Source organism: Populus alba, chromosome 3 (genome assembly GCF_005239225.2).
Source record: "Populus alba chromosome 3, ASM523922v2, whole genome shotgun sequence".
Classification (NCBI taxonomy): domain Eukaryota; kingdom Viridiplantae; phylum Streptophyta; class Magnoliopsida; order Malpighiales; family Salicaceae; genus Populus; species Populus alba.
The window spans coordinates 2,356,404-2,417,351 of NC_133286.1; the positions used below are offsets into that span (position 1 = coordinate 2,356,404).

The 60,948-nt window shown below is 31.9% G+C and overlaps 7 protein-coding genes across 7 annotated transcripts; 1 reads left to right on the forward strand and 6 right to left on the reverse strand.

Moving 5' to 3' along the window:
• Nucleotides 1-7,028: 7,028 nt before the first annotated feature.
• LOC118044092 (uncharacterized protein At4g06598) lies at nucleotides 7,029-11,424 on the reverse strand. Its single transcript, XM_073408055.1, has 5 exons — nucleotides 11,247-11,424; nucleotides 9,400-10,132; nucleotides 8,329-8,408; nucleotides 8,093-8,215; nucleotides 7,029-7,703 (listed from the first exon to the last, which is right to left on the reverse strand). The coding sequence occupies exons 2-5, from the start codon at nucleotides 10,110-10,112 to the stop codon at nucleotides 7,513-7,515; spliced, it is 1,107 nt and encodes a 368-aa protein (XP_073264156.1). The 5' UTR covers nucleotides 10,113-10,132; nucleotides 11,247-11,424; the 3' UTR covers nucleotides 7,029-7,512.
• A 3,172-nt stretch (nucleotides 11,425-14,596) lies between these two features.
• LOC118044109 (sm-like protein LSM2) lies at nucleotides 14,597-16,878 on the reverse strand. Its single transcript, XM_035052265.2, has 3 exons — nucleotides 16,747-16,878; nucleotides 16,504-16,662; nucleotides 14,597-14,927 (listed from the first exon to the last, which is right to left on the reverse strand). The coding sequence occupies exons 1-3, from the start codon at nucleotides 16,747-16,749 to the stop codon at nucleotides 14,808-14,810; spliced, it is 282 nt and encodes a 93-aa protein (XP_034908156.1). The 5' UTR covers nucleotides 16,750-16,878; the 3' UTR covers nucleotides 14,597-14,807.
• A 3,830-nt stretch (nucleotides 16,879-20,708) lies between these two features.
• On the reverse strand, nucleotides 20,709-28,831 carry LOC118044110 (phospholipase D delta). Its single transcript, XM_035052266.2, has 10 exons — nucleotides 27,711-28,831; nucleotides 27,175-27,291; nucleotides 26,895-27,089; nucleotides 24,925-25,191; nucleotides 24,762-24,830; nucleotides 24,447-24,594; nucleotides 23,893-24,041; nucleotides 23,245-23,415; nucleotides 22,112-22,309; nucleotides 20,709-21,294 (listed from the first exon to the last, which is right to left on the reverse strand). Exons 1-10 carry the CDS (start codon nucleotides 28,662-28,664, stop codon nucleotides 21,001-21,003), a joined length of 2,562 nt encoding a protein of 853 aa, XP_034908157.1. The 5' UTR covers nucleotides 28,665-28,831; the 3' UTR covers nucleotides 20,709-21,000.
• A 2,987-nt stretch (nucleotides 28,832-31,818) lies between these two features.
• Nucleotides 31,819-34,336, reverse strand: LOC118044095 (uncharacterized). Its single transcript, XM_035052253.2, has 5 exons — nucleotides 33,909-34,336; nucleotides 33,740-33,837; nucleotides 33,571-33,636; nucleotides 32,478-33,352; nucleotides 31,819-32,086 (listed from the first exon to the last, which is right to left on the reverse strand). Exons 1-5 carry the CDS (start codon nucleotides 34,268-34,270, stop codon nucleotides 32,075-32,077), a joined length of 1,413 nt encoding a protein of 470 aa, XP_034908144.1. The 5' UTR covers nucleotides 34,271-34,336; the 3' UTR covers nucleotides 31,819-32,074.
• A 2,191-nt stretch (nucleotides 34,337-36,527) lies between these two features.
• LOC118044096 (ferredoxin-A) lies at nucleotides 36,528-37,307 on the reverse strand. Its single transcript, XM_035052254.2, has one exon. The coding sequence runs from the start codon at nucleotides 37,203-37,205 to the stop codon at nucleotides 36,756-36,758; it is 450 nt and encodes a 149-aa protein (XP_034908145.1). The 5' UTR covers nucleotides 37,206-37,307; the 3' UTR covers nucleotides 36,528-36,755.
• Nucleotides 37,308-42,750: 5,443 nt separating this feature from the next.
• On the reverse strand, nucleotides 42,751-49,902 carry LOC118044098 (transmembrane 9 superfamily member 1). Its single transcript, XM_035052256.2, has 12 exons — nucleotides 49,562-49,902; nucleotides 48,418-48,613; nucleotides 48,200-48,304; nucleotides 47,851-47,868; nucleotides 47,664-47,761; nucleotides 47,427-47,579; nucleotides 47,118-47,255; nucleotides 46,659-46,825; nucleotides 44,941-45,035; nucleotides 44,485-44,858; nucleotides 43,638-43,911; nucleotides 42,751-43,297 (listed from the first exon to the last, which is right to left on the reverse strand). Exons 1-12 carry the CDS (start codon nucleotides 49,655-49,657, stop codon nucleotides 43,230-43,232), a joined length of 1,782 nt encoding a protein of 593 aa, XP_034908147.1. The 5' UTR covers nucleotides 49,658-49,902; the 3' UTR covers nucleotides 42,751-43,229.
• Nucleotides 49,903-52,247: 2,345 nt separating this feature from the next.
• On the forward strand, nucleotides 52,248-57,937 carry LOC118044100 (serine/threonine-protein kinase SRK2A). The gene is made up of 9 exons (XM_035052258.2): nucleotides 52,248-52,737; nucleotides 52,860-52,934; nucleotides 53,011-53,112; nucleotides 53,198-53,251; nucleotides 53,341-53,433; nucleotides 53,534-53,626; nucleotides 55,561-55,665; nucleotides 55,750-55,848; nucleotides 57,186-57,937. The coding sequence occupies exons 1-9, from the start codon at nucleotides 52,618-52,620 to the stop codon at nucleotides 57,516-57,518; spliced, it is 1,074 nt and encodes a 357-aa protein (XP_034908149.1). The 5' UTR covers nucleotides 52,248-52,617; the 3' UTR covers nucleotides 57,519-57,937.
• The last annotated feature ends 3,011 nt before the right edge of the window (nucleotides 57,938-60,948 follow it).

Here is a 60,948-nt window from a genome sequence, read left to right on the forward strand (position 1 = left end):
CCTAGACCGGCCCAACAAGTTGACCCGGGTCCGGCTAACCCGAGCTTAGGACCGATCTGGGTCTGCGTAAAAACCCGCAAGGGAGTTGGCCCAGCAAAACCTGGTCGACCCGGTGGGTCAACCCGGAACCCGGGCAACCCAAGCAAACCAGGCTGAGACTCGACCTCTTTTTTTATATATACATAACCGTGAAACGATGTCGTTTTGACCTTTTAAAAGGCCAAAACAATGAAGACAAACGATGCAATTGCAATTGCAAACAGAGAGAAAACCTAATTAAAGAAAAAACAATTTCAATCGCATAGCTCCTCTTTACCTTTTATTCTCAATTAAAAGAGAATGCCTATTTGTGGTTGGAAAGCGGATTAATGGGAGAGGGATAAGAGAGGGGAATTGTATTTATTGAGGGAGAAGAAAGAGAAAAGGTTGATGGAAGGGAGAGGCATTGGAGGTTTATTGACCTAGTTATCAAAGAAGTTATTGTTAAAGCTTATTGAAGCCATCACTGATAAAATTTTGGTGGGGTTTTTAGGTTTTAGGTTTCTAGGTGTTAAAAGAGAGCCCAGTGAGGATATGAAGGTTGAAAATGGAGGATTGTTAAGGAAAAGATAAGGAGGGAAGATGATGTGTGACACGATCAAAAGATTTGATGTCTTATCCCAAGTGCAAGAGTGTCAAAGTAATAAATAACTCGGCAAGACCAGGGTCGAACCACAGGGAGTGAACTATATAAATAATAAGAATAATCATAACAACAACAACAACAACAACAACAATGATAACAGCAACAATGATGATGATAATGATGGTGATGATGAGTTAAAGAGGACTTTGAGATGTAAGATTAATGTGAAAATTAAACAGTAATAAAAACAAATGTCAAGGTTAGAGGATCCACTAATAGTATTAAAGATAAGTAAAGTATAAACTCTTTATAAATTATCAACATGATCATATTAATCATCTTATTTACTTAATACCATACTTATAAATTTTATCAGGTATTCATGATGTTAACTTATGTTGACAACAAATCAAGTTCCTCTCATAATAACTGTAACACCCCACCTCACTAGCAATATATTGTCCGCTTTGGGCCTCCCAGTCCATCCAAATCTAGGGCTTCTACCCAGGTCCCCCTCACAGGTTTGTCCTTGGCAGCCATGCATGGCCTCAACACGCGTATTACTAGTCTAGGTAAGCATGCACTTATAAGGCCCTGACTCTGGATGCTCACTTCCGATGTGGGATCTCACAATCCCCACACCTTAAGACGAGCTGTCCTCGGCTATGATACTAACTGTAACACCCCACCTTACTAGCAAGATATTGTCCGCTTTGGGCCTCCCAGTCCACCCAAATCCAGGGCTTCTACTTAGGTCCTCCTCACGGGTTTGTTCTTGGCAGTCACGCATGGCCCAAAACGCGTCTTACTAGTCAAGGTAAGCATGCACTTATAAGGCTCTGGCTCTGGACGCTCACTTCCGATGTGGGATCTTACAATAATAGTATCGGCCAAAGACCATGAAGGATCAAGTATTTGATGTACCGAGTGTTATACAACACAAATCTAGATTAACTATTTAACAAGCAAGGTATTAAGAATTAATAAGATAAAAATGATAAGACATGTTAATAGCAAATTGTTTAGGATATAAGCATTGAAGTCCATATTGAGTTTATATTATACTTATCCTAACACCATTAGTGAAACCTTTTCACCTTAACATGATAAACTTAGATATACATTATGAAGAAGAAAAACATAAATAAACAATATAAGAACATAAACATGATATAAGTTAACTAAGTATAGTAAAGGAAATTAAAACCATAAACAAGAGATTAATGAAAGCAAAACTTAAGCATTACAAAAATATAAAGAGAAAGAGCAAGAACATGATCTTGATCTAAGAACCAAGATGCTTAAATGAATGGCAAATGTCTTCTTTTATAGGCTAAAATTCAGAACTATTCATTTGGTAATTGATTATTGATGGAGTGGCCAACTATTGATTTAGTGGACTTGGTGGACAACAGCACTCAAGCATTTTGGCTGGATGAAATGACATTGATTCAATCAGAATTTGGCAAAGTGTTCTTCATAAAAGTTGTCGGAAATCATCTCCTCTTTCCACCCATAAGCTCTTATCTGGATGAAATGTCATTGCTAACATCAGAATTGGAGCGGGTCGTCTTTATGAAAGTTGTTAGAAATTGTCTTATCCTTCCACTCACCAAATTTGATGTCATTTTACCTTCTATAAATCCAGCTATGGGTAAATTTTTTAGCAATGTTTTGGGCTGGATTGCAGGACAGATTCTAACTTCTCTTTTGTGGCCAAACTTTGAATTCGCAAAACGACAGATTTAGGTCTTTCACTATTCATGAACGTTGAAGGCCTATTTCTTAGCTTTCTAGCCATATAAACCAAACGAAAATCTAAGATCTATAGCTCCCAATATGACCCAATACCTTAACAGTGTTTCAATTTAAATTGAATCGGCATCTCCTTTCTAAGCTTAGCCTTTTCTTTGTTATTTCACTTTCAATAGTTAATCACAACAATCAATCCTTTGAATTGTGAGATGTGACTGCATTTACCATAAATTAAAGTTATCTTATATTATCTGACTTGTTATTATAAAACATGCTCTAGTTAAGGAGTTATTAATACTTCAAGTGCAAAATGATGATATAAAACCTTAATAAAAATACACTTTCAAGTACTAATAAATGTGAGATATCAACCTGCCTTATTTATGGTGAGCCTTCAATGTTCGTTCCTTTCTAGTCAGTCTTCTTACCATATCAGTCTTGACACATAGGACTGGTGGTTCTAAATCCAAAGTCTCTAGTCAACTGTCGGGTTTGGATGGCTGAAATCCACTTATGAGAAAGGACAAAGGGGGCGGTAAAATTTTTTATTTATTCATGGAAAAGTTGTAATTTTTTATATATGAGTATTTTATTCGTTCAATGAAAAATAATGATAAATTTATAAATAATTAAATAATTGTTTTTTTTTTGGGGGTTGACCTGGGTCAACCCATCTAACCCGAGACCTGATCATTAGATCGGGTCAAGTTTCATAACTATGTTTGTATGTATTCAAAAATTACCCCTGCATCTAAATAGTTTTAGGTTCAACTACATATGTTGCTCACTTGTAATGGATTAAAAAAAGCTTTATATAAAAAAGTCATGGATTAAAAAAATTAAAATCTTAAATCATTGGTTAAATTTATAATTTAAATAATATGAAAAAACAATAATAAATAAACTCACAAAAAACAATGAAAAAAAACACTCGAACTTATTCGGATTATTAAACAACTCAATACCAACCTAATTGAAGAAAAACCAAGAAACAAAATGAGTCAAACTTAAAAAACAGAAAACGTTAGCTTCAAAATGGAGGGGAACACCAGATGAACCTCTTAAACCTAGTCTAATCTAAAATACTTGCAACTTGTTAAATAATGGATCCGAGTTCAATCAAGAAGCTAAAATGTCATTCAGTTTAATTTTAAAGGATGGAATCACTGAAAAATATTACTAAAAAAAAACTTGCAAAAGAAAAGGAACAGCAAAAACAATAATGGGGCTAAAATTTGACCAAAAAAAAAAAACTCAATGAGGATGAAATCTACAAAAAAAAAATTATCCTAAGAAAATATATATTTTAAAAGAATTAGGACCAAACTTGAAAGATTAAAAAAAATTATTGAGGAGTAACCCAATAGAATCAAACAAAAAAAAAAAGAGAACAAATATTAAAAAAAAAAAAAAGAGTTAAACCATAAAAAAAATAACAAAACGAAAGTTCAAAAGGATAAAAAAATAAGAAAATATCAATTTAGAAAAAGAAAAAAAAACAGAGCAAACCCGACAAATTTTTTAAACCTGATCTAAGCTTTAAAAGTCACATCCAGTGAACTTTTTTTACCCAAATTCAATCAAAAAGCATCATTCTTAGCCAATTTAATTTTGAAAGATAAAATTGGTAGAAAATATTAATAAAAAAATATGCAAAACCAACAAAAAGAATGGGGATAAAATTTGATAAAAAAACCCGAGGAGGATGCAATTTAATGAAAAACAATAAAAAAAAAATCTCAAATAAAATAAATATCAATTAAAAAAATAAGGACCAAATTTTAAAGATTAAAAAAATCATATGGATGAAATTGAAAACATCTATAAAAAAACAAAAAAGCAAACCCGGACAAATATCCTAAACATGGTCAAATTTCAAAAAGCTCGTAGCTTATGAAACCATGTATCCGGGTCCTATAACTTTATTATAAGCCAATTTAAAAATACAAATTTTTAAAACTTGTCAAAGCAAAACAAAAGATAACAAAAAAAGCCTTGAGCGGACCCGGCGGTCACCCCTGGTCAAAAAACACATGACCTGTGACATGAAATTGGGATGATCCTTTAGTAAAAAGGTGAAAAAAATATCGGCAAAAATAAATAAAAAATGCTTTAAAATAAAAAAAGTCAACTCGAACTAATCCTTCAAATCTATTACCCGGATCATGAGACCAAGTTGGGCCTCATTAATGGCAAATATGAAAAAATAAAGAAGCAAGATTCTTAATCAAACAAATATTGAGGAATGAAATTCAAAACAAAAAAAAATCAATTAAAAAATGCAAAACAAAAACAAATTGTAGTTAAAAGAATTATGACTAAATTTGATATAAAAATTAAATGAAATTAAATTTTTAGGGAAAAATCAAATGAAATTAAATGTTTAGGGATGGAATTGTAAAAAAACCAATCCATTAAGAAAATGATTTAAAAATAGCAATTAAAAGAATTAGGATCAAATTTGATATAAAAATTAAATGAAAATAAATGTCTAGGGGTGGAATTAAAAAAGAAGACAAATCAATCATGAAAATGATTCAAAACAAATAAAAATTAAAAGAGTTAGAACTAAATTTGAAAACAAATTAAAAAAATCAAATGACCAGGGATGAAATCGAAAATAAAATCTAATTAGAAATAATTAATGTAAATAAAACAAATGCATATGAGAGAAGAAAGACTGAATTAAAAGAAGAAAAATAAATTAAAGGACTAGTATGATTTTTTGTATGGTCAGCACGCAATCCGATGAAGAAAGACAAGGAAAAGAAAGAAAGAAAAGAAAAGTAATTTTAAGTCAAAATACACTGAATCACCACACACGCGCCACCCAGAGCAAAAAAGGACACCGAGACAAATAAAATGATGTGGCAAAATCACAGGTACAATCATCGGAACCAACCGCACTCACCGCCAGAAGTTGGCGGAGCGGCAGCCTTGCAAGGCACTCGTTAGCAGTTTTTTTTTTTTTTTCTTATTATTTGTACAATAACAAACAAACTATGATAAAATTACAACCAAGCTCCTGAAGTCAATGCTAGAAAATTTGAACAGTAAAGGTAATGTAGTATTTTTATTGTTCTATCAAATATGAAAATACAAAAAATATCCTTGTACAGAAGGCATTGGATTATTTTATTCAGAGGTTACATTATTAATTTACTATGCATTGAAAGACACAATTACCAAAATAAATTCGCACAATCCTTAAAAGACATTTATGTCATTGTGAAAATATCATCTTACTCCCAAAGTAAAGACGAAAGATAAAATGATCAAGGGGCAATATAGTAATTATAATATTGCAATGATTAGTAATTTTTGTTTTGGGACACAGTAATATAACTCGAGAGATTAATTTTATGGATAACTAATTTAATAATCATATTATGTTAAAGGGTAAGGTTTTAAGTTAATTTCTAAAAACAGTTAAGAAATAGTCGATGTTATTGATGTGTTTTAAAGTATCATGGTTTTTTTTAATTAGTGTTAACAAATTGTTTTTATATATATATATATATATATATATATATATATATATATATATATATATATATCAATTTATGTATTTTTTTAATTTATTTTATTATGTATAAACGTTATCTTTTTATTTTTTAATTAAAAAATAAAAAAAATATTGCACATAATAAAATAATTAATATATATATATAAATTAATTAATTAATAAAATATTAATACTAATTGCATACAAATTTGGGAAATTAGTCTTTCTAATAAAAGCAAAAGATAGATGTGTATAAAAATATTTTATCTAAATCATTTGTTTTGTTTTGTTTGTTTTTATTTATTTTATTTTATTTTATAAGTTAATTTTAGTCGATGCGAACAAATGATATCTGCTTTTACAAATATATCATGTAAATACAACTTATATAAATTACTAGAGGAAAAAAATAAAAAAAATAAAAACAAATTACAATAATTTCTTTGAAGTATTATGAAATATTAAAAAAAAAAATAAGAATATTAATTATTATTTTTAAAAAATTCAAATTATACAATTGTTTTTTTTAAAAAAAAAAAAAAGAGGACATTAATTAAGATTTAAATATAAATTGATGAAAATTAAAAAAATATATAGAGAAAGGCAGGGTATTATAAAAACTTATTTCTCAACTTGTTTATATATATATATACACACACCCTGATACTATAAGTATCTCAATATACTCATTTCTAATTCTAAAACACTCTTTAATCACTCTTACAAAAAAAATTATAAATTTTTATCTATCTTTATGTATCATGGTTAAATAAAAACTCCACCTCTATTAAACTCTTGTAGCAAAGATGTTTAGTATTTTTAGTTACTGAATGTGACCATGCAAGTACTTTCCCTCTCCTTGATATTTTCAATGATTTTCTCTCAACTTTCTCAACTTCTACAAACTGAACGTGGAAAATAAAATTCAACTTGAAATATTATCTTGTAAAATCAGAGCATGCAAATTGAAAAAAGTAGGGCAGCCAAGTATATATAATGTAGGCTCAAACGACCTATGATCAAAGCAAAATCAACGGAGCAGAGAACCTCATGATTCTGCAAACCAAAGGAACCTGAGCAAAGTATCAGGTAAAATGAAAGCCCTTCCCAAACCTGTGCAAAAGCAATTGTACCCAAGATAGCTTTTCTCATCATTTAAACAGAGCAGGAAGCAAACATGGATTTCACTGAAATGATTTTACAAGAAAGCATTTCCTGTGAATAACATTACAGACAATGCATACATATCGACCCTAACGATCCTTCACAACATTAGATTCCAAATAGTGTATCATCTAAATGGGTCAGAAATGAATACAAATTTCCTGATTTCTGATAACTTGAACATACAGGAGAGGCCAAAATAGGAACCTCTTTCTTAGTTATCACCTCCGGTGAGTCATCTGCCTGTCAACGACCACCAGGTGCACATGAAGATATTAATCAGATTATAAAAGGGCAAGAAAGAAGAGAAACAAAATGTGAGAATCAGGTGGAGAATAGGATGAAAGCTGGCCTTTATCCCACTCAATGGTAACAGCAATTATGGTCATATGGTCACAGCTAGACTCTGCAAGCTAGAGGCAGGAAAAGTAGTGGCACATCAAATCTCATGGCTAAAACATGTCTAAATGCGGAGTGAACCAGTCACAGGATCTCGGCTAGAATTGGCATTCATAGAGAGGTTTGCAAATTGGGAGTCCAGGTCCCTGCTGTTACTACGGCGATGGCTAGAAGGTTTCATTTGCTGTGGCTGCTGTTGCTGCTGATACAAGGCTCGTAGCCTTCCAATCTCCCTCTCCAGAACTTCATGCTCCACTGAAATCACACCTCAAAAAGTTTAGGAGTAAAAACATGAAAAAGAATATATACATAAAAGCATATTCATTCATGATGATCAATAAACCCGTTCTCAATCCATTATCCTTTTTATCTCAGTCATCTTGCTACATTACTTCTATACCCTTAAATCTTCAGAATAGAACTAAATAGGCCTAAAACTAAGTAATTGACTCTTTGCATTTTTATATGCTAGCATTATGAAAAATAAATAGGCCTAAAACTAATTTTTTTCATACAGCTTCTCACAATGAGAACTACTTGACTCTTAAGAGTTATAGAAAAAAAATCTACAACCAAAAGTGAGAGATAAAAGGACAATATATATCAACACCTTAACTGTCAAGAAGTCAATAATTAGCGCTTACAGTATTTGATAAGCTGTTCCTGGGCCAAATTTTCTAACCGTTGCGAAAGAGCTTTATTCTCCATGCTTAGAATAAGATTTTGCTGATTGACAAATTCGAGCTCAGCTGAAACTTCTGATCCTTCTGCCTGTGAGGTCCATTATGACATCATCATAAAATCTTGCAATTCATTCAACACTCTTACAAATTAAATGGAAATTACACCTCACAGGCAGCTTCTGCAGGGATAGAGATACTTGCCTGCAAAGCTTGTACATTTCTTTCCAGCTCAGCTATGTACTGAAGTTTACGGACCCTGGAGCGCTGGGCAAACTGCCTGCATTAGATATCATTTTAAATGTTATAGACAATAGTATCGCTTTTCGACTCATTGTAGAGTACGTGAACTTTCTCGTTTCTTCATATCATTCATGTTATAAGTAGCTATTCTAGCTTCTACAAACAGGTCTCTAAAATAACTACCAAACAGCAACATCTACAGTCAGACATCATACCAAATTTTAGATTGGTTATTTACACATCAGAAATGTAGAAATAGCATAAGCCACAGCACATTCATAGATCAGAGAAAGAAAGATATCTGTCGCCCACAGATATGATTACCAGGGAAGTCAAGTAGAAAACGCTGAAGGAAGAAACACATCCTCCTCAACAAGATGAAAAAAAAAATGTTAAAGAGTTATGTTTAGGAAAGAATAGGACCTTATCTGAATGAACCCTAGACCAGTACACAATTCTTCACAACTGAAAGCACCGAGAGTTGGTCACAAGTTCATATACAGTAGACAGAATGAACTGTGATATGGAAAATTTTTTTTTTTTTTTTCCTTTTGTATTAGTCAATTCTTTTTGGAAACTTTTGTCCTTCTTGAGCTTAATACTGTAAGGATTATTTGGTGCTTTATTTTAGTAGGGTCACAAGTGCGTTGAGTCTATGGATATCATACTTGTAATGCTTCATATTAAGAATCAGTGTTCATGAATCAGCTCTCCAGTAATTATGCTTTAAGGTTGTGTCATGCAATCTACTTACAGAAATAATTGATCTACATAATGAAATAATTGAAATAATTACATTACCATTGGTAATGCATCCTTACAATAATACACATTTGGACACCAATAATGGCGCTTGATCCATCCAGTGCATCAAAGAAATATGCATTGAACACAGAAAGGAGAGGAGGGCACTAGCAAGATTAAATGATGACACCAATAACGTGATTTCATCCATGCTCCATGTCCAAGTAATATATCAAAGTAAGCATGGGGTATTGAATAATGAAGACGAGTAACAAAGGACATACTGTTTAGCACGTTTTGAATCAGTGTCTGATGCAGAAGACTTGGAATTTGAACTGTCCTTTTTTTCTAATGAAATTTTTGGATCATGTGGACCATCGAGTGGATCTTGCTTTTCACTCTCCGAAACACAATCTGCTTCCCGTGGGGCACATGATGATCCTGAATTCTGCATACCAGCATTCTCCCTGACAGAGGACAGACTACTTGGAAAGGTAGGGGCATTTAAAGATGAATCCCAAACCCTATTCTTCTGTTTTCTCAAGTTCATTTCAGAATAAAGAGAAGCTTGCCTGACATCTTGGTGATGATCAAAGTCATGAGATCCCCAAGAAGGTATGGACATCACATTTTTATATATGCAGTCATCCAGTTCTGCATAATCTATGTTAGAAGCATGAGCTACATCCATGTACGCAAAGGAGTCGCTTGATGAACGCCTATGACCTCCTCTGCGAACAGGTGTCTCTGGCTCATTAAGAAGATCATCAAGCCACGAAGGCTGCTCCTCTATGAAGAGAGTCTCAGAAGAAGTTCGCTGATGATGTGTGTTTCCCCCTCTATGCTTTTGAGCAGTTTTTGATCCAAAACTATTGCTGGGAACATGATCAATGTAAGATGGCGAAACACTAGGAAACGGACTTTTTGGAGGAAGTAATGGATGTTTCCCTGAGTACATCAAATTTCTTATGTTCGCTGACCCCTTGGAATTTGCCATAGCCAAAGCACTAACAGTACCTGTCAAGGAATTAGATATAGAAAACAAATCAGGGTTTTTAATGGTAATTTGGTGAAATTTTCTGATGTTTTATGGTCTCTCAAACACATCCACACAGAGGCCTCAAAAAGAGTAATACAGATAACATCACAAAATATTTCGTAAAACCCATATTCTCTAATAAAAGAAACCACATTGAACAAGAAGGGGACAACATCCATCCACCAAAATCTGTTCTCTACATTTCTCATTACATTCAAGGCAGGCATAATAACAACAGCATACCAGATCAAAAGCAGGAAAAATAAATAAATAAATCAGATGTCACAAATTCAGCAATGAACTTTAATAATCACCGGTTACCACCCATTGGATTTTGATGATCAAAGATTTACGCTGACCCTCTTAATAAGACAAGGTTTCAAAAGAGTAAATCGGACCTGAAAGCAACTCGTGTGCTATCTTTCCTAATTTAATCAACTTTCTTATGTTCAATTTCATCAACCCTTTTGGTCATGTTGGTGCCAGGCCAACATGCAGTCTTACAGAAACTAATTTTACCGCATTTAATAGAAAAAACAACAAGGCTACCAATCCAAAACCAAAAGGATATAATAAAATTAAAAAGAACAATCAAGAAAAATGCAAACAGCAATTCCTTGCAGCATCTCTCACAACTTAAAGCTTAAGTTAACAACAGAATACTCAACAGAAAAACACTACATTACAGCCCTCTGATTGTAAGGTTTTTCTTGTTTGGTTGCCACGAAAAGGAAAAAAGATTTCAGTATGACACTCTAGACTAAACAAACTTATTGATTTTCGTCAATCTGAATGTAAAGTTCACGTTTTTTCAGCTCCCGAAAAAAAAAAAACCCTCAATTTAAAATAGCAAATTTCTCTTGATTTCCTAATTTTCTTGGCAACCAAACAAGAAAAATTCTACAATCAGAGGCGTGCAATATCTGAAACAACAAAAACAAAATTTGTGATTTGTTTTTAAAAATTATTGCAATGTGTTATAAAAATAAAAGAGCTAAATTGAATCAGAATCTCAACTTTTCTTTATGAAAATCAAAATCAAAAACAAAAACAGATTCGCTTGGACGCAAAATAAAAATAAAAATAAATTACCTTTTGGTGGATTGAAGAAATTAAGATCTCTAAATGCAATTCAAAACAAAGCGAAGAGAAATCAAATAAACTGAACAGTGTCTTTCTAATTTAGGGTTTTTTCCCCTTCAATGCAAAGGAGACCTCTCCTCTCTCTCTCTCTCTCTCTCTCTCTCTCTCTCTCTCTCTCTCTCTCTCTCTTCCTTGTTCAAATGGGCTGGATTGAAAATCTAGACAATTGGAGTTATACTCTCTTTATATTTCACTTTATGATATTATTATTCGGAAAAAATTACAGCAGTGTTTTTTTTTTTCGACGTAAAAGATATTTGTGTATTCATTTAAACTGGTTTTACTCCTCAAGCGATTTTAAAAACGCATCTTTACATAAATTAATATATTTAAAATAACTTAATAAATCCTTCTAAATATTAAATAAATCCTTGGTGATATTATTAGTGTTTGTTTATTTTTTATTTTTTTATTTTTTAATGAGATGCATTTTTATATCAATTTACTTATCATTAATGCTAAAGCTCTCTCTTAAATATTTTTAAAATGCATTATATATTAGTTTAATGCATTGATTAGGGATAATATATTTCAAAAATAGTAAATTCAAGCCTAGCCAGAAAAACTTTGGGCAAAACGTTATGATGTGGTGGTGCATGACTGCCTTTAGGGCATGAACTGGATCCATGGAGGCCAATGAAGCATGTAGCTTAGCTGGCATTGAGGGTGGAGGTGCCATTCTCGTTTCTTAAAATAGGAGTAATTCTTATGAAGTCAAAAACTAGCTGTGATTGTTGTTAGTTTATGGTTTAATGGGCGTGTGCATTGCAATCAAGACGGACAATGTGGTGTCTAATTGAGCTTATTCAAAGATAAACTTTGTTTTGGGGAAAAAAACAACGGTTTTTGATTTGAGATTTTTTTGGGTTGACTAGTTGCGGTTAAATCTAGGTTTTTGATCAGATTATACCAAATTAATTTTCTTTTTATTTTTATAAGAACTCAACTTAGCTTAGATTGTCATTCGTTGGGATTACATGTCAACTCATTGTGTCAGGTTTTAAAATAGTAATTTTTGTTATAATTTAAGTGTATTTGTATATTTTTAAAATAAAAATTAAAAAAAAAAAAACATATCACAATCTATTGTATTTCAAAACAATAACTAACTATAGTCTAAAACACATAAAATAAATATTTATTTATAATATTTTCTTAAGTGAATTTATGTTATTTTCATTACTTTTTTCTCGAAACAATAATCAAATATTTTTAGTAGATATGACTAAATATAAAATAAAAGTAAATGATGGGATATTTTTAATAAAACAAGAGATGAGGAGGCAGAGTTAATTACGCGTAAAGGGTTTGCAAGTTGGTGATAGAATATGATAATTATGGTTAAATAAAAGAGAAGGAAAGAGAGAAACAGCACATTATTATAATATTAATAAAGTGGTGAAGAAGCCAACCGGCAGCACCCACAAGTGCACAAGCAGACAGCAAAACTCCATGCCTATAAAATCCAACATGTCTCCAACCCCCAAGATTTTATGCCTCTTGTTGGGATTACAGTTCAAATACAGATGTTATTTAAAATTTATTCTTTGTATATTTATTTTTTATATATTTTTTTTATTGTTTTGATGAGTTAATATTTAAAATATATATATATATATTAATTTAATATATTTATAAACAAAATATATTTTAAAAAACAACCATTATCAAAATGATTATATTGCAAAAAATTGCTCATCTTCATCACTAAAGAAATCTAAGCATCTAAAATAACAAGTAATATTCCTTCAAGCCTACTCTTTTCTCTTCTTTTTTTTCTTCTTTTTTTTTAAGTGATTTTCTTAAGGATGGCGATAAAGATCTATGAAAATGGAGTATGCATCCTCGTCCCTGTGGGGTGGACGCCAAAAACATACAATTACACCTTTCATTATTTACATAAAATCTAACTCAATAATTCATTTAAGATAAAGATCAAGATCAAAAAAACAAGATTAAAAATTGAGAGAATCAATTTAATTTTTTTTAAAAAAAAATCAACTAATTGATAATCAGGTTTGAAGCTGGCTTTGGTTTTTTTCTGTAAAACCCATATAAAAAGTATTTATTTTTAGTTTTTAAAAATATAATTTGTACTTTAAAAAAAATATACCTTCAAAAAAAATTACCTCACCTTCAAGCCAAACACACTTAAAACAATGACTAAAAGTGATGCCTACCTCAGCCTCTTACTCTAGGTGTATCCAATCAATACAGAATCCTGGACGCATCTTGCTCCGGTTTAATGACAATAAAGGCTTTTATGGTATAGATTTTCAATAGAACGAGACATGTAATTCCAATTTGGTGAGTTTTTGGATGCTTCTCACTTAATTAGATGTTATGACAACATCAGTCCCTTTATCTGAAATCAATCCAGTTTTCTGTTAACTTTTATAGACACGTGAAATTTCTATGGATTCCAATTTTTTAAAGGAAACGTTTTAAAATTTAAAATGAAAAATAAATTACTAAAAATACTTTGTTTATTTATTTAGGCTGATGTTATTCTTTCCTCAAGAAAATTACTAAAAACACCATTTGATAGCTGAAGTTTAGAAAGCGTGTGATTAATCAATACATCCCACAATTTATTGAGAGCAATTAAGTGTTGTGATTGGAGATCAAAGCTGGATTGTAGTAATTTTTAAACTTATTTTTCAAACCAAAATCATAAGCTCACATCTCAACTTCAACTTTTCATGATGGTAAACATTAATAATTTCCATGTGTTGATTGGAATCAACAAACAAATCAAGCTGAGATCACAGGCATTGTACCCCCACCCCATAAATACGGTGGGTTTAAATTTTAAAATTATAATAACTATAATAATTAAAAATATCTTTAATTTAAAAATATATTAAAATAAAAAAAAATATTTTTAACATCTTGTCAAAATATATATATTAAATAAAAAACATAATTTAAAATAAACTCTTAGTTGCTCTCAATTTATAGAGCATGTCCAGGGACGCAATGCCAAAACGCCTTTAAGTTTCATTTGGAAATGTGGTTAAAACTATATTTTTAGAAAATTTAAAATTTATTATTATCATTTTTTTTGCTAAAATTTAATACAGTTTGTATGTTTTAGATCGTTTTGATATGCTGGTATCAAAAATAATTTTTTAAAAAAATAATTAACATATATTTCGACACGAAAAGTTATTTGAAAAGCAATCGCTACCACACTGCTAAACATACTTTAAATATGCTAATTGCAAAAAACAGTGCAACCTACATGCTGAACATATATACATGAAGGAAGAAATTGCGTTTTAATCGATATCCTAAGCTTAGCAGATAAATTATCTTCTTTAAGCAATCAAATTGTCAATACAAAAACCAATAGCATTTTCTCTGGATTGCTAGGAAGTCTAACTTCTATGTCCATGAACTTGTAACCAGTACAAACATCCAGGTTCAGAATGAGAAAGCTTGTTCAAACTAAAAGCAATTACATCAGATGTCCAGGCAAGTACTTGGAAAAGTCTAATCAAATGAGTTTCAGCCACCCCGAGCTTCCCTTCTCGTGGCATCGTGAAGCAGATCAACATCCACACCCTCTGGAGGAAGTTGAACATATCTCACTACTGATCCCCTTATGAAACAGTTCCTGACAGAAAGCTGAAATTGAACACAAAATCATTAGATCCAGCTAGCACAATCATATGGAAAATCCCAAAAACAAACAAGACTGTCAAATGGTAAATGTAAAGTAATGTGGACATCTTAACTTGAAGCAAACACAAGATAGAGAAAATAAACTCTGGGAAATTATCCACGGCATAACATCAATAACCAGAGTTGAACACAGTCTTAGTCCTCAAAACATTCTTTGGGTGTGTTTGTGTATATGTCAACACCTAAAGAGATGCATCTTCATGCATTTATACAACGAAAATAGCACACACCCTCAAATGCAACATGCATAAATATAGAGAACTTGTCAGCAGAACTCTGGGCAAAGATGAATACTGAGTTTCTCACTCCTCACTCGTGTATTGTATGATTGGCTCGTATCTCATAGGAGAAACAAATGAATATTTTTTGTGATCCCTATTTAGAATTATTAAATTTGCAGGCATCAGTTTGCATGTTTTTATAGCGAAACTATAAATCATTGGCCAGATTGACAGAAATGATATCCAAATACCAAAACCAAACTCTTCTTGACCTTTTTGAAATAGAAGAAAAGGAGAGAAAGAAAACAATGAATGAAATAACTCTCTCTTCTATTCATAAGAAAACGGACATCACAACAGCAGAATACAAACTCTTTGAAGGTGGCAAGCACAGATACACATGGTTTTTTAGATGTGCTATCTTATAGAAAGCTAGGAAGCAGATAATGACATCACCATCCCTTTGCAAATATAAAACCAGCCACAACATCAAATTCCAAAAATATGTGATATCTGCAAAATGTGATTTCTTAAAACTTTCATTCAACCCACTTTCATATCATCGGTCATCCTTAAAACAAACACCCAAATCTCTAGCAAATGGTTACTTGACATAATTATGATCTTCTAGAAGAATACGAAGTTGAGTCGGTGAAGGATTGTGATAATGCAATCCTAATCAGGACACAATTTACATGTAATCTACAACCTGTATGTCTACTCATAATCCAACTTTATATGAGCAAGTTAAACCTCTATAAAGAGAGGGTTTCGATGCATAACTTGGGGTATGCACACACTCATTTGCTTTAAAATCTATCACAAGCTTGTTCTCAACAACAAGCTTGATAACTTGAGCAACAGAGCGGTCTCCAAAGAATAAATCATGGGTCATCATAAGGTTTCAACTGTTTTGCACGCACAACACTTGGGTCCAATGTTGGAAGGAGCAGAGGAGCTTGATATCGATTAGCTCATAGCCTTACCCAACCATTCTAACTCTCCAATCGCGTCAACTTGCAAACATAAAACCTCCACTATTACACATTCTATGTGGTTCTTGAAATTAAATCAAGTACAAACCTTATATTTCTTGAAATTGCGCCAACTTGCAAACACAAAACCTCCATTGTTACACATTCTATGTGGTTCTTGAAATTGCATCAAATCAGGCATAAATATTTCTACGTGGGATCTTAATTTAACATAAAGCCCAGTAGGGTTTCAAAAAAAAAAAAACAAAGACATGTAATTATTAGGGTTTTAAAAGAATTTAAACAAGAGAGACAGTAAAGTACCATGTGAGGATACTTGTCTTGATCGACAACGCGAGTGTTTTCGAGCTTGATGTTGAGGTACTGATCCACAGAGTGAAGAGTCCCTCTTATAGCCAAATCATTCTTCAGCTCCACCGTCACTTCTTTCCCTACCAAATCCTTGAAATACGAAAAAAACAACTGCACCCCACCATAATACCTAAATCAAATCATACTCCTTAACTTATAATCACAAAACAGATTAGGGAATTAGAGATTAATTACCATTTAATCTTATCAGCTCTAGTGCTTCCCTGCACTGCTTCAGTTTTTATAGAGGGCCTGCTTTGCTTTGCTTTTCTTTTCTTTGCTGGGACTCGGTGTCCCTAATGAGCCACAGTCGAATGTCGACTCAATGGGTCCTTATATTCCAGGCTTTGTTTTTTATCAGTCCTTATAGGTTTATTTGTTTCTAATTTGTCTTTATATTTTAGATTTTTTTTTTTAATCTACCTTTGTTACGGGGAAAAAAAATTATTAAATGAATTTACCTAAAAAAATTATTAAATGAAAATTTATATGAAACAAATTTCAAAAAGATTGTGTTTCAAAATATCTATTAAAAAACTTTTTTTTCCCTTTTGAACTTCATATCAATATTTTGTTTTTTCTATGATTATTTATTTTTTAGTACCTATTTGGAAATGTGGTTATTTTTTAAAGTGTTTTTCGTACCGAAATGCATCAAATTAATATTTTTTTTATTTTTTTAAAATTATTTTTGAGATCAGCATATCAAAATGATTCCAAAACATATAAAAAAATTAATTTTTAGTAAAAATAAATTTTGAATTTTTTGAGAATACGGTTTGTACTGCATTTTCAAAAGTTATTCAGTAAAACCCATTATTTGTGTGTATGAATTTGTTTTATAAATGTTAAAATTTCATTGATTAAAACTTAAATATATGGACATATAAATAATTCATATATCATAAGTATAATATCATTTTAAATTACATCATTTTATAGAATCTTACAAATTATGCGCTTGATATAATAATTTTTTTATATATAAAAAAAACATCTAGTTTCGGTGTATATAAAAAATAATATTTATATGGATAGAAAGAGTGCAAGCTGCTGGTTTGGTTTGCCTTGAATCTTTATTAATTAACTAATGTGGGCTTAGGCTTAGTTAATTGTAATTTAATTGATAATAATATATAACTTTATACATAAAAGCAGAGTGCCACACCGAGAGAAATTAAAACAATAAACACAATCCATAACCCCTTTCCTGACTGTAGGATCTATTTTTGTTTAAATAAAAGCATTAGGAAATTCATTGTTATCTTGTTTTTTTTTTCATGATTTAAATATTTTTCTTGACATTTAATACTTTTAAATAAATATTTGTTTTGCTACTAGTAATTAGAATGACTACTTAAATAGTGTGTGATTCCAACTCAAATCATATAATTATATTAATTTATAAATGTATGTTTGATAATATGTTACAAGTAATTTTCAAAAGTATTTGAATTTGTTTCTATAGAATGATTTAAATATTTTTCTTAACATTTAATACACTCTGCGAATTATAAATACACATAACAAGATGAATAAAGAGTGTGTTATATCATTCTAACACCTTAATCAAAAGTAATAGTTAAAGTATTGAAAGGAATGCAAAAACTTTTCTTAGGTGGTTTGATTTTTTTTTCAAATATTTTTTATTTAAAAATATATTAAAATAATTTTTAAAAAAACTTATTTTTTTTAATTCTTAGCTTAATAATTGCTTGTTTTTGGGTGTTTCCATGTGGATCTATGAGGTTTTATATGGGTATTTCCCCTTGTTATCTATGCCATTACATGTGTTTTTTTAATTGATAATCAAACAATTAAAGGGCATAATTGAACAAGTCACACGATTCCTTAATTGATTTAATGGATAAGGGTTTAATTAATATAAATTTGAGTTTTCGTATTCATGGTGATTTAATATGGACAGTGATATTAAGGATAAGAGGGATCTAGGAATAAATCTTGGGTTATATAATTATTTTTTATTAATATAATGTCCGAAACCATATTATGCGCATCTTTAACTAATTACATGAATTTTGAAGTTAACGACCATATAAGTCTGTAGTAGTCCTAAAACATATGAGACTTAAATTAGTGACCTTTAGAGAACAAACCTATAATCTGACCAGTTAAATTAGTCCTTTCAGGATTGGTTATATAATTTTATTTATTTTGATATTGAAATATTATACCTTTATTTTCTATACTGTAAGCCTTCGAGGAATTCATAGGTCAATGATTAGCTTTTTTTTATATTTTGAATGTACGATGTAATTAAAATAAACCAAGAAAACTGATGTCAATGACCATGTTGAGGCTAGATGTTGTCTTGCATGCTTGATTTGCCTGCAACTTGTAACTTTTTTATGATAAATTGCCTTCGGATCTAGTTCTATATCAAGATATCAGATCAATTTGTTCCCAGAATATTTGTAATTAAATTTTTTTTTTTATTGTGATAACTTTCCATTGGTTTGGGTTTTCTAATTCAAATTTTCCAGAATATTTATTTTTCTAATTAAATTCAAATTTTCATTCAAAAGATTTTAACGGGTGGCTCCTTTTACATCTTTTATATTACTCTGAAATTCCCCTCGATTGCAACCTATTTCATTCGAAAGAGGAGGTCAGCAAATACGAAGACTTTTAATGGAAACAATTTGCATGTAAAATGGTTTATTTTACATGGTTTCACTGGCTTTTTCATGAAATTTGGAAAAAATATTTCTCAAATTATTATTTTTATATGTATTTAGATTATTTTAATATATTTTTAATTAAATAATATTTTTAAATATAATCTCTATTGCATTCAAAGATAACTCAAGAGAGTTGATGTTTTAAAAATCAATACTTTTGACAATTAGAATTGATAATAATAACATATTGATAGCAATGTGTCAATATTTTTATTTTAAATTAATTAATTTTTAGATTTTTAGATTGTTTTAATATGGTGGTGTTAAAAATAAATTTTAAAAAATAAAAAGATATATTTAAAAAAAAATTACAATCAATTATACTTGCATACAGTCCAATAAAAGGGTGATGTGTTTATTAACATCAATATATTTGACAAAGATGACCGACAATGAGTGGGTAGCAAGGTGCTTCCCCGAATCCCCACCAAGAAGAGACTCGAAAAGACAGGGATTCTCCCTTTAGTCTCCACTTATTATAGTATTAAAAGTTGATGGTTCATATGCAAAGCTAACAACTACTTTTTCCTCGACAAGGTCAACTACTTTTCCTCGACAAGTTCAACTACTTTTTTCTCGACAAGCTCAAGTGAAACGCCTCTGTTCTTGGCTAGCTGACTGGGACATGGCCCCCTTGTGCAGAATCGAATTTATATTACAACACAACAAAAACACTAAAACTGAAGACAAAATCATTGCAGCCGTCCCCGTATTTTTCAATCTATCTTGGTGGTATAAAAATCATTTTATCCTTCCCCCATTAATTACATCTACTTATTTTTATATTATAAAAAATATTTTAAAAAATAATAATTTTTTTTAGTTTTTTAGTTCAAATTAATATTTTTTTTTTAGTGTTTTCAAATCATTTTAATATGATGATGTTAAAAATAATTTTTAAAAAAAATAAAAAATATTATTTTAATATATTTCCGAATGAAATGTACTTTGAAAAGCAATAATAACCATACTCTCAAACATACATTTGTTTTTAACTTATTTTGTTATTTTTATATGGTATATTAGTTATTATTAATTTGTTTATGAATATTTTTGTTTATTTATTATTTTAATAAACAGTAAAATAATTAAAATATCCCAATAATAATAATAAAAAGTAAGCATGTTTAAGTTTTTTTATTTTTTTATTTCACAATAGAATTACGTATGTACATTATATCTAGAAATTTTAATTTATTATAAAAATCACACCCATACATATTTATAGGTATGCCATTATTAAAATTAATACAATCATCATTTTATCTTAAACTCTTCAATAACTTATTATAAAAATGCTGCTGCATAGAAGAAAATGGGTTATGTTTTTTTGTTTAATCTAAGTAGGAGAAAACGATGCAAATCAGGAGCAAACCATGCACCATAAATCACCTCTCAAACTATTAAAATATTATTTTATAACAAAAAATTTAAATTAAAACCTTCAGTCATCCTGCATAATCATTTGTTTAAATTAAAATTTAATGGAAAATAAGGTTGAATTAGTTAAAAAAAAAAAAAAAACAAGAAATATTTTCTTACTAACACCAAATTTAAAAGTTTGTGTGTTCACATAAATCAGAACCTTATGTGTACATGTTTGATGTTTCAACAATATTGTTACCTGCATTATCCCCAGTTTCATGCTTCTTCCCTTGTGAACGTTCACTGCATCTGCACGGACTTTAACAATTCAGATCAAGTGATTCATGGTGAACTCCATAGCCTCAAAGCTTTAACTGGATATCTATGTGGTAAGAACATCAGGGAGGTTGGTGGAAGCTCCAAGAACTTTGCCCCCAACATCAGGAAATGTTTCATGACCTTGTAAGGCACGCACTTCTCCACTTTTGCTCACTTGAATTGGATATTGCATCAAGTTTCCCCTCATTTCCTTGCTCTCCTCGGAGACATATGCTTTCCAGTTGTGCCTGGAAGTCTTGTTGACAAGTTTCATGCATTCAAGGTTCTGTGGCTCGTCGAAAGCTTTCTCGAGGATGCCTAAGTGCTCTGCCCAGAGGGACATCCGGTAGCCATATACCTGCGTATTCAAGTAATCAACTGTGAGGATAAGCAATATAACATTAGCAATTGTAATAACAGAAGACATTATATATGCTAACTCTACCCTCTTTCAATGGCACTCGTTCGAGACATGATCGTGATGGATTTGATAAAGATATGGCAAGTGCATATTAAGATTATGGTTACTCCTTCACTTTTATTGGAGACCGGAATTCTGTTTATTTTTTTGTTTAAAAAATATTTTAAAAAAATTATATTTTTCTTTACTTTAAATTAAATTTTTTTTTATAATTTTAAATTATTTTAATATACTAATATCAAAAATAAATTTTAAAAAATAAAAAATAATATTATTTTGATGTAATTCTAAACAAAAAAACACTTTGAAAAGCAATTGCTACTATAATACCGACCAATCCAAAAGATATTGACTCGGCCAAGTTCAATCTAAATCCAATCAGGTCAACACCAAAAAAAAAAAATTCTTTCTTCTAAAAGGATTTAGGAGATCTCTCACTAGTGGTTCATGTAAATTATTATTAAAGGTCAGACAGTTAGATGACTTGTGATTTACGACAACCTAACTTTGAAACATGTATTCAGAGTCGAAAAGAAGTTTGTATCTTTAGGTAATCTTTGCATAAATCTCAAACAACTTTAAATCTATTCAATGAGATTGTTAGGATTCTTAAAAAAAAATTAAATTTATTATTTTTATTACATGGATATATTTTGAGAAATCCAGTAAAAAAAAAAAACCCATGCTATCTATTCTTGATTTTCTCTTTTTCTGCCATGTTTTATAGCTGAAAATAAGAGCTGAAGTTTCAAACCTGTCCATGTGGATGAGAGTTTTTTCTGGCCCATGTGTATGTCGGTTGGTAAGCCCCCATAGCGATTTCTGTGTCCCTTGAACCATCCAAGGATCTCTGGTTAATGTTTGCTGATCCCATGATTACGTATTCATCATCAACTACCATTCCTTTTGCATGTACATATATCATAAATCTCCGAAACTTTTGAGCTGCTGCCTGTGAAGAAAACCAAGATTTACTGATAAGGATGTGTAAGAATGACTTTCTATGGTCAGTTCATGCATCAATCATCACCACACCAATTTACTGATAAAAATTTAGGCTGACTAAATGGCAAAATGTTTGCTATATTTCCGATTAAGTCCTATTTTTCCTCATTTCATTCATTAGTTTTTTTATTATTATAAGTATTCGAGTTAATTAATATATATTTTAATTAATTTTTCAAAAAAAAATATGTAAATCTTTTGGTAATCCTAAAATTTATAATATTTATTAGAACATACAGCCTCATCTTTGCATACTTATTAAATCTTATCTTACTTCACAAGTTCAACTAGAAAATCTATGATTCAGGTTAAGTTGAACAAAAAAAAAAAAAAACTATTGAGATGACAAAATTTAATTTACTTGACTAGGTTTTAGTAACTCCATTTAACCATGCCTAACCTAATCGAGTCAAACCCATGGAATTCTTTAAAAAAACAAAGTGACACAACACCATTTTAACTAAAATGATTGACTTGGCTCCATCACCTACGGGTTATCCTAGTAATCTAGTGACCCAGATCTTTTTTCATGTCAGTCTCCGGCAGGTCAGGAAGTTCTGACAACAATTTATTAGAAGTCCAAGTTTGCATTTCATACAGGCATTACAGTTGCAAGAAACAAATCAACGGTGCCTATCTAACAAAACAAGGATGAGCATCTGAAAATTAATTATGTTCTCTGAAAATGGGTGCCTGTCAAAGAAATAAGGTAAGATTGATTTATGGTGTATTTTTTTATTTTCCCTTCATTTACATCTAAATTTTAAAATTTCGATAGTTATGCTTTGACTTGCCTTCAGCATTGATTATACATTAACACGTGCCTTCATGTTAAGAGTCAAAGAACAAATTTTTATATGGTTTTGAGAATATATGCCATACCAGTGAACGATTTTCAGTTTGCTGATTTATCTCTGAAGAATCGTGTGGAGAATTTTCACGTTTACCAAGGCAATAAAAGTTCAAATAATCTTGTGGATGACACCGATAGGAAAGCCCGGCCTTTTCAAGTTCTTTTGCAATAATCTTGTACATCATGGCCATTGTTTGTCCCTGCAGTCATTCAATCATCATTTAGCTTCAGAAATCACAACGCAAGGCGCATAGATATGCAACCATGTTATTTATACGTTTTCATCAACAAATAATACACCACAACGCAAAAATAAAGTTGGAACCTCTTCTTTTCCCGGTTTACTTTTGTACTATTGCCGTGGATGGGGACGATTAGTAGAGATTCTAGTTCCTAAAATTGTGCTTGATTGCCATGTTAAGAAAGATAGGACTTAGGGCTCGAAACCATTCCATCACCGAAATGACACAGAGCTCACACACAAGCAAAAAGTAAACGTGGAGTTTTGCATGAGAGAACACAGAAGTGAGCTGCAGACCTAACTTAACCATGCACAAATGATATGAAGCTGGAGAACAACCTTGTAATGTGCAGAAACAGATGGTTTTTCATTATAATAGAAAGTGTTTGCCGTGTAAGAGATAGTTATTTCACAAAAAAAAAAAAATTAATCTAACCTGCCAATACAAAATTTCCTGCACAGGAGCACTAGTTGGAACACCCTCTGGCCACATTGGTATTACTATATACACTGAAAACCGCTCATTTGCTCTGATTTTGCTAGCAATTTTCAGTGCTAGTTCCATGGGAACTAAGTTATCAGCTCCTGTCATAGAGGACGAAGTTAAAAGAGAAGTTTCCTTGTCATATATCCAACCAAATAGTAATATATAGAAACTAAAAACACCTTAATGTCTTCCCTGAGATGTTTGTTTTTTATTTATTTGATAGCATTTGGTTACTGTTACGATACAGAAAAGTTGGAGACAGAGAAGACACATCTTGCTATTTTAAAAGGACAGAAATTCTTTCTAAAATTGTCCTAGAGATATCTTTATACTATTATGTCTTTGTCTCCTTCCCTCAACCACACATGTTTTTGTCCCGTCGGTATCTATTTCTTCCGTCCTTGAACACTAACAAAACGCAACCTTAGTGTCTATTGAAGCAGAAATCAATAAATTTCATCACATTTGACTAGGAAAGGAAATCAACCTCGTGCCTTTTGTACCTGCATTTTTGTATGATGGCCAATGGTAGGAAGATCCGAGAAAATATTGATTCTCTATGTATATGAAGTGTTGTGCTGATCTTATTGCTTTTACATATGCTGTATGAATGCTCTTATCTACTTTCAAATTCTTTCCACACACAAGATTCTGCAAAACAGGAGCAAAGTTATTGAAGTAGGGTAGGTCTAGAATGTTATCACATAAACCTAAAACTACAAGCATAAACTTAGCTAACATAAATCTGTAATACGCTCATCAAGAGAAGGGTTAAATCTAATATATATTAGCAGGCTAATCATAAAGATAGTTCTAACCTGATCCACAGCTTCTTGGGTAGACTTTGGAAATCCCTTCACAGATCCTGAATCTATAGATCGGAATACCTATAAAAGAGAACAATAATTTTAATTTTTGTTGGCTCCAATAAAAGGGCTCACACATACAAATTATATTCAGTAAAAACCAGCTAATGCAAACCTGCACATGCCAATTCTCAGGATCTCCTTCATCAGTGACATGCACAATTTTATCACCATCAGGACTAGAAGATGGAGTGAGTATCCAGGAAATCCGTTCTAGCTTTATCAAGGCATCATCATGCCAACGAGTGACCTTTTTGATCCTACGCCATTTTGTGGCTTTTTTCCACCTTTGCTCAAAATTTGTCAATATATCATAAGCAGCTGGACCCTCAATTTTACAATGCAAGTCGTGCCATGGTTGCCTTGGGCTTTTGGTATTAGACTAAACATAACAGAGAAAAACTATCAATACTTGAGCAAGAATAGAGAATTCCTTCACCATCTCATCTCATCACTCGAATTATACACAAAACCTCAAGTTATCTAAGAATTATTCCCATTCCAAGCTATAGTAGGAGATGGCACGATTTCTACCATACTAAACTGGGTGAAGTTTGACAGCAGAGCTAAGAAGAATTGTAGCACAGCACTTAGAAAAGCTCAATGGTAGGAATGATCACATGTTTGTGAAATTGAAAGAATACAGGGTTGATTTTTGGTTATGAGACTATTTATTGTTCTGAAGACAAAAAAAATATTCACTAAATTCACACACATCCGAGACATAAATGGTTTAATGAATATGCTCCTTGAAATTAAGCAATGGCATTGAACAAGATATCTGTCTATCTATCTTCTCTTACAAATAATCATACACAGAGACACTCTCAATGGAAAAGCCATTGAACCAATTCTACTCTGTGAATTCCGTACTTCTACCTCTTCTAAAATTTTTGGTTTCTTTGTGCAAATGAACCACAAGTTTGCTACTAAGGATACCTTTTAGCATCTCTTCTGTTGCATTAAGTACTAGAGAGCTAGGCAAAAACCATCCAACTAGATGGTGTTGCAGTAAATCTGAAGTACTGTCCATTTTTAAATGAAAAATCTTATAAAACAAATCCTGTAGGCCAATCCCATTTCTGGGATTTTGTTTTAGCTATGCACTAGTTGATACCATGAAGACAACTGCATTACTGTTTTTCCCAATAGGTTAGTCATCGAGGTGAACATGAAGTTACGCCTATATTTTGTGACATAAAAAAACACTAATCTTCAAATGGAGAATCTAAATCAATCATGTTAAAGTCATTCCAATCAACATGCATGCCACAATTTTCTTCATCCAAATATGCTCCCAGGCAACCAGTAATTACCTCTACTCATCACAACTTAAAGACATAATAGACTTGAGTAAAATCATTTTTAGTTTGCAAAACACAAAGTATAAAAAAGAAACCAGAATTGCTAAAGTGCAAACACAATCTGCAAGAAAATGTTAAACTGTATCTAAAATGTTTCTTCATTTAAGAGTTTTTCTTTTCCCTTTATGAATTGGAGAAAAGATAGCAAAATAAAGTTAACATGTGCTTATATTTATCTTAGTCAGCCTTCCAAAAACCAGAATTAACATCCCACAAAGCACTTCCCTGATAAATCTGTAGAGACTTGCGGATTGAATTACACACAACAAGTGTTTCATGCCATTATACATATTCGATGACAACATACGGCAGTGTACCTCATGATATAAACAGCAAGTTGAGGATGCGAACAATTGTCCTAGCAGGTCAAAGATATTCCTTGCGTTCATATCTTAAATCAATACATAGCAGTGTGCAAATATTCGGATAGCAGATTTACGAAATGATTTAGTGCGTTTGGTAATTAATGTGATTAAAAGTGTTGTCAAAGTTTTTTTAGTCTGAAAACACATCAAATTGATATTTTTTCTAGTGATTTTTAATAATTTTCACATCTTTATATCAAAACCATCAATAACATTCTTAAAAAAAAAACATTAAATTAGTGTTTTTTAATACAAAAAAGGACTTGAACGGATGATATCGTGCCAAAAAAGCTGAGATGCTGTATGACCAAAGATCGTCATTCAAATATTTCTGGATATGTGTAGTAAGAACTTACAGGAAATGTCGGATTGTGAAAATCATTTTCAAAAACTGTGTGAAGATCACGAAAGAGCCTATGTTCAGGAGTGTCGTATCTGCCATCACATAAATCCAAGCCACCAATGAAAGAAGTAATTTTTCGGTTGTTCCCAGAAGATTGAGTATCAAGAATCACGCACTTCTGATGGTGGCTAAAAAGCGTTCCCACAACCTGGACTAGAGTGATTAGTCATGTCAGAGAACAAAATCATAGGCCCAGCACAGTTAGAGCAGATAAGATATGGAATTGGCCACACCTGTTGCTTGAAAACGCTAAGCTTATTGCTTCCATAACGAGGTGCAAGCACGCAATGGACACTAGAATGTTTGAAAAATTTCTTGGTTTCTTCATCATGAGTTTGCATGACACCATCCTGAATTTAAACTCACATAATACTTTTAAAATGGATGTATATATAATATGTGTATGTAGACATAATCCATGCCCATCCAAAGTATGATTTTGGAACTTGATAATAGTTTTTTAATTGCTAGTCATAATTATCGACAACTGGATTAAAAAAAAAATTGGTTTCAATAGTTAAAAAAATCTTAAAGTTGACCGGTCAGGGTTTCACTCAAGGTCATCCAACCTGCCCGAGTCACTTGGGTTTGATCAGCTTTATATCCAAACCGATTAAAAAAAAACCTGGTTTGGACCAAGTTCTTGATCAGCGGGCTACTAGGAGTCAGATCAGGTTTAATAATGCTTTCAAAGTTGCATATAAAAACAACTAATAAATTGTTAACATGAAATCTCTGCAATGTTTATTAAGGTTTTGGAAGTGCTCACCGTTTTCAGACAGAACGTGTCATGTGAAGTTTTATCGTCCCATAGTAGCATAACCACACGGACCCCTTCTTCTGACTTGTACTTTAACAACTCTCCCAGAGTAAGCTCACCTCCCGCTGGCAATGGCTTTGTTGGCTCCCTCACCAGCTTGACACGGTGGTACACTGACCACCCCACAATATATATCAGGTTGTGAGCTTCTAAGATAGCATGGCATATGTCTTCCCAACAACTACTATGCTGAAAAACTTTCCCATCATCCAGGGTAATTTTAGGTAGCACAGCATCAGGTACATGTGCATCTTGGTAAAGTGTCACTGACCCTCCTTTCCGGAGTGGAAAGTATGTATTGGGAACTCCTTTGTATTCTGGTCCATCACCAACACCGTCTTTGTACAAAGGATTGTCTTCAACTGGCTTGAATTGAATGGAAATATGTAACTCAGGGTAAGGTTTCAGGCAAGTTCCAGAAGTGCAAATGATAGGAAACCAATCATTAATAGTATTTCCAGAGATGATTTTCTCAACTGGTATCTCCACTACTCCAATAAGTTGTGCCCCAAGAAAATCGTTGTCCTTGACATGAAACTCTACTTTTACAACAGGGTGGGCAACTGGGACACAGAAATGCTCATCCCACAAAGGGTTCTCGCAATTGGCAATCACTCTAGTCTGGGCTACTGTTGCCCCTGCAAGGCAAACAGACACATAGGGATCACTAGTAATGATTGAATGTTTGCCTGAATGTGTCATGGGTTTGTGTCCACAAATTGGTGAGTAAGACCCACACATAGTAAAACATTTTCTCATATTTTCTGAAGCTAGATCCATATTTGGAAGAGATTTAGCCTCTAAGATCCATATGTCCAATTCACCATGCAAAAAAACAGATTCTTTAGAAGACTGGATTGCAGTGGATTGAGCCTTCCGAGGAACATTGGTTTCTGTACTCATTCTGTCTTGTTAACTTTGCAAACACCAGATTCTCAAGGGCCCTCCTATATTTGCCAAAACTATACCCAAATTTAATCAATCAGATGCTAACGTTATATTGTAGATAGCCAGCCCCCTGAGAGATGAATCAAGTCTGTTATAGTTCCTTAATCCATGCAAATATAACTTGCATCTACATCACAAAGCTTGTGAAACTCACTGCTTTGCAGAAGGAACAAGCATCATAAGCAGTCAGAAAATATGGAACCACAGTGTTCTGACTTGAGCCCAAATCAAATGCATTATGCAGAGATTGCAGTCTCCATAGGTTGACCCCAGGAATCTTCCCCTGCCAGGGAAAGAAAGATGAGGAGAAGCAAAAGAATCAGATTAAAGACCAAAAACATATACATAACCTACACAACCACTTACTAACACCATGCATGCACATAAAGACATTAAAGACAAAAGAACATGACGCAAACCACAAAACATCAATCTGCAAGAGTAGCCAAAAGATTACTCAACTTCCTTCACATACCATGGATGTTCCACTATAAGAATCCTCCACATAAAGTCCAACGTTTACATTATCATTGATGCCAAATTGGTATTTCTTCTAGACAAAACTAAGATGGAATCGCCTGAAATTAATGTGTTTGGTATTATAGTACAAGTTTTTTTTTTAATTTAAAATACATCCAAATTATGTTTTTTAAACTAAAATTCATTATTAACATTAAAACATCAAAACTATCTAAAAACACCTAAAAAATATTAATTTGATGTTTTTTCAGGCAACAATCAATTTAAAAAGCAGGTTATAACACAAAAACAAACACATTCTAGTTTTAAAGCATTTTCATAAATTAGAAGTTATCTCTTAATCTTTCAAATTTCATATAAACAGTATAGTTTTATTTGTCCTGTAACAGAAGTGATATATAATTATTAATCACACCATATCATTATTAAATTAACAAGAGCTAGCAGTATAACACTATAGAATTAATTTATAATAATTGATAATTAATTGAAGTCAGCTAAAACACATCTAATTTTTCCTTAAAATATATAAAAATTATCTTAACCATGCTAATCTAACATAGTAATTATTCATGTCCCAGCTTTTTTCATCTTCCATGGAATCCAAGTTTGTGGATCAACTTTCCCAAGGTGAAACAACGAAGAATAAACTAAGAGCATATCAATCTCTCGTAACTCACAACCAAAAACAAAATCCAGCTCGAGTTCGGATATGGCTGTCCTACTTAAGATCCGGTCAAAAAATTTCCTATTCGCGTTGCATGAAAGCTAGTTGAGGATACCCTAAGCATTAGATCATAAAAAGAAATTAAAAAAAAATAAGTTTCACCATTACATTAAAAAGATAACTATCAAAGTGGTGAGGTTATTAATAATAAATCACGCATGGTTACCTTGAGAAGAGAAGCAAGGAGGAAGATAGATGTAGGGGTCGGAGAATGGAGAAAATGGATGATAATGAGAAGGGTACAAAAGTGGTGCAATGGCCTGAAGCAGGGCCAACCACCATCTTTCGGGGTGGAGGAGGGCAGCGAAAATGGCGGGAAGTCTTGAGCTATTTTATGGGGATGGCTATTATTAGCTGTTCTTTAGATTTGTTTTGGCCATACCCACTAACCTTTCTAGCTTTCTCAAATATAATTTTGCTAACTTTGGACGTTCATGCTTGTTGATATTAATTAACGATTGAGTTGTAATTCTCTAAATTAAGCAGTCCAGTATATTACTAAACTAGCCCATTACCCTCACTGCGTGATTTTTTGTTTAAAAACAATATTAATTAATTATTAGAATTCAAATACAATATTTTTTATTATAATTATAAAATATAAAAAAAATAAAATATTTGACAATTTTACCGTTAATCTACTATAGCTCCTCTCTGATTTTATTTTATTGTAGATGTTTATAATAGACCTTTTCTTTCTTGGTCCCTGAACTTTCCGTCTATTTTGTTTTTATTCAATAAACTTTATTTGTTTTCATCAAATATTCTAATGTTTAATTATAGATTAATTTTGTAAAAAATAATCTGTTTTTGCTTTTTAAACTAAAATTCAAGGATCTAGATTGAAATTGAAATTTCCAAAAAAAAAAAAACTTTACATGTGTTTATTGTTTAAATGATGTTGAAATGTTCAATTTAGTCCTTCAAGTTTCACATTTTTACTCATTTAGTCCCTATTCTTTGGTTTTATGTTTTGTCTTTCAGTTTATTTTTCGAAGTCTAGAAAAGAGAAAAAAGTTTATAAAAAAAAAAAAATGAGAAAAGCTCTTGAATTGTCAAATTATGGCCACTAATTAGAGGTGAGTAAAAAAATTAAAAAACAATTAAATCAAGAAAATTAAAAAAAAAAATAACTAAAAAAACCAAACTATGAAAAAAAAAAATTGATTAAAATAAAAAAACAAAAAAAAAAACAACCATTTTAGTTCCATTTTAATTTTTTAAGCCTAAAATAAAAAAAAATCAAATTAAATCAGTTTTTGTCCTGAAAAACCAAGTCGAACCAAAACCAGTCAGTTTTGAACTGGTTTCAATTCGATTTCAATTTTTTTTTTAAAAAAAAATAATTTAGTTACCTTTTTTTTTATAAAAACCGAACCGAATAGAAAATAATCCATTCTAATTTTAATGTCTTTATTGCCATTGTTTTTTAAATCATTGTTTTTTCTTATGAATATCCATTTTTATTGTCATACAATTAAGAAAATAAGAATTTATCCATGTTAAGATCAACTTTCCACTTTAGTTTTTAATTAATATTAATAAATCTTTCTATGATTCATATATTTTTCAACTTGTTTTATAGTAACTTTGCCGCCCCACCTCATGATATTCATTACCACATAGGGAAACCGACTTCTCCAACTGAATTTTCTGTAAACAAATTGTCAAGAGACATAGCTGTCAGAATCAATTGTAAAAGCAACCGAACTTGTTTTCTGCTAGAAACTTAAAGTAGCATCAACATTTTATTTCCTAGGAGCTCAAAAAGTTAGCTGAATACAGAATACTTGCTTTCTAGTAACTAAACGTATGGTATGCTGACATCACAGAGCATGCACCCTAAAAACAAACCCCGGACTGTTTTTTTTTTTTTTTCCTATAAGATCATGCCCATTGAAATTGAGGAAAAAATGCTGACAGACAGATTGTATGAAGACATGCATAACCTGGCAACCTCATAGAACAGTTCGAGCAGTCCAATAAAAAAACAGACGCATTCCTACTTTCCTAGTCTCATATAGGCAACAACAAACACAAGACTATTTACCAAAACAGACATCGAATGTTTATTTCCTGCTGACTCGTGACAATGAAAATTGAAAGACGAAGGTGATTTCCATTCTCTCTTCCACCTCAAAGAACCATCAGAGTCTTCTCAATATCCTCCCTGCACAACCCAACAAGGAAGAGAGAAATAAGATGATATGGTAAATGGCAAAAAGGAGCTATCTATTTCTTAAAGTTGATGTAGGTTCAACTTCTCCTCGCATTTCAGCAGAATCCAGTTTCCCACTATAGATCAATTGGTAATTGCGTGATAGCACTCACAAGACTCTTGATGAAACTTTCCTGTCATCTAACTCGAAACCAGTCACAAGCTAACCTAGTTACACAAGATGATGTTTTAATCTATCAACCTGAAAACAAACCTACACGTCATACATGTATGCAAGGCTCTGTAAACCATTCTTCCTCCATCTCCGGTATCAAACCACCCAGGTATAATCTAAGAACTAAAAAGAGGTTCTAGTTAATTACTTAATGGGGGAGTGCCTTACTTGGTCTGACCATCCTGGTTTCCCTGTCGGTGCATAGTTCCCTTGCTCTTCTTGCACGCTCCTCTGCTCCATTTGTGCGGACCTTGGACCATCACCTGGGTTAGGTTGTCCATAGCCAGTATTTCCACCTTGCCCATAGTTTCTAATGGGGGGTTGCCTTACTTGGTCTGACCACCCCGGTTGCCCTGTTGGTGCGTGGTTCCCTTGCTCTCCCTGGGTGCTCATCTGCTCCATTTGTGTGGACCTCTGACCATCACCTGGGTGACGTTGTCCAATGCCAGTATTTCCACCTTGCCCATAGTTTCCAGCATGGGTGGGAGAATAATTCCTGTCACCTCCCCTATAATCTCTTTGCCCAGGAGATCCATGATCCCTGGGATCTCCTTGCAGGAAGCTCCTTTGATCTGGGGCATAATGATTTCCATGCTGTCCTTGGTTGTAACCTTGCTGTCCCGGGGGATAAAGATTCCCCTGCTGTCCTTGGTTGTAACCTTGCTGTCCTGGGGGATAATGGTTTCCATGCTGTCCTGGGTTGTAAGCTTGCTGTGCTGGGGGATAAAGATTTCCTTGCTGTCCTTGATTCGTGTTCCTCCCTCCAGGGGCATGATCCCTATTGATCATTGGCATACTACTGCCTGGCCCTGGAGGACCACGGTTTTGCTGTGGTGGGTAATTTTGTTGAGGCCCATAGTTACTACCACCTCCTTGCATATGCCCTTGTTGACCGTACTGGGGTGGCGGCCCTTGATGATTTGGCATTGGACCTCCTTGCTGGTTAAATCTAGGTGGACTTCTATTCCGCTCATACCGTCTTTCTCCCCCTCTATGAACTGGGGGTGGTCTCGGAGTAATCACTCCATTTTCATACTTGTCTCCTGCAAAGCAGATTAAATCAATTTAAATCACCATCCTAACAAACCATATCATTCTGCATTTTAACTAACTTGTGCAATAACCAAACTACCGAAGTAAAGGACTAATACTAGCTTAAACAAGTAAAACAAAAACCCTACATGTATCACGCAATAACCCAAATACAATTTAACTACGGAACAGAACAAACAAATTTTAATCACAAGGAGAAAAACCTGACCTCCGTATTCCTTGTTCACCGGGTCAATATATGAATCCGGTAGTACAAAAACAACCCCAGGAACATCTGTTTCAACCATCATACATAACAAGTCAGCAAGCATTCCAGACAAACAATGCACAAACTAAGAATGCTAAAAACAGAGACAAACTGACCGACAAGACCCGACCTTTAAACTTTTCTGACTCCTGTTCAGACATCAAAGCCTGAAACCCCTGATAAGTAGTTGTGCTACAAGCGTAAATCTTCTTCTTCGCCTCCTCAATACTTCAAAAAACATCACAACAGCATTAATTATAAATAGATTTCAAGCTAAAAATAAATAAACAAATAATAACCTGATGTTGAGTCCTTGGGCACAGATTCGTTCATAAGTAGCGACCATTTCTTCAGGAGCGGGTTTGGGATCTTTGGGGAAATCAACGGTGATGAGCCAGTGATTGTAATCGCAGCCTGGGAACAGAATTGTGTCCTCAGTGATTTCGTCTCCGTCCTCGTAAAGCTTGTACTTTTTCTCTGGTCTCGCCGTCGTCGTTGACATCATCGACACCCTGGTTCCCGTGAAAACCCGCGATCGGGAAATGATTGTGGGGGACTGTGCGGCTGGTGGCGCGATTGGGACAGGAGTGGAGAGAGGGCGTTGCAGTGTGGAAGAAAGTAGAGTTAGGGTTCGACGGAGGCGGAGGAGGCGGAGCGCCATGGCGTAATCGTGAGTGCTAGGGTTTTAGAGCGGGTTTAGGAATTTCTTTTCTTTTTGGTAAGACACTCACTCTCCCGCTCTTGTACCTGAGTAGCTGTTTTTCAGGATTAATTGCATATATAGTCCCTCTACTTTGGGAATTTTCTTAATGTAGTACCTCTATTATTTCTTGGATTTATGTGGTCCCTTAACTTAAGATGTTTTTATAATGTGATCCCTCCATTAAGATTTCGTCTGAGTTGCATACTAGTCCCCCTTTGAGGAAGAAATACATACTAGTCCGGCTTTTTTAAAAAAATAGATAAATAATAAAAAAGAATTAAATTTGAGAGTCGTACCTTCACTTGACTAAAAAAAAAATTATTCTTTTGTTTCTCTCTTTAAATTAAAACTGGTCAAAAAAAATTTTCATTTAAAAAAGGCTCTAAAAAAATTGAATTGTGTTATTAATATTGGATTCCCGAATATTATACATGTAGTAAGAACAATAAAATAAAATAAAATATTGGTGGACAAATTCAGAGTTATTTAAGAATTTATTACTTGAAAATCTAATCTTCTTCGGTTATAAATAATTTTTTAAAGGTTGAGTTGTCGTAAATCACAAATCGTCTTATTACACATCCTCCAATGATAATCGATACAAACTACATTAAGAAATCTCTTAAATCTCTATTTAAAAAAGAGAATTGTCATACTCAGAGTGCTAACTTTTTATTTTGGAACTTTCATAGTTTTTAGTTTAACAAACAACCATTAAAATGAATAAGAGGCATAACTTACTATTTACAAGGAAATCTGAAAAACCTTGTAAATTGACAAAATATCAATTTACCCCTTGAATAATATCCATGTATTAATTCAGGATAATTTTATAAATTAACCCGATCAAGTCCTTACTTGATTTTTCTAGGTCTAAAAATATAATTTCTATATTAATTATACTATAGTCCCTGATTTTTAAAAGATATTTTAATCAAGTTGTACTTAATTAAATTATCTCAACTTAATTTTTAACTAGTAGTTCTTAATATATATATATAACCCTTTAGGTTTCTAACATGTTAACCCAAATATAAATTTTAAATATAATTAAATAAATCAAACAATATAATTTACTATTAATTTGATAATTAATTAATTTGTATTTGAAGATCAGATGCATTATCTAGCGACGTGTCATAATCTCTCAAATATTAGAAAAATCATTAGTGATTTAACTTAACATTTTAATTAATGACTGGTTTCTCATTGTAATTGAAATCATTTCATCAATAATGTTTTGATTTAATATTAAAGCATGAAGTATGTATATTATTTTAAATTATGTTTGTTTTCTACATAATAGTCATTGATTGTTTGAATAATATTTGAAATTTTTTTCAAATCTCATTCCACTTGATCAAATATTTATCAGTCAATACTATTTAAAAATAAATGAAATATTTTCTCTAACTCATCTATGATGATAAATTATCTCTTGATCACTCGAGTACTTTCATATAATTTATGTTATACTCAATATATGTCCCTTCATCACGTCAATTAAAATAACATAAAACAGGATCAAAGTATAACATTATCTTTATAAGATAACTTGGTGATCTTAAGTTTAAGGATTACTTACACAACCATCACGTGAATCTTTACGTTAACATATATGATCTCTCCATATAAGATTATATATTGGTCAATTTAATGTACATGTCTTATAAGAAGTATCTATATATCAGTTCTAGATATCCCTTATACCAAGCTCATAAGAACTGCTACTTCATTTCATAAGGAAAGAACATGTATGTGTGTGTGTGTATGTATATAAAAGTTTCTACAGCTTTAATAAAATGTTTAATATTTAAGTGTGTACCAACCAATAATATTTTAAAATAATAAAAATCTCATAATTATAATAACTTTATAATTTTATTTATAAAATATTTTTTACCTCATGAACTTTATATTTGAACTTTATATTTATTTTAGATACACAAATCAAAATTTTTTATAAAACTTAAACTGGTATGCAGGTTAATTCTAGGTTCGAATGAGTCCGGATTTTAAAAAATAAAGGAATGATTACCAGGATGACTTAGTAAAAAAACAATTATAAAGTTGACTAAATGGCGTCGAATCAACTACTCCTGTATGGATTAATTTGAAACTCGACCTCTAATAGCGTTTGGTCGACTGGTCTCACATAGACCTGAAACGAGTTTAACAAACAGTGGTTTTGACATCAACAAGAACATCAAAAAGGAAAACATAAATTCCGAAATATACAATAAAAATCAATTTCAAACACAGTTCGAATGCATATAAGATTTATCAAGTTACAACAGTTTCATTCGAGACTATAAAATGAAAGAAGAAAAACTTGAAGAAACTAAACAAGAAGAAAGATTAGCAACGATCATAAATATCTCCCTCTCGAACACATGCACGGCCAGATCACGACACAAACAAAAAGAGATCTAATTAGCTATGATTAAAAAGCACTAAACTCTTCCTCTTTGTGTGTCTCAATGACAACATCAGACGTAGGATAGGCAACACAAGTGAGAACCCAACCTTCCGCTATCTGCCCTTCATCAAGGAAGCTACCATCAGACTGATCCACAGTCCCTTGCACAACCTTGCCAGCACATGAAGAGCAAGCTCCAGCCCTGCATGAGTATGGGAGGTCCATTCCATGCGCCTCCTCAGCATGGTCGAGGATGTAGACGCTTGTGGGGCAATCAAACTCCTTCTCGCCGTCAGGCGTGATGAGCTTCACCTTGTGCGCTGCCATTGCTCGAGCACGTCCTCCTCGACTCGCTTTTAAGCCAAAAAGCGCCTCCCCCACGCTGGGAAGAGCCCGTAGGCTTGTTACTGGCTTTTGTCTAGCAAACGAGGTGCTAACCATGGCGCTGGTACTGAGGGCTGCTGCGGTTGCCATTCTTCTGGATAAAAAGACTCTCTCTCTCTCTCTCTCTCTCTCTGAATGTGGGAGTCCAAAGGCAGTCGGAGGCTCGTGGAAATGGTGTGGCTAGGAATGAGAGAGGTGAAGTAGCATGGAATAGAACCCTATCTGCCACATGGCAACCTTCCGTGGCTTGCGTTATCTTTCATGTTGTTAAAAGGATGTAACAACCAAGAAGATTAAATTGAGAAATTTTTTTAAAAAAATTAAATTATAAAAACAAAATCAATTAATTTTTTTTTAAAAAAAACTGACTGGATTGATTTAAACTAATTATAGTTTTTTAAAAAAATTATTAATTTAATTTTTTTTTTTATAAAAACCAAACCAAACAAATGATCTATGTAACGACAACATTCTGTGACTTTTGCGAACCGACTCGATGGACTCCAGGACATTAACCGCATAACACGTTAACAAATAAATTGCATACGTGTACCTCCAGTTTGTTTTTGTAATTCAACCTTCGTTTTATCTCTCCATCACATATTCAGTCCCATTTGCTAACTACCTAGTTTATTTCAACTGCGCCGCGAGTCAAATAATTATTTTTATAAAAAAAAAAAAATATAAAAGTTTTTTCAAATATATTTGTAACAAAAAAAATATCAATTATAAATAAAAAAATATTAATTTTGCGCCAAAAAAAACAGTTCCATTCGTCTGCGGATCCAATATTTTTTCTACCGCAAGAAGAACAAGTGTGCAGATATTACAATGTCAAGAAAAAAAATATAACTGAATAAAAATATTAATACTTAAATATAATAAAATAAAGTAAAATATGTTTTAATGTAAACATTTAGATCTCAAATTAATTTTTAATATAATAAAAAATAAGACAAAGTTGAAATTAAAAAAAGTAAAACCATTTTCTTATAGTTTTGTTTAATAATTTTTCAAAAAAAAAGATAAGAAAAACAAAATAAAATAATATAAATAGATAAAGTATAGAGTAATAAATATTCTGAGTATAAAGAATAAATAATAATATTTTTCTTTCAACCAAAATGTAATAAAAACAGCTAGAAAATTATATATAAAAAAATAAAGATAAGAAAAAAAATAAAATATATATATATATATATATAGAGAGAGAGAGAGAGAGAGAGATAAATGCCAAACATCAAGGAGATAAAAAAAACTAACAAAATATTTGATACAACTATCATAAAAAAAAAAAAATTACATCATTTCTACAGTGGAAAAATATTTTCTTTTAGTACATGTACATTAATACTTTTAAAAAATCCCCTAAAAACTCTCTTTTAAAAAACGATTAAGATTAATTATAGTTTTTTGTTTCAAAACCTGCTATTTTGCAAATTATAACTACAAAAACACACACTTGTAAAAACAGGAAGAGTATAATTCAAAATCCCAAGGCCACAGAGTTGGACAACTACAAACCCTAAGAGCAACTCCTACCCACGAGCTAAATGAAAAGACAAATGTATTTTTGTTTTTATTCTTTAACTTTTTATATCCCAACAAAGCAGCTAAACAAATAACCATTTTGGCTATTTGTTTTTTTGGCAGCTATTTCTACATTTCATTGTAGAAATGATCAAAATAATAACTGTTGGTCAATAGCTATTTTTATAGCCGTTGGCCAACAACTCTTTTTTTTTTCTTTAAATATAGAAGAATTTTTCTTTAAATGCATGAAGAGAAAACTTGTAGTTTTAAAATTTTGTATTGTGCCTCACCCTTCTCTCAAATTTAGAAAAATAAGAATAAATTATTCTCCGGTTAATTATTAACATCGGTTGTGTTAATTAGTTGAAATTAAAAGGTATGCTTGTTTAAAAGCTTTTTCTATTTTCTCTTTTATACCTCTTATTTTTTAGATTTTTTGTTGTTGATTTAATATTTGTGATGATTTTTATTTATTTATTATTTTGTGTTTTTAATATGGGTTAAGGAAGACAATTTTTATTTATGTTGTTATCTTTGATAAAATTGAGAGGAATTAATAATGGTAGTTGATACTGATAAAAAGATAGAATGACATATTTAAAATTTATTTTTGATTGTCTATTTTAATTTGAGGTCAATTATATTTTTTCTTGTTGAAAATACAATTAAACCAGTATATCAATTTTCTTTTAGTTCTAAAAAATAGTCAAATTGTTATGTTAGAACAAATAGGAGGCAATGATTATTATTAATTCGCATGTATGAAAACTACAAAATTGCTAGACATTGAATGTGAGTTTCTTTTACACTCTCTTATAAGGTTTTAACTTGAGTTTTTTTTTTTTAATGTAGATTGATTCAAATTTTCCAAGCTCTTTTACCAACTTTCTTATGAGCGAGTAAGAAGATATTCTCTCTCAACTAAGTGATTCTAATCAATTAATTGATGACTTAACATGCTCGAATTTAAATGTCCATTCGGCAAAAAAGCCACAAAGAAGTAAAAATTTCTCACCAGATGAGGATTGTTTACTTGTCTCTGCATGGCTAAATACAAGTAAGGATCCAATTATAGGAGTTGAACAATAAACAAAACAATTCTGGGCTCGCATACATGCTTACTTTGAAGAGAATAGAGGAAATTTGAATAATCGTTCACAAATAAGCATCTCAAGTAAATGGCAAGAAATAAATAGAGAAGTCGGTAAATTTGTTGGATTGGTTACTCAAATTGAAAATCGTCAGCAAAGTGGAATGACCAAAGAATCAAGGGTAATGTTAATATTCATTTCTATGTTAAATTGTTTAACATATATTTTAACATTATTTAATTAATTTATTTATTTACCAGATTAATGATGCTCGGCAAATGTATGCTTCTTGCGTTAGCAAACGATTTCAACTAGAACATTGTTGGGTTATCTTAAGAAAAGAACCCAAATGGCAATTTGAGCGTGCAAGTCAACATCAAAGGTCAAACAAGAAACAAAAAAGTCATGTCAATGCAAGTTCGGCTTCATTAACTCTATCTACCCCTAATTCTGTTAGTTTAGGAGAAGATAGTGAACCATTGATTTATCAAGATAGACCAATCGGTCAGAAAGCTGCAAAGGAACGACTTAAACATAGACAAAGAAAAGATAAAGTTGGGGATGTAACTGTAACGAATCTCTTACAACAATTCAGGGATACTCTAGTTGAAATTGAGGATCAGAAGAAACAAGACAGGAAAATTATGTTAGAGTAACAAGCCATGATGATTCAACAAAGTCAAGAGAAACAAGAATTGGACAGGATTGAGAAAGAAGAACAAATTATGAAAACGAATATTTCTAATTTGGATCCAATTTCTGCAGCATATTTTCAAAATAGAAAGTTAGAAATTATACAAAAAAAAGAGTTTTGATTTTTAATTAACTTTGATTGATTTATTGTAATGTAATGTATTTTTAATTAAATATGTAGAAAATTCTTGGTTATTTTAAATATATTGTTATGAAATTGATATCAATTCATAATACTTTTTTGAAGTTCCTCTAACACTTAACAATAATAAGTAGGTTTAATTAACTTAAAAGATAACAACCATAATGAAAAAAAGAAAACCTTGAAAATTATGATAACATAAGAAGTTCAAATCTAAAGATTCTACTCGTTGCCATATTGTTCCCACAAATATTCAATCAAATCTTCTTGTAGTTGAGAGCTAGTTGCTTTATCTCTAATTCAATTATGAGTTTGAAGAAAATCATGTAGTTTTAGTATTTCACCATGTGACACTAATATAAAAGAATTGACTTCATGTTCAAGGTCAAATCCAAGGTTCATTGCTCCTTCATCCTCAGTAATTATATTATGCATTATTATGCAAGCGTTTCTTCATCCTATTATCGAACAAGTCCACGTACAATTGCAAAACGAGATTGGAGCACCCCAAATGCCTGCTCCACATCTTTTCTTGTAGACTCTTGCTTGGTTGCAAAATATTTTCTCTTTGCTCCTAATGATCTTGAGATTGTCTTAACAAAGGTTGACCAATTAGGATAAATAACATCTGCTAAATAGTATCTCATTATATATTCATGCCCTTTAATTATATAATTGACAGGAGCAGTACGACCTTCAGCAAATGCAGCAAAAATAGATGACCGATCAAGAACATTAATATCATTTAATGATCTAAGCATTCCAAAAAAGACATGTCATATCCAAAGATCTTGTGAAGCCACTGCCTCTAGAATTATAGTTTGTTCACGACAATGACCAGTATACATCTCATGCCATGCAATTGAGCATTTCTCCCATTTTCAATGCATACAGTTAATGCTTCCTAACAATTCTGGAAATCCACGCTGCCCTTCAATTGATAATAATCGACAAATATCGGCCTCGTTTGGTGCCCTTAGACACCAATCACCAAAAACTTCTACGATTGCTTTGACAAAAGCTCTAAGACTTTCTATCGCAGTGGTTTCTCCAATTCGAAGATATTCATCAGTAAGATCTGCAGAAATACCATATGCAAGTATTCTGTGAGCTGCAGTTATCTTTTGAAGGCAAGATAAACCAAGAACACCAAGAGCATCTGTCCTTTGTTTGAAATATGAATTATGAGCTTTCACTGCATTTGCGATCCGAAGAAAAAAGACGACGACTCATCCTAAGTCTTCTTCGAAATTGACTTTCAGTGAATTTAGGATTTTCTGCAAAATAATCATTATATAACCTTAACTCACCTTCCTTTCTATTACGATTGATAATATTATGACCGGGAATAGAGCCACGATACTCTGTTCTCCACCCTTGATTATTCGATTCTTCTTCAGCAACCACAACAGTAGCAACTTGAAAAGCAAACACAGGAATGTCATCATCAAAATCAAAAGCATCACAAAAATTAAAATTAGAATGATTCATAATGAATTTTAATGAAATATAACAATATATAAGAATATTTATAGATGGATTATTTTTTTGAATTGTAAAATCTTAGAATGTTGGCGGTAATTTTTTAAAATTTAAAATTTTAAAATTTTGACAGTTATTTTTTTAAAATTTAAAATGTTATCAGTTATGTTGGCGGTCATTTTTTTCAAAATTTAAATTTAAATTTACTTTTAAAAAATTAAATTTTTAACAATAACATATAAAACTTATAATTAAAAATATTCATATAAATAAATTTTAAATTTAATTTTAAATTATATCTTTTAATTTTCATATTACTTCATTAATTTTATATTACTTTTATAAATTACTCATCTTAATTATATTTATATCATCTTAATTATATTATATATAAAATATCTAAATTAGTTATATAATTATATTAAAATTAATTTAACATAAAATATATTAAAATATAAATAACTTTTCTAAATAGCTTTTTACCACTGAAATGCACATAATAAAAAAAACTATATTTAAACTATTCAAAAAGTCATTTAACTCTTCAATATAGCATTTCTTCCCATTAGAGATGCTCTAAGGCAGGCCATCCTGGTTTCGAAAATTATGAATGTGCATTCAAAGGGCTCAATTCATGTTTAGGGGAAACCAGAAAACTGGCCCTGCCAAGATGTGAAGTACTGTTCAATAAAAGTTTCCAGAGAACAACTGCAAAAATAGCATAGATAGTTTTTAAGCAGCGCAGAAAGCATTTCCAGAACCTGAACATGACGACTCTTCCCAAGATCAGTAAATAATAAGAACAAATTCAACCAAAAAAAAAAATGGAAAATAGGTATCAGTCCTTCGTGTAGCGACCTACTTCCATGAGAATGCGTATAACAAAATGAAAGGTGTTTGATATATTTTTCTAGCTTCACAGATTACAAAAACAATCTCTTAATTCTAAATTAAGACCTTCACTTACAGCGGGGAAGATAACCAAAAAACATCTCAAGGCTTCCTTTTTTCCAGAGAACGAAGAATATATCCCCAATCCCAAAACCCTGTTATATCTGTGCATTGTTGAGTTCCCCATACATGACCAGAGGCTTCATCTCAAAAATCATTGTCTCAACAATAAGAACAAGCTCTGAGGAAGCACTTTGAGGTCTACATTTCCTCGCTGAAGTTCTAGTCGCATTTTATGTTCTTATAGATCCTCCTCACAAACAAATTTGAGCCTAAATAACCAACAGCCCCTGCAATGAAAAAGATAATAATCATATCAATCATTATGAGAACGAACCATAAAAAGGGTACAAAGATAAGGACATCATTGATCTTGATCCCTGATTCATGGCCAATTCAGTTGCAAATTGCATCAGTTACTACAAAAATTGCTGGTATTTGCTATCAACCAGCAAATGATTGTATCAGGGGCCTCATCACGAATTTACTACAGGTCAAAACTACCAACAAGTATAATCTGTTTCCCATGAGAAACGAGGATTTAATGAGAATGGACATTAATTCAGTGAACATAAAGGCGATAGCAACTAGGGCATTGTGCAGTATAAACAACAAAAATACCAAACTCACCACAGAGAATTCCTAATCCAAGACAGAACATCAAAGTGTATCCAAAATAGAAGCTTGTCTGGAAGAAGCCCGACATCTTAGTCTTCACATAGTAGTAATATATTGAGTACAAGTACACATAAACAGCTGTTGAGGCAGCAGAGAAGAATGAAGTCCACTGCCAGTGATAGTTCTCAGCATTAAGCAAGAAATATGTTCCCACAATTGTCACGCAAACTGTTACAATAATGAGAATCAGGAAAACAAGCAGCATAAACCCGTACACATAGTAGACCTGTCAACCAGCAGCAGGGGCAAGGTTAGTGAGCTGTCAAGGAAAAACATAGCTTAATTTGTATCATTCATTTGTTTTTTGGGTTCTCATCCATGAAAACAAAAAAAACATTAAGTGATCAGAAATATTTTAATATACATAAAACCAATCTAAACAGGCCTTCCAATCAGTTAAAAGGCAATAAAAAACTAGAATAGGGGGTACACGGGAAAACTTTTCAGTATATAATATATTTGCAGCATGATTTTTCTGGGTAGGAAAAGAATTCTGTTGCAGTTCTTCATTCGTTTAAAAAGATTTGGTCAGACATAGACAAGCATGTCCGTGACCTTCAGAAACAGAACTCAAGATAAGTCATTAGGCAACAAGGTTTTTCTAGAATCAAACTTGCTTGAAATCAGGTGAGTATCAAACTACTGTCAACTTTTAGATGACAGTTTTATGCCCTCAAGCTGATCAAAAATTTGCACCACAAAAACACAGTTAAAATTAAGGGTATCGGGAAACAATCATTATACATGAGATTGAGATACTTTTACTAGTGCCAATCAACAATAAAACAAAAAATTTCACCTTGTAATTCCAGAAGGATGTGAAGACAAAGTACATCTCAATGAATATGCTGCCAAAGGGCAAAAGTCCTCCCATCATCGAAACCACAGATGGTGTGAGGTACCATTTCTTCTCAGGAATTGGACGGGGAATGGTTTTCACACGACATGGATTGTTTGGAGCACCACTCCAATTTCTTCCAACAACGGTGCCAAGAAGAGCCAGAGGGAAGGAAATAAAAGCCCAGATTACAAAAACTACCACAATGGTGCCAAAGGGAATGGCTGCTAAAGACCCATAGAAAATGGCAATTGTGTTCAGGATGAACCCAATCCCAAAGCACATAAATGGAAAGAGACAAGCAGTGAGAATCATCGACTTGATCCAATTTTTGCCTGGCAACCACAATAGAACCATGAGCAAATGATGAAGACAGAAAACAGAAAAATCAGCTGACTGATGGATGAAGATATGTACCTCCATGGCGAGAGTACATCCCTCCACTCACATAACCAGCAATGAATGATGTGAGAGCATAACATATTATGAATGTCGTGACAATCGCTCCTCTCCTGCAACACATAAATACCATCAAACTTTACCACACAACCAATGACTGAAAGGCAAGGAAAAATTACAGCAAAAAGAACCCCCCCCAAAAAAAATTCACTGGTTACAGTTTACATAATAGTTTCAAGACATTCAGTCTCCAACCAAAGACCAAAGTAAATAGGATAATTTACAATATCATCAAGTTAATAGACAGATCAAATCACTCTTCAGATTAAAAGTTCTTTCACAAATGTCCAGCACATCCTTTCCCTTTTATCCACTTGGACAGCATTTTCAGCAGCCAACCACATCCAAATCCAAACGAATTCAACGTCACCATAAATCCATGATAGAATCATTTAAAGATGAATGCAACCATTCAAAACCAATATGCATGATTCATTATCAAAGAAGATTGAAGTTATATTTGAAAAGCTCAAAACACAAGTACATGCCTCTCAATTTCAGTAACAGGTACACCATGACGAAAAATGAGGAAGCACAATAAAACTAAATTTGTTGTTAACTAATGTGGCGTTAATTCCAGTCAATGAAACAGCAGAGCCTGAAATTGCAATAACCAAATGAATCCCATCTGTGTCTGTATTTGTAAATGTATATTGAACTCAATCCCAGAACACAGCCAAAGTATTCCAAGAATCCAAAGTTGACTCATCCAAAATCCTTGCCAAGAGAATTCTCAAATGCTAATCCACTCATTAATTTCTTTATGCCAATTAAAGAACACCAAACTTGCACCCCCAATTGCACCGAATCCATGGTTCCTAACCCACTGACACCATAACGTATGAAGGTGATGTCAACATCTCCAACATCAATGACAGCAGAATATCCTTTATGGCCATGAATACATCTTTTACAAATTCATGCACCACTATTTTGCAATCCGTCATTGACAAGAACACAATCAAAGGGATTCTCAATCTCCACAGCTAACCCTTCCCTCAGATCTCCCAGCTGATAAAGTTTAGTCCAGGAGAATATCATAGTTTTGGGATAACAAGTAGGGGGTGGTTGAATAAAATAGAGGAAAGGAGTACAGGTACACTACATGGATCTGTTGGGTAAAGATTACCCACATAGAGATGCATGCCCCTTGGAGATTTCTGTTTGTTTTGGTTTGGTGGTTTGTTCAATGAGAAAAAAGAGGAAGAGAAATGTTAAGGTTGTTTGAATCAAACAGAAAAAAGATCTAACAAGTACATAATGGCAGATTGCAGATATCCTAAGAAGATGAAGAAAGGAGGGCATGTTGATTCCACACGGGGAATAAAATTGAAGTCAACAAATCTTTGGCAGTTGTTTTAACATGTAGCTTGCAATACAACTTGTATACAAATCTTAATTGGATACCATGTTAAAAAAGACTGCAGAGTATAACAAGAGGAGAAATTCAAGGGAATTTCCAGGAAATTGCAACCAGTATGCATCCCAGCAATATAATCCAAAGAGATGATAACCACAATAGATTGTAAGGTCAAATATCAAATTTACCTGCTTGCTAATTAACTATCAATGATAAAGTATAAAACATATAAATATGATAATCCGTATACGATAATAGAGACTATCTAAGTTGACAAAGGTTAATCCATGTGTTTCAGAGTAAAATCTCAACATACCCGACATACAACGTTCCAACAATTGCCATCAAGATGACAAGAAGCACAAGCAATGCTAGCTGAGCACCTGTTCCAACAACAGCCGAGAGAAGAACCAAACTGCGAGGTGGCCGGAAAACATCTCCATGAACAAGTTTCCAACCAGTCTCCTCACTAACATCTCTTTCCTGAGAAAAATGTCAGGATAATTTGCACAATTTCACAAGTTACAGTTCTATTGCAGTTACTTACATGAGGAAAAAATATGTTGATGAAAAAAAAAACAGCAATCTGACAATGAAGAATCTACTAGAATTCACTCTTTAAAAAATAGTCAAAGATAAAAAATTATTCTCATTAAACCTATCAAAATAAACCATAACAATAATAACGAAAAAAATATATATATTCTCAGTAAATCCATCAAATAAACAATAACAATAATAATACCCATTAAATTAGAATATAGAGAAGCATTACCAGAGATTCCACCAGGTCATCATCTTCCCGAGCATATTTTGCATAGTCATTTCTAAGAGTCCGCATCAAAATCATTGACACTAAACCGGTGAGAAAGATAACCATCATGAATGAATTGAAGATGGAAAACCAATGGATCTGCACTTTCAAATGCATTTACAGCAAAATAAGTAAGAGTTAAACAAATTACAATTAAACAGCCAATGATCCAACAAATAATCAAAATGCTTTTGTAGAACTAACGATACTTTTTAAATCAAGAATAGCAAACAATGAGAAGCACAAAACTGAACCAACATCACTTTTTACCTGATGCTCAAAGAAGGGGTAGTCCAAATAAACATCAAAGCGACGTGCAAAACTGACATTAGTCAAACTCCATTTGACAGAGTATGTCAAGTCCAAAATTCTCCCAGATTCAAGCGGCTTTGCATTATCTTGTGTGAGATTGACGTGAATAATCTGCAAGCAAAGATGCTTTAACATTGATAAAAAAAAAATAAAGACATTAATAGAAAGTCATATGGAAGTTCAGGATCCATAAACCTGATCTTTATTATATTGGATAGTAATGCTCTTGTGCGTGTAAAGGAAATGCTTGCCATTTTCACCATTCTTATCAGGACGCGATTCACCAACAAACCCTAAAATATAATTAAGCATAAATACAAGAATAAACTATCCAGTCATGTTGAGAGAATAGTGCAACAATACAAGTCCTGCGAGTACATACCCCATAATGGCAGATCATCTGAACTTGCAATCAGAATCCCAAAGATCATGAACCATGAGAAAAGAGGCCAGAAAAGTAAACAGTGAGCATACCGACATGCAAAGGAAATTTAGTCAAATGATATAGTTCAAAAGATCACATAAACCTCAAAAAAAAAAAAAACAATAATTGTTCTCAATTGCATCCTTGAATAGTAGAGGGAAGCGGAGGGAAGGATGCACAGGCAGAGTAGAGGAATTGTGAGCATTAAATTAACAGAAGCCTGAACACACTGATATAGAATAAACATACACACCCAATGCTTTCACCCACATAAGGAACACATCTGAGATTACAGCTCAAAACATACCCACAAAGAATTCAAACCAATAATTGTTCTCAATTGCATCCTTGAATTGTTTGACCTTTGCTTCATCAAGCTCAAGCTGACAAATGACACCTTTGTCCACATTCTCTGTTAAAAACAAAAGTAAGAGGAAAAAAAATAGGTGTCTAAATAAATGCAACAAAAAATTTCTGGACACATTCCACCAGACAAGTTAATGTGCAAGAAAAGAATTTACATACTCCCAAACTTTATGTCAATCTGGCTATCAATAAGCTCATTGCCACCAAGGACCTCACCGAGGCCACCCCATTTGTGTGTAGCAACATCATCAGATGGATGGCAAAATGGAAGGCTGTAATAATTGTATGTCTCTTGTGGATTGTTATACGGACCCACTTTATTTACCCAAAGTTTAACAGGTTCCTCTTGTCCATACTGCAGACATAATTTAAAAAACAAAATTGAAATTGGAGAGTAAATTAAAAGCATAGTAAGTGATTGACTAAAGAATTCATTTCATTTCAATAAAACCATCAGGAAAATCATTTTGACCCTGGATCATATGAGAAAAGATTGAGCCAAATTAGCTCACACCAAGTCAGAAATCACATCTTATTATTAAAAGATTAAGAGAAGAAACGTCAGTTTACTACCGAAAATGGAACGCGTGTCCCTCTCTATATGGCCAGTCACTCTTTCCAGTATTATCTTATCATCCAAAATCATGCATAGTTAATTATTCTCATTCCCCGCAAACATATATAAAAACAAAAGTTTTAAAGCAAACAAAAGATGCAAACCACTTCAGCATGCTAAGTCACAAGTCCACTACAGCTAACATTTGTTCCCAAAATCTTTCCTCAACAAATCCAGACTCGATGGCTCCTAACTAAGTTCATCCTATCCATAAAACATAACATATTGAACCCAAAGTGAATTTCCACATCAAATCTCACCAACAAACACAATACACACAAAGCACCTTTGTAATGCCTAAACTGCCATTTGCGAAATCAAAACTCGATCCATGAACACCAATCAACCTAACATTTAAATCCATTGTTACGTTAATGTTTTTAGGTATCAAATCTAAATAAGTTACAAAGATTGTTTCCTAATGAAAAACCAGCCTAATTCCCTAAAATATAATCCAAAAAAGATCAGGTCATAATCAGATCCAATTTTTCAATAATTCAATAATCTAAGCACCTTTCACACGAAAACGACGCAAAAACTAACAGATCTGAGTCAAATTCGGGAGCGAGACACAAAAAACCTGAATAACGAGATCTGCGAGTTACGACTGACTCAGGTGAGTACACCTGAGTCAAAACGAAACAAAGCAGAGCAAATAGGGTTTTAGCTATCAAATCTTCCGTTTACCCTGTGATCTGCGTCGAAGGCGAGAGCGGGAGAGAGGAGAACGAGGGAAATGAAGGCGATGAGAGGAAGGGATCGGGCAGTGGTTGCTGAGGACATGGCGATCGCCGGTGACGGTGGGATCTGATGGTCCAGATTCGATCAGTCAAATCGAATCAAATCGATTTTTTCTCGTAAATCTTTTTTCAAAAACGGATGAATTCTCTCGCTTAGCTCTGAATTTTTTTTTTTCTTTTTTTTCCTCTCAGATAGAGAGAAAGCAGGGGGGAGTGAAGAGACAGAAACGTGAGGCAAGGAGTGAAGAGATTTAATATTTGCGACTGACTTGTTAACGCTTTTTCATTGGTAAGTAAACGATTTATTTAATTATTTATGTCCAAAGCAATATGAATGAATATATATAATGAGTGTATATATTTTCTTTTCTTATACGCCATCCATTCCGTAGAATTATAGTCAATAACTTGATTAATTGTCTAAGCTACGTTGCAGGGTTTTTATTTCAATCCATAAAAATAATTATTTTAGTTTTTTTATTCAAAAAAATTATGAATGCATAAAGTTTATTTTACAGTTTATAATAATAAGAAATAAACTAAAACAGAAGAGTTTTCACACGCTCACAGTGCATTGAAGAGTGGAATGGTGTTTTTTTTTTTTTTTTTTTGTCTACTTAACTTTTGTTTCCATCAATAGAGTCCTTTATTAGCAAAGTTAACAGCCAATTGTAGTTGTCATCTATGAACAAAATTGAATGAAGGGGGATTAACATAGAAAAGACGTTAAAAATAGGTGTGCGTTTAAAGTTGGTGCAAAAGGTATAGTTTAGTCCTCCAAATTTAACAATTAGGTCTATCATATCCCTTGTGTTTTTCCTAAATTAAATTTCAATACAAAAACTTTATTTTTTATAATTTTCAAGTCACTGGTTTTTTAAGGAGATAAAAGGTTTTGTCGAAATTCAGCATAGAGAAAGTTATTATTTTTGTATATTCCAACCATAAAATTAGTTTATTTTAGTGTCAACATGTTCCATTTAAAGAAATTAGTTTTATGGTGATTTTTTAAAATCTTAATATTATATAAAAAAATAGATCAAAATCATGAAAGAAAAAGCTAATCCAATTTGATTTTGTGTTTTATAATCGCTTTTCGGGTTTTTTAGGATGATAAATTTGTTTATAGATGTTTTGAGGGTGTTTTTGAGGTGTTGTTTGGTTAAAATAGGTTTTTAGGGGATGGATCTACCTATTTTAGATCTTGTTTTTTTTGTGCATTTTTTTTCCTTCGATGTTTTTTTTAGAAAGTGCAATTTAACATTTTGTTATCATTAATTTTTTTTTCTTAGACTTGAAATAAAAAAATTGCAATTTTATCTTTTTTTGTCATTTAGCTTAAAAAATTATGCAAAGTTGAGATCATGTCTATAGCCTATATTGTAAATTTTATTGGTTAATTCAAGTTAACGGTATAGTATATTTTTTAAATGTCATTTATAATTCTTAAATTTACTTCTATATTAAATTCAATATGTAGTTAATTAAGACCCATTCAAGATCTAATTATGAAGATAATAAAGGAAGGGAAATAGAAGAGATAAAATATTTAATCAGGTTAACTTATTGTGATCGCATCCATTATTTAGATTGTAGATTTCATATATTAATTCGGATCAATATAATGTGTTGCTTTTCATTTTACTCTCTTCTATTTTTTTTTTTATTAAATCCCCTAACATCTTAGTTGAATCACTTTTTAACTATGATTAAGTAAGGTTAAAACGACAGTTGTGCAGATTATTTTTTAATCAAATCACCATATGAATAGGCTAACCAATTTGCTTTTGGTTTGCTGGGTCAAAAAAGCCACATCAATTTTTTTTTATTTATTAACATTTATAGTGGTCAATTAATTTTGTATGATATATCGATTGTGTTTTTAATCCTCATTTCAAATATCTATTCGCATGCATTAAAAATAAACAACATCCAATTATTAGTCTTTTTGCTATCCTCAGTGAAACGCGGGCTAAAAGCTAGTAACATATAAAGGCCAAATTAAAACTTTTAAACTAATTTCTTATTTGACCAATTAAATAGTATTGACACATAAATTTAATTTTTTATAAAAAATATCTTTAAATTACTCTTAAAGTATCATAAATAACCTTAGGTTTTTTTTATAAAAAAAATTTAAAATACCCTAAAATATCATAAATAATTTTTTCAATAATCATGAGTTTAGCGACCAATTTAAATCCAATAGTCTTAAATCAGGTGGTCATGCCTTGACCTAACATGCGCTAACAACTTTTAAAATAAAAAATAAAAAAGATAACGCCTCATGGTCCTCTGAATATCTATAATGTGGTCCACAATACAAATACACTATATTTATAGTATGATTCACAACGCAAATACTTTTACACGCAACACTAATAGTAATTTTTCAACATAACACAGTATAAATTATATTTTTTTAAAATTTTAATTATTATTTTTATTTAAAATAATTTTTTTATATTTTTTTGATGTATTAATATTAAAAATATTTTTTAAAAAAATAAAAATAATTTTATTTTAATATATTTTTAAATAAAAAATATTTTTAACAACAATCATTAGAACAATTCTAAACACACATGTTTCACACGTAAAAAGATTCTCTAAACAGGAAAAAAGAAAAAAACCACCACAACAGTGAGTCAGTGAGTGCACACAAAAAGATATTCCATTTCCAAATACACGTTCCCTCTCTCTCTCTGAACACACCAAAAAAAGCAAAAAGGAGCTACGCAGTTTACAGATTCCTCGTACTATTTATTCTCCTCTTTCAATTTAAGTTTCTTTCAAATTTCACCCTCAGATTATTTACTTTCCTTCAAATCTCTCCCTCCTCCGCCGCCGCCCCGCTCTCTCTCGCTCTCTTCCTCCGCTGTGTATAGTTTTATTTCTGTAAATGAATTGAAGGTATAATTAATTGAGTTGAATTTTTAGGGTTTTTATAATTATCAAACAATTAATAGCAGAAAATTAAGGAAAAAAGAAAAGAAAAAGGAAATGGAGAATTACGAGCTGGTGAAAGACATAGGATCTGGTAATTTTGGAGTGGCAAGGCTGATGAGGCACAAACAAACCAGAGAACTGGTTGCTATGAAATACATCGAGCGCGGCCGCAAGGTAAGTAAAACAAAATCAAATAAATAAAAACATTTTTTGTTTTTTATTTTATTTTTAATAACAATTAGAGTGTAAGTGTCATGTTAGCTGCGGCCTAATTGAGATTTGATTTTGGTGATTAGATTGATGAGAATGTGGCAAGAGAGATTATCAATCACAAATCGCTTCGCCATCCTAACATAATTCGGTTTAGAGAGGTATTTTTTTAAAAAAAAATTTAAAAATTTTTTATTTCGGTGCTTTTTGTTCAAGGATTTTTTATTTTTTTTGCAGGTGGTGTTGACGCCAACTCATCTTGCTATCGTGATGGAGTATGCTGCAGGGGGAGAGCTGTTCGAGCGGATTTGCAATGCTGGACGATTCAGCGAAGACGAGGTTTTTTTTTTATTTTTTTTATCTTCTTTTTTTTGTTATTAAATAAAAAAATGCTGAATAAGTTTGATTTTTTATTTATTTTCAGGCGAGGTATTTTTTTCAGCAGCTTATTTCTGGAGTTTGTTACTGCCACTCTATGGTAAAAGCAAAGTATTATAATTTATTTAGAGGTTTCGGTTGCTGATAGAGTTTTGGTTGTTTATTTACTTTGATTTTAATGATTGGCAGCAAATATGCCATAGAGATTTGAAGCTGGAAAATACGTTGTTGGATGGAAGCCCAGCACCGCAGTTGAAAATATGTGATTTTGGTTATTCTAAGGTGGTTCGAGAAAGCCAATTGTTACCATTTTATGTTTTTGTTTTGGTTTATTTGTGGTGTTTGTGAAATTTTTATCTTCTTATCCATGTTATTTGTGTAGTCGTCTTTGCTGCATTCAAGACCCAAATCTACAGTTGGTACTCCGGCTTATATTGCTCCGGAGGTTCTTTCTCGGAGAGAATATGATGGCAAGGTAAGACTTGGATTAGTCTTCATGTATTTGTTTTCCTCTTAAGTACGGACAACTTCTTTGATACAACACCACTGCTAATTCGCCTTCACCTATTAAAGCACTAACACCCAAACCAGGAAAGAACAATAATCTGAGATCATTGGTTGAACAGCTTCTATATTTGTTTGAACTTTTACTTTGATTTAAGTGACAACAGACATATTAGATTGTAGTCAGTGAATTGGAGAAGATTTTATCCTGTAATGCCTTCTCTGCATCCGCTGATAGTTTGCACACAAGCATATATCATAAAAAATTAGCTGTTTGTTCACATTAATGTTTGATCATGTCATCCTCAGGAATGCTCAAGACCATTACACTTGCATTTCTTTTTGCTTTGCTTCAATTGTTTTCTTTGTAATATCAACAGGACAAATTTGCTTGTTAATGATTTGAGGTTTTCATGTTTTGAATGAAACATTGTCGTTCTGTGTTATGCCCTTAGGGAAAAAAACATATATCTGAGTTGGATGGAGTTGACTTTTTGAAGCTGCATATTTTGCTCAGGAATTTAGACTTTGTATAAAGGATTGCTGTTTAGGGTTCAAGCAGAGAAGAATTTCATGGACATTTATCATCAGGATATTTGTGTGTGTGTGTGTGTGTGTGTGGTATCACCATCTGAAAGTTATGATTTAAATAAGCAGCTTTCCTACAGAGAACATTATGATTGGTTTACACTCCTCTCTTTGTACTTTGTAATATGGTAAACCAGCTGCTCCTTAGGTTGTAAATTTGAACTTAATCATGTTTAGATTTAAGCTTTAGAGACTTGAGCTATCAGTTCTCAATGAAACTTGTTTCAGCCACTTGCCAATGTTTCGGTTTCTAGCCACAGTTGAGTTCAGATGGCTTATTTGTTAGTTAGTTCATCAAAAGAGCCAAACACTGACAGTTGCAAGAAGACTGTGAACCGGATGAAATTGAGATTAAGGCTACAACTGGCAGATCTATGGCTTATTTGTTTGTTAGTTCATCAAAAGAGCCAAACACTGACACTTGCAAGTAGAATGTGAACCAAATGAAATTGAGATTAAGGCTACAACTGGCAGATCTAATCTTTAGATGGTTTTCTGTGATTTCTTCTATATACACATATTGTCTGAAACTGAATACTCACAGGTACAGGTGAAAAGAAGTGAAGAAAAACCTTAAAAACCTGACCCCCAACCTGTGGTTTCAGGAGCAATAAACTGGTCTAAGAGCCTGATTTATTCTGTATTAAATGTCTGAGTATTTTAGTGAACCAATCTCAAGGAAATTTCAACTTGGTCGTTAAGATGGCCTGATATTTTGTAATTGCCAACAATTTACATCCAATGACAGCCTTAAAAATCCCCAAACAGATTGTGAAATCCCAATCTTAAATGTAAAAGGAAAAGGACCCTAACTGCTCTACGTCCCTAGCCAACCCTTTCCATTTAGAACCCAAAGCTGGATTTTGCTTGCCAATACTCTATGACCTATGCTGCAAGGCTATAGTTATCATCTCAATGGCTTGTCAGAATAGCATACACCTCTGTGTTTCTCTTGCGTCTTTCAGGTTTCTAGTTGAAGTTGTACTTCTGTCATTTTTTCTCTTCTCGTCTTATTTCAATTTCATTTTTACTTTTAGTTGTCGACCATTGTGAAAGGCAAGCTTCAGTATTGTATAAACGATGAAGACTCAGAAGAAAAATTGTCCATGTCAATCAGAACTTTGTTTTCCTTCTTCAGTTAAATATTACATGTTTGCATGTGATATGTAGTAAATAAATGTGCTTAAACTTCATCTGTGACCTGGAAAGAACCAAGACATGCAGATTTAAGATCTGAATATTTAGAAGGTCTTCTTAGCGGATATGAATATGTCTCACTTCGCAGGTTTGTTATAATTTTCATTTCTGCTTGTCCAGTTGGCGGATGTCTGGTCTTGTGGGGTGACCCTGTATGTTATGCTGGTGGGAGCATATCCGTTCGAAGATCATGAGGACCCAAAGAATTTCAGGAAAACAATCAATGTATTATATTCCTTTGCATCTCTCTTCTATTCAAATTATCCTTTATTTTTCACTGCCCATGAATTTTTTATTGTTTATCTGCAGAGGATAATGGCAGTTCAATACAAGATCCCTGACTATGTCCACATATCTCAAGATTGCAGACATCTCCTCTCTCACATATTTGTTGCAAATCCGTCCCGGGTATGCATGAACAAACCTTGTCTAAGAACAACAATCAACTTATATTACGAAGGAAACATCGCACTGCTATGCGTTGGTAGATGTCCTTCCATTGTGTTACACATCATGAGTATTATAATGGGAAATTAGTATTTCTTTGGATTTCCTTTTTGTGCATTGCTGTTTTGATAGTGTATTTTGATATAGGTCTGCTTTTTGTTGCATGCATTGCTGTTTAGATGTGGTACTTTTAATCTTGTTTCACCCTCCATAACATGTCCACTTACCATCCAATTCTGCTGCATAATTGTTGTTATTGATGCTATTTCTTCTCATCACCATTGTAGTAGTTTTAAACTTGTCAATCTTTGGCTTTTCTGTTTTTCTTTCTTGTTAGAATTTTGTATCGGAGACCAGGAAGACTGAACTAGGGATTCTTCTTTCAGTGCTTGTTGATGCTTTTATTTTTCCTTTTGTCATATAGTGTGCCATGGGTAATTGCATGCTTTTAGATTTATCAGTCCAAACTTCAGCTAGTAATTTGGAGTGCAACTTTTATTATTGGATCTTATGAATAAATTTAATACATGCCAATTGTTTTACCAGGGAATTTGGATACATGTTCTTTTGAACATATCAAGAACCCTCATAGCACATGTATAGAATTGTTTCAGGTCATAGTTTGTTTTTATGCTGGTACCTGTTCAATAGTTGTAAAGTCACTATGTGTTGTCTCAAGAAACTTGAAAATGTATTCCACACACACTCAGAATGAGAGAAACTAAAGGACCCCAAAATAAGTAAATAATCAAGGAAAAGGAATGAATGATTGTTCGGTTGATATGATAAAAGGATATTGAGTATTCATCATTTTGTGAAGAGAGAAAATAAGCTTGTTCATGAATGATTCAGGGTCCATTGAACCCCCGAGTTCTTTTCTGTGCAAGCTTGTGGATGTCCATTACGCACTATGAGAAAAAATTGTTCCCCCCTATTGAAAGCTAAGGGTGTAGAAAATCCTTAGAAAACAATGAATGAATTTGTTTATTGATAGAGTTAATTTAAAACCGTTCTTGAGGCCTCACCTCTCTTTCTATCAGGTATGCAGAAAATTGTAAAAATAATGCTTTTATGGTTTATTTATAGTCCTTAGATCATGTGTGTTCTTGTTTCTCAACATGTGTCTTAAGTGATGTCTACATCAGTGATGGTTTCCTTCAGGATGTGCAAATGCAACATAGCAGCTCACAGCCTTTGATCATTCATCGTTATCATTTCATGTTCTGTTTTTATCACTTTCTTTGTAATGACTGCCGTAACTGAGCATCTACGTTTCTAAACCATGCGTGTTCTTACAGAGGATCACCATTAAGGAAATTAAGAGCCATCCATGGTTCTTGAAGAACTTGCCAAGGGAACTGACAGAAGCAGCTCAGGCCATGTACTACAGGAGAGAAAATCCCACCTTTTCTCTTCAAAGTGTTGAAGAAATCATGAAGATCGTGGAAGAGGCAAGAATTCCCCCGCCAGTATCCAGATCTATTGGAGGGTTTGGCTGGGAAGGAGAAGAAGATGGTGACATGAAGGAGGATGATGCAGAGGCTCATGAAGAAAAAATCGATAACGGGGAAGACGAGTATGAGAAGAGAGTTAAGGAGGCACAAGCAAGTGGGGAGTTCCATGTGAGTTAAGATCCATCCTCTCTTCCTTGCACATTCACGGTCTTAACCTCATATTTCGGATATTTATAGGATCCTTTGAAGCTTTGTGCAAAACTGTGTCTGTGAGCTGGTCCTGAATAAATGTTGTGTGTATTGTAGCTTACCGGTTAGGATGGGTGTGAAATTATTGAAATTAGAGTCATCATCGGAGTCATAAACTTTGAATTCAACTGTGTTGAGCAGGAAGGACGTCTAGCTGTTTAGATCCTTGAATTAGGAGGAGGTTCTGAAATACCTATCAGAGTTATTTATACAAATTATGGTTTTTGTTTGAAAGGGTTAAAATATGATTAGTGTGACAAATTATGGGCTTTGTAAGGATGTCTCCTTAAGTATCATGTACATGTTACTATTACTAAATATACTAAAAGAACTAAGTTTGGTGGTTACCGTAACTTTTTTTTCCCTTCAGTTTTAGTCTTTTTTTAACTGAATCCCTTTTTAGTGTAAGCTCATGAGATGGTTTGAAATTGTGAAAGAAAGACAAAATTAAAAGAGTGATTACCAAAATATAAAATTCCTTCTTCGGCCATTTCAATCCTTTTTGTTTTTGGAATTTTCTTGTAGTCTATAAGTTTTTTCAGTTTAAAAAAAGTAAGGAACCTTGTCATAAAATGACGAAAAGAAAGAAAGTGGTTGGTTGAATATATTTTGATAACAAGAAAGTTAGATTTTGATATCAATGCATTTTGTTAAATAAAAGAAGTTTCTTGAAGGTGTTTTTAGTTCGTCATCTTGCTTGAAAAAGATTGAGGTTGGGAGATATTTTTTTTTAGTTTGATTTTATGTTTTTAAATTAATTTAATAATGTTTTGAGTTGGAAGATTGTTTTATTAATATTATAATTATGCTTATTAGAAAAATAAATTTTAACATTCAAAAAACCCCAAGTCAATTTTCTAACCATTTTTTTAGGACACCATGGGTAATATGTCATTCTCTTGCTTCTTTTACCAAAGAAAACGTTTCTTTTACTAAAGAAAAGAAGGTCAAGTACATTGATATTTAAAGCTTGTTTGACAATGTGGTTGTGGTTACTTTTCAAATAATGTTTCGTGTTAAAATATATATTAATGATTTTTTTTTAAAATTATTTTTCACATCAATACTTCAAAATGATTTGAAAACACTAAAAATATATTAATTTAAAGTTAATAAAAAAAAAATAAAATTTAAATTTTTTCAAAAGCGTTTTTGAAAACATAGAAACAAACAGTGTCTTGAAGGTGTGAGTTTTTTTTTAAACGGGCCGATGCATTGGGTCATCTTGAGCCCACGCATCTTGCTTCTATTTATTTGCTATAATTATGTTTTTTTTTAAAAAAAAAATTAAAATAAATAACTTTAAAATATATTAAAAATAATATATTATAGTTTTTTTAAAAAAAATTGTTGAGTTTTTTGTTCCATCCTTATGATTTCTCTATTTTTTTTTTTATGAAATTTTTTGCACATTTTTTAAAATTATTATATGATTAAATAAAAAAACATTTTTGTATTATTCTTATGGTTTTTTTTTTAATATTTTCACGGAATAGTAATGAAACCATTAATTTTTTTATTAAACTTATTTTTATGATTCTATTAAATTTTTGCTTCAAGAAATAAACATTTTGATAAATAAATTGTCAACAAAAGGATAGCATTAAGTTGCCTTTTTTATTGTTTTTTCGGTTTTCATTAGAGTTTCGGATATTAATTCTAATCACCTTGGTTTCTATTAAATTAGGTACATTGTTATAAAACTCTATAATTTTTTGTTGAGAAAAATAAATTATACTAACAAATTACTTTTTTATAAAATTTAAATTATTAATTCTCTTATAAAAAAATCATTGACATAAATGTAATAAAAAAAATAAGAATAGCTCCTGGCTACTTGGGATTTGTATTTATCTTTTCGCTTCTTAATATTTGTGTCCCTCCTTTTCGTCAAGTCATTTGATTTGTGCATCATATATGTCCAATTAAGAGCATCTAAACCATAGTTAAACACAACCCGGGTAAAAAACGCTTCCCGGTCGACCCGACCCGGTTAAGACCCAGCCATTGACTTTTATTTTTTTTTTGATGGTCAAAACCCGCAAAACGTTTTAAGTCCAAGGCCCGGGTTCCGGGTTTGACAAGACGTCGTTTTAAAAAAAATAACAATTTACCATCAATTTTAAAATGTTTTTTTTAAATACATTAAAATAATATTTTTTTTTATATTTTTTTAAAATTTATTTTTTACATCAACACATTAAAAATAATCTAAAAATATAATTTTTTTTTTTTAAAAAAAAAAAAAACTAATTTTTAATGAAAAAGAGGTTGAATTTCAATGATACACTGTCACTGAACAAGAGAGTTAAACATGAGCACCTTTTATACATTTAATTATATCTAAACTTCAACATGATGTTAGTTGGGTCACGGGTGGGATGTGTTTGAATGGAATATTATTATACCCCCAAAAATATTCTTTGAATAACATTTCTTGCATAACTATCAAATATTCACTATTCTCAGCATCCGCGTTTCAGAAATCGAACCAAACTAATATTTTAAAAAAAATAATATTCAAGTCTTGAAATAGATTAAATAATATTAAAAAAATCAATATTAGTTAACTCGCGTTAGCATAATACAATCTATAATTATAATAATTAGGGTCGAATCAATCCGGAATATTTAGTCTTATAGTTGAAATCATGAAATTAGAAGAACAATATATATATAAATCAAGGGTTATAAAGCTCTTTTTTTTTTAAAAAATAAAAAATTGTTAATTTTTTAAACCTAAAATCCGGATCATTAGACTAGAAATATCTAGTTTGAAAAAACCATAAAATTTAATTATCGAATTAATCAAATATTGAAGAAAAAAATTGATTTTTTTTTGTTATACTAGAAAATTAAAAAAAATGATAATCAAAATTGAATAATAATTTTTGTATTTGATTGAAGGGTGAATTTAAAAGAATAGTAAATTTAGTTAAAGGAACAAAAACAGTTAAAAGAATAATTATTAAAATTGACATAAAAAACAAAAACAATAGTTTGATTGAAAGATGAAATTTAAAAGAATACTAACTCTTAAAAAAATTAAAAAAAAATTAAAAATCAAAACAATAAAGATCAATTAGAAAACATAATAACATCAATATGAATTGAAAGCTAAATTAAAAACCAAAAAAACTTTTACAAAAAGATCAAGAAAAAAAAAATCAAAGAATAAGGATGAAATTGAAAAATCTAATATTTTATAAATTGTAATTAAAAGATGAAATTAAAAATAAATTAAACTTTTATAAAAAAGGAAAAGAAAAGGAAAGGGTCGATCAAAAATTAAAAATAAAAAAAATAGAAACTAAACTTAAAATATTAACAGCCAAGAGTGCTTGTTTTAAGAGGCGAA

Coding starts and splice junctions, on each gene's coding strand:
- LOC118044098 (XM_035052256.2), bottom strand. CDS start 49,657: ATGTCCTCAGCAACCACTGCCCGATCCCTTCCTCTCATCGCCTTCATT. Junction 45,036..46,658: donor GTTGGAACGTTGTATGTCGG/GTATGTTGAGAT, acceptor TATGTGTTGCAG/GAGAGGAGCGATTGTCACGA. Junction 43,912..44,484: donor CATCCTTCTGGAATTACAAG/GTGAAATTTTTT, acceptor GCTGGTTGACAG/GTCTACTATGTGTACGGGTT.
- LOC118044110 (XM_035052266.2), bottom strand. CDS start 28,664: ATGAGTACAGAAACCAATGTTCCTCGGAAGGCTCAATCCACTGCAATC. Junction 24,831..24,924: donor CTGAGAATTGGCATGTGCAG/GTTTGCATTAGC, acceptor TCTCTTTTATAG/GTATTCCGATCTATAGATTC. Junction 24,042..24,446: donor GCCATCATACAAAAATGCAG/GTACAAAAGGCA, acceptor CCTCTATGACAG/GAGCTGATAACTTAGTTCCC.
- LOC118044096 (XM_035052254.2), bottom strand. CDS start 37,205: ATGGCAACCGCAGCAGCCCTCAGTACCAGCGCCATGGTTAGCACCTCG.
- LOC118044100 (XM_035052258.2), top strand. CDS start 52,618: ATGGAGAATTACGAGCTGGTGAAAGACATAGGATCTGGTAATTTTGGA. Junction 52,935..53,010: donor ACATAATTCGGTTTAGAGAG/GTATTTTTTTAA, acceptor TTTTTTTTGCAG/GTGGTGTTGACGCCAACTCA. Junction 53,252..53,340: donor TTTGTTACTGCCACTCTATG/GTAAAAGCAAAG, acceptor AATGATTGGCAG/CAAATATGCCATAGAGATTT.
- LOC118044109 (XM_035052265.2), bottom strand. Junction 14,928..16,503: donor AAGACAAGTATCCTCACATG/GTACTTTACTGT, acceptor GTTCAATTTCAG/CTTTCTGTCAGGAACTGTTT.
- LOC118044092 (XM_073408055.1), bottom strand. CDS start 10,112: ATGGCAAATTCCAAGGGGTCAGCGAACATAAGAAATTTGATGTACTCA. Junction 8,216..8,328: donor TGTACAAGCTTTGCAGGCAA/GTATCTCTATCC, acceptor CCTCACAGGCAG/AAGGATCAGAAGTTTCAGCT. Junction 7,704..8,092: donor GGAACAGCTTATCAAATACT/GTAAGCGCTAAT, acceptor GTGTGATTTCAG/TGGAGCATGAAGTTCTGGAG.
- LOC118044095 (XM_035052253.2), bottom strand. CDS start 34,270: ATGGCGCTCCGCCTCCTCCGCCTCCGTCGAACCCTAACTCTACTTTCT. Junction 33,838..33,908: donor GCCCAAGGACTCAACATCAG/GTTATTATTTGT, acceptor TGTTTTTTGAAG/TATTGAGGAGGCGAAGAAGA. Junction 33,637..33,739: donor GGAGTCAGAAAAGTTTAAAG/GTCGGGTCTTGT, acceptor TGGTTGAAACAG/ATGTTCCTGGGGTTGTTTTT.